The sequence below is a fragment of the Bos grunniens genome, chromosome 7, assembly GCF_055505025.1.
Source record: "Bos grunniens cultivar Pamir isolate PY7600 chromosome 7, Bosgru_T2T1.0, whole genome shotgun sequence".
NCBI lineage: Eukaryota > Metazoa > Chordata > Mammalia > Artiodactyla > Bovidae > Bos > Bos grunniens.
Genome location: NC_141171.1, coordinates 51444076 through 51512876, shown reverse-complemented (window position 1 = coordinate 51512876; position 68801 = coordinate 51444076). Strand labels below are relative to the sequence as shown.

Here is a 68801-nt window from a genome sequence, read left to right as displayed (position 1 = left end):
GTATACTGAATGGGATCCTGGAACAGAAAAAGGATATGAGGTAAACAAGGAAGAAATCTGAACAAAGTATGGACCTTAGTTGATAATAATGTGTCAACCAGCTAATAATAATATATCAGTGTTGCCTCATTAATTGTGACAAATGCACCATACTAATATAAGATGTTAGTCACAGAGGAAACAGGATGGGCTATTTGAGAACTCTGTACTGTCTTTGCAACTTTTCTTTAAAACTATTCCAAAATTTAAAGTTTTCATTTTAAATTAAATTTTAATTACTTACATTCATTTATTTTGTTTTTATTGAGTTTTTCCAGTTTTATTGACATATAATTAACATATAATTTTTGACACTAATTGTATTAGTTTAAGGTATACAACATAATGATTTGATATATGTGCATGCGTGCATGCTTAGTCGCTTCAGTCGTGTCTGACTCTTTGTGACCCTGTGGAATATAGCCCGCCAGGCTCCTCTGTCCATGGGATTCTCCAGGCAAGAGTACTGGAGTGGGTTGCCATGTCCTCCTCCAGGGAATCTTCCTAACCCAGGGATTGAACCTGTGTCTCCTTTGTCTCCTGCATTGCAGGAGCCCAATTTGATATATGTATATGTATATATTTGCAAAATTATTATCACAATAAGTTTAGTTAACAAATGTCACCTTACATAGTTTTAGTTTTTTTCTGTGATGAGAATTTTAAGATCGACTCTCATAACTTTTTCTTTTAGAAAATGCTTATTCCTTGGACTTCTAGGAATTTAAGAGTTAATCAGACATGGCACAAAATATATAGCAAAAAAAAATAAAAGCTAAATATCTAACAGGAATTGATTGATGTTAGCTGAATGTGGCTATACAATTTGATCCTATAGTCACTAAAAATGAAGTTCACATTATATTAAATAGAAGATAAAATTATAAAACAAAGGGTATGTAGTAATCCCAATACACTAAAATGAGTAGAATATCCCATACATCAAAATCGCATACACCAGGAGAGAGATTATCTGTGGATGGTGGGATAATGGGTGATTTTTATTTATTTTATTTATGTTTTCAAATTTTCTATAAGTAATATATTACTCTAGTGATCAGGAAAAATTTAATAAAGTTAAATTGTGTAAAAAGTGTAAAAAGTGTAAAAAAAATCACTTTTGGTATAGAGTCAAGTAACTGATCAAATAGGATATTTATTGGCAGTGTTAGAAAAATTAAGCAGGAATGATTCTTTTTCAGATGAAGAAGTCTGTTTGTTTCAGAAAGCAATGTGAGGAACTTAGCCAATATAGAACATTGCATGGTAAGTCAGCAAGAAACCCTCAAGAGAAATATACTGAACAGAAGCAGATGTAGTCTTTACCATAACTGGAAACAAATTTTTAAAAGATGTCAAGTTGTAGCTTTTCACAAAAGAAACATCTCTTTGCAAAAAGTCATGTGGTTAGCAATGAAAGTTAAGTCACTTACCCCTGAGGTGGGTCCTTGGAGAACATGTTTTAGGTTTTGCCTGTACTAAAAGATACATACATACTGCAAATGTTACTAGTAGCAATTCTGTGTGCTTCCCACCATCCTTCAGTACTAATTCAAAGGGAAAATCAAGAATAACACTGAGGAATAAGAACCAGCAAGTATGTAGGGGTTCTGGTTCAGCCGAGATGCACTAGTCCACAGGTGTAAAGTACATTGACAGGAACAGGGTTCAAAGAGAATGCAATCAATAGATGCCTTGGAGAAACCCAGAACCCTACCATGTGCATCACAATGAAGCTCCTACCTCTCCTGTTCCACAGTTAGAGAACCTGAGGCTAACCACTCCAAACATCCGCTTGTGTCCTACAGCTTGGGCAGCCACATCCATCCTCTCTAGAAGCTCTTCTTGGGTGGTACCACAGCCTTCTTCCATAGACTTTAGAAAGTCCCAGGACTGGCAAAAGTTTGGAATCTCATGGTTTGAGCATAGTTAAGTAGCAACTGATGAGAGAACAGTTAAATAGTAACCCCCACAGCAAGAATCAACTTATTTTTCAAGTCATAGTGGTCTCATTCAGTTCAGTTCAGTCGCTCAGTCGTGTCCAACTCTTTGCAACCCCATGAACTGCAGCACGCCAGGCCTCCCTGTCCATCACCAACTCCTGGAGTCCATCCAAACCCATGTCCATTGTGTCGGTGATGCTATCCAACCATTTCATCCTCTGTCGTCCCCGTCTCCTTCTGCCCTCAATCCTTCCCAGCATCAGGGTCTTTTCAAATGAGTCAGCTCTTTGCATCAGGTAGCCAAAGTATTGGAGTTTCAGCTTCAACATCAGTCCCTCCAATGAACACCTAGGACTGATCTCCTTTAGGATGGACTGGTTGGATCTCCTTGCAGTCCAAGGGACTCTCAAGAGTCTTCTCCAACACCACAGTTCAAAAGCATCAATTCTTCGGCACTCAGCTTTCTTCACAGTCCAACTCTCACATTCATACATGACCACTGGAAAAACCATAGCCTTGACTAGATGGACTTTTGTTGGCAAAGTAATGTCTCTACTTTTTAATATGCTGTCTAGATTGGTCATAATTTTCCTTCCAAGGAGCAAGCGTCTTTTAATTTCATTGCTGCAATCACCATCCACAGTGATTTTGGAGCCCAGAAAAATAAAGTCAGCCACTGTTTCCACTGTTTCCCCGTCTATTTGCCATGAAGTGATGGGACCAGATGCCATGGTCTTCGTTTTCTGAATGCTGAGCTTTAAGCCAACTTTTTCACTCTCCTCTTTCACTTTCATCAAGAGGCTCTTTAGTTCTTCACTTTCTGCCATAAGGGTGGTGTCATCTGCATAGCTGAGATTATTGATATTTCTCCTGGCAGTCTTGATTCCAGCTTGTGCTTCTTCCAGCCCAGTGTTTCTCATGATGTACTCTACATATAAGTTAAATAAGCAGGGTGACAATATACAGCCTTGATGTACTCATTTTCCTATTTGGAACCAGTCTGTTGTTCCATGTCCAGTTCTAACTGTTGCTTCTTGACCTGTATACAGGTTTCTCAAGAGGCAGGTCAGGTGGTCTGGTATTCCCATCTCTTTCAGAATTTCCACAGTTTATTGTGATCCACACAGTCAAAGGCTTAAGTCAATAAAGCAGAAATAGATGTTTTTCTGAAACTCTCTTGCTTCTTCAATGATCCAGCAGATGTTGGCAATTTAATCTTTGGTTCCTCTGCCTTTTCTAAAACCAGCTTGAACATCTGAAAGTTCACCATTCACATATTGCTGAAGCCTGGCTTGGAGAATTTTGAGCATTATTTTACTAGCATGTGAGATGAGTGCAATTGTGCAGTAGTTTGAGCATTCTTTGGCATTACCTTTCTTTGGGATTGGAATGAAAACTGACCTTTTCCAGTCCTGTGGCCACTGCTGAGTTTTCCAAATTTGCTAACATATTGAGTGCAGCACTTTCACAGCATCATCTTTTAGAATTTGAAATAGCTCAACTGGAATTCCATGGCCTCCACTAGCTTTGTTTGTAGTGATGCTTCCTAAGGCCCACCTGACTTCGCATTCCAGGATGTCTGGCTCTAGGTGAGTGTGAGTGATCACACCTTCGTGATTATCTGGGTCGTGAAGATCTTTTTTTGTACAGTTCTTCTGTGTATTCTTGCCATCTCTTCTTAATATCTTCTGCTTCTGTTAGGTCCATACCATTTCTGTCCTTTATTGAGCCCATCTTTGCATGAAATATTCCCTTGGTATCTCTAATTTTGGCATGTAGTAAATCAGCAGTTTTGAATCAGAAGAGCTCTTAAGGAGTCCTTTAGTCTTTTTAATAAGTACTCCTCCTTTTAATAAAGGAGGAACTGGAGAAATGGGTATTAGGGTCAGTATCTTCCAGGAAAATCTCTGGTTCCTATATGACCCCATCTATCTAACCCTCTGTTTCCTATAAAAATCCGAGGTACATTGTTGCTTACCAAAGTGAGAAGACAGCAAGCCCAGGATTCCAGCTCGGGGAGGAATTTTGGCTTACACGTGAGAACTGAGTCATTCCGAAGGCTGATCTTGGAGACTCTTGTGGAGTGTTTGAACTGAACTCAGTTTACCACACCCCTTGCTCATCAAGGCAGGCTCATAAATCAGGAGACGCAGCATGGCTTTCACCTGCAGGGCAGCTACAAATGCCACCTCCCAGATGTTCTGCCCTAAAGAAGTGGCATAGTGTCTGCTATGGCCCCAAAAAGATACCTATGGACAGTCTAGTTGAGACATGCATCTGGTACAAATTCACAGAAGCTACAAGAAAAACTGTTCAGGACTCTGCAATGAAACTTCTCACATAGAGAGCCCTCTTAAATCCTGGCATTGGCACACCAGTGACAAAAAGAAAAGAGCCAGAGTTGAACTTTCCCAGCAGAGATAAGTAGATGCAAAAGGTTTGTCAGTTGAAGAAGATTGCTTCATCAGTACAAGAGTTATGTGGGACAAATGTCTGAGAAGTGGGCAAGCCTGTCAGTGGCCTCTGGGGTTTGGCTAAAGCCCTTGATTGTCCCAATGCCTCTGCCCATAATCTGGCAGGGTTTTTATACAAAATTGAGCCATAATAGAGAATCCTAAGAAAGCAGCAATATTGATCTATCTAGTAGGGATTTTCGATGAGTATTAGGATCCCTGAAGAGTGACCAAAGGATTCAGAAATATTAAAAAAAAAAAAAATACCCTGGAGAACAATAGTGAGACCACTATTCAGACCCCGATTGTCTCATGTGAAGTGAAAGTCGCTCAGTCATGTCCAACTCTCTGTGACCCCCATGGACTATAGCCCACCAGTCACCTCTGTCCATGGGATTCTCCAAGCAAGAATACTGATGTGGGTTGCCATTTCCTACTTCAGGGGATCTTCCTGACACAGAGGTCGAACCCAGGTCTCCTGCATTACAGGCAGATTCTTTACTGTCTGAGCTACCAGGGAAGGTTTTTTTACACTCAAAAGTCCTATGTTGCTTTCTCATATACCTTTATCAGGTGTGTAGATTGATACAGTCTTTAGGGAAATCAGTTTGGAAATGCCTTCAAATTTTTAAATGTACATACACTGCTTGATTAGCAAGTCCACTTCCAATTCTGAGGGGTATAGTGCACAGAGACACTCACATATGAGCTCAGAAATATTTGTATAAGCTGGTTTTAGAAAAGGCATAGGAACCAGAGATCAAATTGCCAACATCCGCTGGATCATTGAAAAAGCAAGAGAGTTCCAGAAAAACATCTATGTCTGCTTTATTGACTATGCCAAAGCCTTTGACTGTGTGGATCACAATAAACTGTGGAAAATTCTGAAAGAGATGGGAATACCAGACCACCTGACCTGCCTCTTGAGAAACCTATATGCAGGTCAGGAAGAAACAGAACTGGACATAGAACAACAGACTGGTTCCAAATAGGAAAATGAGTACATCAAGGCTGTATATTGTCACCCTGCTTATTTAACTTATATGCAGAGTACATCATGAGAAATGCTGGGCTGGAGGAGACGCAAGCTGAAATCAAGATTGCCGGGAGAAATATCAATAATCTCAGCTATGCAGATGACACCACCCTTATGGCAGAAAGTGAAGAGGAACTAAAAAGCCTCTTGATGAAAGTGAAAGAGGAGAGTGAAAAAGTTGGCTTAAAACTCAACATTCAGAAAACGAAGATCATGGCATCTGGTCCCATCACTTCATGGCAAATAGACGGGGAAACAGTGGAAACAGTGGCTGACTTTATTTTTCTGGGCTCCAAAATCACTGTGGATGGTGATTGCAGCAATGAAATTAAAAGACGTTTGCTCCTTGGAAGGAAAATTATGACCAATCTAGACAGCATATTAAAAAGTAGAGACATTACTTTGCCAACAAAGGTCTGTCTAGTCAAGGCTATGGTTTTTCCAGTGGTCATGTATGGATGTGAGAGTTGGACTGTGAAGAAGGCTGAGTGCCGAAGAATTGATGCCTTTGAACTGTGGTGTTGGAGAAGACTCTTGAGAGTCCCTTGGACTGCAAGGAGGTTCAACCAGTCCCTTCTGAAGGAGATCAGCCCTGGGTATTCTTTGGAAAGAATGATGCTAAAGCTGAAACTCCAGCACTTTGGCCACCTCATGCGAAGAGTTGACTCATTGGAAAAGTCTCTGATGCTGGGAGGGATTGGGGGCAGGAGAAGAAGGGGACGACAGAGGATGAGATGGCTGGATGGCATCACTGACTCGATGGACGTCATGAGTCCATCTGCTGGATCATGGGCTCGATGAGTCTGAGTGAACTCCGGGAGTTGGTGATGGACAGGGAGGCCTGGCATGCTGCGATTCATGGGGTCACAAAGAGTCGGACATGACTGAGCGACTGAACTGAACTGAACTGATTCATTGAAATCCTGCTTCTCTGTCAATAAGAAAGTGGCTAAAAAAAAAAAAAGTGGCTAAATAAGTTGCAGTATGGCTATAAAATAACTTAGTATGTATTTGTTAATAAGAATGAGTGAAATCTGTAAAAATTTTAAAAATACATTTATTTATTTGGCTATGTCAGATCTTAGTTATGGCATGTGGGATCTAGTTCCCTGGCCAGGGATTTAACTCAGGCCCCCTGCATTGGGAGTGTGGAGTGTTAGCCACTGGACCACCAAGTTAATCCCTGTGAGTAATCCCATATTCATGGTAAACTGCTGAGTGAAAAAGTGCAATTATTTCTGCTTCTGAATAAAAATATTTGTACATTTATTGTTTGAATTTGTTTATGATGAGACTACAATACTTTTGTAATAAAAGATTTCCAAAAGCACTCCCATTACTACCTTAAAATTAAACTATAGAAATTGGTAGATGATTTTTTTAATTTAAAATATCTTTATTGTTGTTATGTTACTTATCCAATAAATTAAACTTGGGGGGGAAAGCAAATTAGTTAAAATTTAGAATGCACCTTTTTTTAGGTCAAATGTAGGGAATTATATTTAACTCAGAGAAATGTCAACTTAGTAGATAACTATTTTACATATATTTCCATACATACACACATGCATATATTGCCAGTTCTCATAGTATGGTTTATAGACTCCTGGAGGCCCCAGAGCCTTTTCAGGGCTGTGAGTCAAACTGTTTCCATTATCATTCCTACATTTCACCATGTTGACTTTCTGATAGTACAAAAGCAGTGGTGGGTTCAAACTGCTGGTGCCTTAGCACTATTCAAGGCAATGGTATCAAACTGTACTAGCAGTTAATGTAGTCTTCCCTAATCAGCACTCAAAGGGGAAAAAAGGCAAGTTTACTATGAATATCCTTAATGGAGTGGTAAAATTAATTTTATTAAAACTCAACCCTTGAGTATATATATTTTAAACATTCTACATGAGGAAATGGGAAATATACATAAAGCACTTCTATACATTGCTTGTCTCAGATACATTGATTGCCTCAAGGAAAATCACTTAGGCAACTATTCCAGTTGCAAAGCTGAACTAACCACTTTTTCATGTAATACCATTTTTACTTGAAAGTGTGACTGACAGATAAATTTTGGTAATTCAGACTTGTGTGTTTGGCAGACATTTTCTGGAGCCTGCCACTTGAAAGGAAACAGCTGACAGTATCTGTTTCCAGTTATAAAATTCAGGCTTTGGGGCAAAAATGAGGATTTTGAAAAATTGTATCCACAACCATTGGTTTGCTGTTTCCCAAAACATAAAGATTTTTTCTGAAGAGATAATTATAATGTTAACAAATGTGGTTTTTTAAAATTATATTGTTAAATGTGTCAGTATTTCCAAGTCCTTCATAACTCAATGGACCAATATTTCCCGAATGATCAATATTTGATGTTGCAAACCCATAAATGAATAAAAGAACCATCCAAAGATAGACCAATGGATTTTAATGTAACAGAGCATGAAAACTTTATAGTTACGTTTTAAACATTTACAAAACTAACAGTCATTTAATTTTGGTGTGGTATTAAAGAAAATAACTAAGCTTATCTGGAAAAGCCATTAAAATATTTTTCCCTTTTCCAACTCATATCTGTGTGAGTCCAAACTTGCTTCCTATTCTTCAACCAAAACGCTATATTGCAATTGACTGAATGTGGAAGCAGATAAGAGAGTCCATCTGTCTTTATTAAGCCAGACATTAAAAATTCCACTCTTCTCATTAAATTCTTTTTGTTTTGAAAGATACATTTTTTCATAAAAATATGTAACTAGTGTTCACATTTATGAAATCAAATTACAGATTTAAAAAAATTTCTCAGTTTATGGACCTCTCTGGCGGTCCAGTGGTTAAGACTCACACTTTAAATACAGGGGGCACAGGTTTGATTTCTGGTCAGGGAACTAAGATCCCACATGCCACACAGTATGGCTGAAAAAAAAAAATTCCTCAGTTTAAATTTCTGATACAGTAAACACTGATAGACAAAAATATCAATATACAAAGCCTACATATATAAATAAGAGCTCTTTGAGTCTGTAATAATTTTTCAGAGTGTAAGGGGTTTTGAGACCACAAAGTTTCAGAGCTGCTGCAGCATTGTAGTATAGCAGTTCCAGTGGAGGCAGAAGAGTGGAGTAGATGACCTGTGGAGACTCTGCTGGGTTTTCAGTCTTTTCCCAATCAGCCATCACTCATCATTAGCCGAGCATGGGAATAAGAGGTCTGAACTGTGCTCTGCGTATCTTTGATATCAGTCTGTGAAAGGGAAAAGGTACTTCTTTCCCTTCTTCTCCTTGTCTAAGTCTCCAGATAAGACTTATGGGTTATGCTGAGTAAAGAGACTAGGAAAGGGCAGATGAGAGTGATGCACCTTGACAGCCATTAAGGAGTTTATTTAGAAACCCCAGAGTTAGCCAGTAAAGACAAACTGTCAGGGGCCACATCTGGTCCACTTGGGTTCAATAGCATGGACAGGAAGGAGCCTGCGACATCCCTAAAGCAGTAATCCTTGGGTTCCCTTCCTTCTGCTTTGGCCTATTTCTTAAAATGGCCTAAACCCTTTAATGACCCTCCCTGGTAGCTCAGCTGGTTAAGAATCTGCTCGCAATGCGGGAGACCTGAGTTCGACCCCTGGGTTGGGAAGATCCCTTGGAGGAGGGCATGGCAACCCACTCCAGTATTCTTGCCTGGAGAATCCCCATGGACAGAAGAGACTGGTGGGCTATTGTTCACAGGGTTGCAAAGAGTCGGACACGACTGAGCAAGTATGCACAGACCCTTCAATGGCCTTAAGAATGAACACTTCTTCTGGGCCATAGTACCACATAGTTAATTAAATCAAAATGGAAAGAAATCAAACTTAAAGAGGAAAAAAATGTAAACCAACACAATAGTAACTGCTACTTTTCCTTATTTCTCCCCTTCTATCTCCACATTCACCTAAGCTTCTCCTTTACCTCCTACCTCTCTCCTGGTCTGAGCCCTTCTTCCCTTAGGCCATTACTGATTCATTAGGGATATAGTCACTAGGATGGGGAATTTAGGCATAAGGCATTTCACCATGATTTGAGTCTCCACTGTGCCATTAAGATAAGAGAAAGCCTTAAGTGAACAGTGCAAAGAAATAGAGGAAAACAATCAAATGGGAAAGACTAGAGATCTCCTCAAGAAAAAGAGATACCAAAGGAACATTTCATGCAAAGATGGGCACAAAAAGGACAGGAATGGTATGGACCTAACAGAAGCAGAAGATATTAAGAAGTGGCAAGAATATACAGAAGAATTATACAAAAAAGATCTTAAAGACCCGGATAACCACGATGGTGTGATCACTCACCTAGAGCCAGACATCCTGGAGTGTGAAGTCAAGTGGGCCTTAGGAAGCACTACTACAAAAAAGCTAGTGGAGGTGATGGAATTCCAGCTGAGCTATTTAAAAATCCTAAAAGATGATGCTGTTAAAGTGTTGCACTCAGTATGTCAGCAAATTTGGAAAACCCAGCAGTGGCCACAAGACTGGAAAAGGTCAGTTTTCATTCCAATCCAAAGGAATGAAAGGCAATGCCAAAGAATGTTCAAACTACCATACAATTGCACTAATTTCAGATGCTAGCAAGGTAATGTTCAAAAAATCCTTCAAGCTAGGCTTCAATAGTACATGAACCAAGAACTTCCAGATGTATAAGCTGGATTTAGGAAAGGCCAGAAGAACCAGAGATCAAATTGCCAACATCCCTTGGATCAGAGAAAAAGCAGGGGAGTTCCAGAAAAACATCTATTTCTGCTTCATTGACTATGCTAAAGCCTTTGACTCTGGATTACAACTGTGGAAAATTTTTAAAGAGATGGGAATACCATACAACCTTACCTGCCTCCTGAGAAACCTTTATGCAGGTCAAGAAGCAACAGTTATAACCAACGTGGAACAACAGACTGGTTCAAAATTGGGAAAGGACTATGTCAAGGCTGTATATTGTCTATAAGGCTATATATTGCTTATTTATGTCAATGCAGAGTACATCATGTGAAATGCTGGGCTGGATGAATCACAAGCTGGAATCAAGATTGCTGGGAAAAATATGAACCTTAGATGTGCAGATGATATCACTCTAAGGGCAGAAAATGAAGAACTAAAGAACCTCTTGATAAGGGTGAAAGAGGAGAGTGAAAAAGCAGGCTTGAAACTCAACATTTAAAAAACTAAGATCATGGTATCCAGTCTCATCACTTCATGGCAAATAGATGGGGAAAAAGTGAAAACAGTGACATACTTTATTATCTTGGGCTCCAAAATCACTGTGGATGGTGACTGCAGCCATAAAATTAAAAGATGCTTGCTTCTTGGAAGAAAAATTATGACAAACCTCGACAGCATATTAAAAAGCAGAGACATCACTTTGCTGACAAAGATCCATATAGTCAAAGCTATGGTTTTTCCAGTATTCATGTACAGATGTGAGAATTGCTCTTGAATTGTGGGGCTAGAGAAGACTCTTGAGAGTCCCTTGGGAAAAGACCTTGATGCTGGGAAAGATTGAGGGCAGGAGGAGAAGGGGGCAACAGAGGATGAAATGGTTGATAGCATCACTGACTCAATGGACATGAGTTTGGAGCAAACTCCTTTACTACCCAGGAAATAGTGAAGGACAGGGAAACCTGGCATGCTGCAGTGCATGGGGTGGCAAAGAGTCAGACATGACTTAGTGACTAAACAACAACTGTGCCATTTACTGGCTGTGTGATCATGCAGGTCAATTTCTTCTGGACACTCAGTTTCTGTATCTTTCAAATGAGATGATCTTCCAGCTCTGTGATCCTATAGTTATCAATAAACAGGAGATATGTCCAGGCTGGAGTTAAGGATTCTGAAATAAATATGTTGTCACTGAAAAGAGCAGAGGATCAAGAGAAGGAACATAGCTCTAGTTTGCATCACTACATATTATCCCCTTTGGACATGGATATATTCATGGGAGATGAACAAACACAGGTTTCTGAAAACAACCTGCAGAAACCTCCTAAGGCTATGGTTCTTCCCTTGGGCTCACTTAACTAGTATGTTCCTAGAGTTGGTATTGGAGAATTCCCCAGTTCTTGCCCAGCAGTGGTAATTCCTTTGGTCTTGGAGACCCTAGAGGTTTTCAGCCTCCTTGTTGTGACTCTGCTAATTAGATACCAGGTTCTGGCCCCTACCATTCTTTTTATTTTTAAACACCTTTATTGAAATATAATTCACATACCACATGATTCATCCAAAGTGTATAATTCAGTGACTTTTTATTATATTCACAGAGTTGCATAACAATCATATCTATTTCAGAACATTTTCATCACCCTTAAAAAGGAATCCTAAATCCATTAGCCATTATCTCTCAACATCCTAGGTTCCCAGTCCTAGGCAACCACTTGTATCCCTTTTGTCTCTATATATTTGCCTGTTCTGGCTAGTTCATATAAATGGAATCATACAACGTGGTCCTTTGTGGTTAACTTCTTTCAGTTAGAATGATACTTTCAATGTTCATCAATGTTGTAGTATGTATCAGTGCTTTGTTCCATTTTATTGCTGAATAATAGTTCACTGTATGGATATAATACATTTTGTTTATCTATTCATCAGTTTGAGTAGCTGGGTCATTAACACTGGTGTACAAGTGTCTATTGAGTGCTTGGTTTCAATTCTTTGGGGTATATACCTAGGAGTAGAATTACTGGGCCATATGTTAATCCTGTATTTAACTTTCTGAGGAACACAAACTGTTTTCCAGAGCTGCTATACCATTTTACATTCCCACCAACAATGTGTGAGGGTTCTAGTTTCTCCACATCCTTACCAATACTTGTTATTTATAACCATCTTAGTGGATATGAATGGTATTTCATTGTATTTTTGATTTGCATTTCTCTGATGGCTAATGATGTTAAGCATCTTTTCATGTGCTTATAGGCCATTTATATGTCTAAATGTTTGCTTATATTCCTTGTCCACTTTAAAAAACATTTATTTATTTATTTTTTTTTTTTGGCCATGCTGCACTGCATGTGGGATCTTAGTTCCCTGACTAGGGATCGAGTCCATGCCCCCTGCAGTAGAGTGTGGATTCTTAACCTCTGGACCACCAGGGATGTTCCCCCCTTGTCCACTGTTAAATCAGGTTATTTGTCTCTTTTATTATTATTTTGTAAGAGTTCTTAATAAATTGTAGATAAAAGTCCCTTAAAAGATATATGATTGCAAATATTTCTCCCATTCTATGGGTTGTCTTTTCACTTTCTGGACAGTGTCATTTGGAGGACAGAAGTTTTAAATTTTGGTTATGCCCAATTAATTTTTTTATTTTGTTATTTGTGCTTTTGGTATCATATCTAAGAAACCATTTCCAAATCCAAGGTCATGAAAATTTATACCTATGTGTTCTTCTAAGAGGTGATTTAGCTCTTACATTTAGATTTTTGATCCATTTTGAATTAAATTTTGCATATGGTGTGAGGAAGGGACCAACTATATTCTTTTGCATGTAGATATCTAGCTTTCCCAGTATCACTTGTTGAAAAGACCATTCTTTCACCATTAAATTGTCTTGGCACGCTTATCAAAAATTAATTAACTATAAGAGTGAGGGTTTGTTTCTGGACTATCAATTCTGTATGTCTTTCCTTATGCCAGTATTGCATTGTCTTGATTACTGTAGCTTTGAATTAAGTTTTGAAATTGGAAAATGTGAGTCCCCCAATACAGTCCTTCATTTTCAAGATTGTTTTGGCAATTCTGAATTGGCCTCTCCTATTCTTACCCCAAGGGACAAGGTCTCACCAGCACTACTTCTTCCAAGGTATACATTATACCTACAACCCTAATCCTCAGACACTCCAGCTTCATCTTGAAATTTTCTCTCCCTCACTCCTTCACTCTAGATATATGGGCCTTTTCTCAGTCTCTCAAACATTCTGAAGTTCTTCCTGCCTGAAGGCCTTTGCAGTGATATTCACTTTGCCAAAAATGCTTCCCCTCTGTTCCCTCCTCCCTATTCTCAAGACTTCCTTTTTGTCATTTAGGTATCTGCTCAAATGTTAATCTAAGGTAGTCACTCACCCTCTTTATCACATTAGCTTGTATTATTGTATTTATCAGTGTCTGAAACAATCTTATGTATGTATATTTATATATTTATTTTCTGTCTCATCCTAATAGAATGGGTACTCCACAAAAAAAAGAGATCTGATTTAACAGTGAATTCCAACACATAAACACTACCTGACATAGGATAGATATTTAATACATACATATTTGTTGAATGAATGAATTGATGACTCAAGACCTGCACAGCCCATATACTGGGATACAACACCAAAAAAAAAAAAAAAGTAAGAAGCAGTGAACTTGTCCTCAAATCAGGATTAAGTACTTTCTATGTATTTATCTCCCATTTAGTACCAGTCAACAATTCCTCCTCCTTTTATTTGAAAGTTTCTGGGACTTCCCTCATGGTCCAGTGGTAAAGAATCCACTTGCCAATGTGGAGAACGCACATTTGATCCTTAGTCCGGGAAGATCCCACATGCCGAGGAGCAACTCAGCTCTTACATCACAACTGCTGAAGCTCATGTACCTAGAACCTGTGCTCCACAACTAGAGAGAAGCTCCCGCTTGCTACATCCAGAGAAAACTTGCTTGCAGCAACAGAAGCCCAGTGCAAGCAGCCAAAAATAAATAAATAAATATATTTTTAAAAAGTTTTCCCCAAATCTTCCTTCTAACTCATGACTACATTTGAGAAGTAGATACAGACACATTCCTGCCTCTCCCAATAGCTGCTCTGAATGACTCTCAGAAAAAATGACCAAAAATGTCTCTGATCATAGTATATATAGACAAATGCGCACTCAGGTCCATTTGCAAAGACAAAAATCTGGAATAATGGGAAGTATGAGGCACAGGACAAGAGGACAGAAGAACACAGAACCAAGAAGATGAGAACCAGAACCTTAGGGAGAATCAGAACTTCAAGCAGACAAACAAGGAACTTGAAGTAGAGAACCCAGAAATTCACATTATAAAAACCTTTGATTTTAATTCCCATTGAAGTTTGAGAACCACTGTTCCATAGCTACGGACTGGAGAGAAGAGAACCTAGGATATGGAGACATTTTCCCTGGGGCTTGGGAGGCTCTAATAACCCTCTATGTAGCAGTAGGTCTTTCATCTAAACAACTTAAAGACTGTTATAGGCATTAATTAACTCTTGTAGCACCCTAGAATCTAGGCTCTGGGCTCCATTTTACTGATAGAAAACTGTAGTCTGTGGGTTAGAGCCTGGAAAGGAATATCTCAGGCTCATATGGTCTGGACTGAGCAAGATAAGGGCTAAGTTTGAAGCCAGTGTTGACGGCAAAATCTTTGCTCTGTGACAGTGGTTCCCAATCTAAAGACTGTTGAGCTCTTGGGAATTCCCTGGTGGTCCAGTGGGTAGGACCCCATGCTTCCACTTCAGGAAGCACAGATTCAATCTCTGGTCAAGGAACTGAAATGTTGCCCTGGCACAACCGAAAAAAAAAAAAGACGATAGAGCTCCTAAATTCATGTGTATGTTTACCACTCCTTGACTGCAGGCAGATGGAAATTTGACTGATTCTTTGTCACTCAGGTCTTACCTTAAGACCACCTCCTCAGAGAAGCCTTCCCTGAACATTCATCTTAAATAATGTCTTCTTCCCATCCTTATCATACTACCCTATTTGATTTTTATTTGCCATTATCTGAGATGATCTTATTCATTGCTTTTTACTTCTCTCCTTCACTATAATGTGTATTCCATGAAATCAGAAACCTTATTTGATAGGACACTGTGGACGTTCAGTAACTGTTTGTTGAATATTTAAATAAGTCTTAGTGAAGATGTTTTCTGGGAATCCCTTGGTGGTCCAGTGGCTAAGACTCCACACTCCCAATGCAAGAGGCCTGGGTTCAATCCCTAGTCGGGTAACTAGATCCTGCATGCCACAACTAAGACCCGGTACAGCCAAATAAATAAATAAAGATAAATATTAGGGGTTTTACATGGTGGTCCAGTGGTTAGGACTTTGCCTTCCAGTGCAGGGGGTGTGGGTTTGATCCCTGGTCAGGGAGCTAAGAGCCACATGCCTCATAGCCAAAAAACCTAAAATTAAAGCAGTATTGTAACAAATTCAATAATGACTTAAAAAGAAATGTTTAAAAAAATTTTAAGCATTTAAATGAAGGTGCTTTCAACAATATATAGATGCTGTTAAAATGAACAAAATATACAATTATCTAAAGTTTAAATGATACTTTTGGTACATATTCTTTCAATCAATAGACACTTGGACTATTCTTTATAACACTAAAATAAAGCATCAGAATTTCCATTTCTGGCATTATGTGGATTAAAATTTCCGAACAACCTAAACACTAAATGCTAGGTTAAACAAATATAATGCTAGGTTAAATATACTTTTTAACTTTAAAATTCATAGATGAACTGGTACAATAGTAAAGAGAATGATCCCCAAACAAACACATCTCTGTAAAACATTTTCTTGCTACAAGAATGACACCATGTTCTTCTGGCTTTGCTTCCATGTCACCAGCCTCTCAGTCTTCTTCTTTCCCAGTTTCTCCTTAACCTCCTAACACTGGAGTGTTCCAAAATTTGATCCCTGAATTTCTTTTCTAAGTCCATTCCCTTGGCCATCTTACCTAGTCCATTTTAAATATATTTTATATACTAATAAACTTATAAATTTTTATTTGATTCAGACCTCCCCCACTGAACTTTTCAGATTTCCATGACCAGCTGCATATTTGACATCTCTGCCTTTTTATCTAAAAAGCATTATACTTAAAATATGAACTCAGTCAATGGCAATTCCATTCTTCCTGTTACTTACGTGAAAAACATTGCAGTCATCCTTAACTTCCATTTTTTTTTTCATATCCTAAACGAGCAGAGGGAGGAAAATGAAAAAGAGAAATAAAAGACAAGAAATCACAATCAATTCTAAATAAGACAAGAAAAGGGAAAAGAAACAGAGAAACAGAATAGAAAACCAACTATGTTAGTAATTACTCTAAATATAAATGTCCTGAGTTCTCTAACTAAAAGACGGATTGTCAAATTGAATTAAAAAAACTATCTGGCTATGTGCTATTTATAATAGATACACCTAAAATATCAAAACACAGAAAGACTAAAATTCAAAGACTGTAAGTGTACAATATAGGTAAATTCTAACCAAAACAAAGCTGAATTAACTGTATTTTTAGAAGACAAAATAACTTTTAAGCAGAAAGCATTCCTAGTCATTACAAAATAATAAACAATTAACAAGGAAGATATAACAATTAACCAGGAAAATATAACAATTCTAAACTGGAAAGTGCCCAATACCACAGCTTTTAAAAAGATATAAAAGCAAAACTTGACATGTCTACAAGGAGATATTAATCAATTTATTATCAGAGTAAGTATATTGAAATACCTCCTCTGGTATTTGATAGTTCAAACAGACCCAAAAAGAAGTTATGAAATACATAGAACATTTTAAACAGCACCATTAGTAGGCTGTCCTAATAGAAATAGATAGCAATTGCTCCCAAAAATTGGAGCATAAACATTCTTTTTCAAGCATCTATGGAACATTTCCAAAAATCAACCACACACATAAAGTTCACCTAACAAATGTCTAAATGCAGTTCAGTTCAGTTCAGTTCAGTTCAGTCACTCAGTTGTGTCTGACTCTCTGCAACCCCATGAATCGCAGCACGCCAGGCCTCCCTGTCCATCACCAACTCCCGGAGTTCACTCAGACTCACGTCCATCAGGTCAGTGATGCTATCCAGCCATCTCATCCTCTGTTGTCCCCTTCTCCTCCTGCCCCCAATCCCTCCCAGCATCAGAGTCTTTTCCAATGAGTCAACTCTTCACATGAGGTGGCCAAAGTACTGGAGTTTCAGCTTTAGCATCATTCCTTCCAAAGAAATCCCAAGGCTGATCTCCTTCAGAATGGACTGGTTGGATCTCCAAATGCAGTTAAGTTAGATCAAAAAATGGGCCAAAGAATTAAATAGACATTTCTCCAAAGAAGACATACAGACGGCTAACAAACACATGAAAAGATGCTCAACATCACTCATTATCAGAGAAATGCAAATCAAAACCACTATGAGGTACCATTTCACACTAGTCAGAATGGCTGCGATCCAAAAGTCTACAAGCAATAAATGCTGGAGAGGGTGTGGAGAAAAGGGAACCCTCTTACACTGTTGGTGGGAATGCAAACTAGTACAGCCACTATGGAGAACAGTGTGGAGATTCCTTAAAAAACTGGAAATAGAACTGCCTTATGACCCAGCAATCCCACTGCTGGGCATACACACTGAGGAAACCAGAACTGAAAGAGACATGTGTACCCCAATGTTCATCGTAGCACTGTTTATAATAGCCAGGGCATGGAAGCAACCTAGATGTCCATCAGCAGATGAATGGATAAGAAAGCTGTGGTACATATACACAATGGAGTATTACTCTGCCATTAAAAAGAATACATTTGAATCAGTTCTAATGAGGTGGATGAAACTGGAGCCTATTATACAGAGTGAAGTAAGCCAGAAAGAAAAACACCAATACAGTATACTAACGCATATATATGGAATTCAGAAAGATGGTAACAGTAACCCTGTATACGAGACAGCAAAAGAGACACTGATGTATAGAACAGTCTTTTGGACTCTGTGGGAGAGGGAGAGGGTGGGATGATTTGGGAGAATGCATTGAAACATGTATAATATCATATATGAAACGAGTCACCAGTCCAGGTTCGATGCACGATACTGGATGCTTGGGGCTGGTGCACTGGGACGACCCAGAGGGATGGTATGGGGAGGGAGGAGGGAGGAGGGTTCAGGATGGGGAACACGTGTATACCTGTGGTGGATTCATGTTGATATATGGCAAAACCAATACAATATTGTAAAGTTAAAAAATAAAATAAAAATTAATTAATTAATTAAAAAAAGAAATCAGCTATAAAAAGATAAGGGGAAAAAAGTCATATGTTTGGAAACAATTTTTTTTTTGGCTAATCTGGGCTCCACAGCCCATGGGCTCAGTAGTTGTGGCTTGTGGGCCTTGTGGCTCGTGGGATCTTAGTTCTCCAATCAGGATCGAATCCACATCCCCTGCACTGGAAGGTAGATTTTTAACCACTGGACCACCAGGGAAGTCCCTGGAGTTTTTTGTTTTTTTTTTTTTTATCTTCCATCTTTTATTTTCACCTCTATCATCCGAAAGAATGACAAGAAAAGATTTCCACCCATTCAGCAGATTGGCCTGCTGTCCAAGCTTTATGAAAGTGATTTCTGAAAAAGCTGAAGCACTTCACCCCGTCCCTCAGTGGCAGCCATGTGACCCATCTGCCCTCAGTCGTGGAGCTTCCAATAGGGCAGGAAGAGTCTTAGGAACACACCTGACACTTGTCTCGTTCAGCACAGGCTGTTGCCGGCTGTGTCCTGGTGCTGGAGAGGGTCTTCATTTAATACATGTTTATGGAGGAAGGCAGAGTAAACTGAGAACGGTTACTAGAGCCATTAAGAGGCTAACTATATACCCTTAGAGTCTTCTGTATTATATCCAAACCCCCCACGGAGACATGGAGAAAATATATCTTAATCTCGGATAGGTATCTTAGCCAGCAATGGATTTACTATGACAGCACTGCGTCTAAGAATGCTTATTAAAAGTAAGTTGCTTTGACTGGCATTTAAGACTTTCCTGTTTAATGAAAGATTTTATATTTGTAAAGAAAATTTGTTTCTTCTTTTATATTTGTAAAGAAGAATTCTGAATACATATACATTCTGAATTTCCACCTGGAATTTCAAGTGCCTACTTTACTAAGTGTTATTTGGAAATTTTTTAAAATATATTTTTCAACAACTTGTGGGTCAAAGAGAAATTCAGAGTAGAAATTAGAAAATACTTAGAAATAAATGGTAATGAGGATACTATATCAAAACTGGGGTGCAGCTAAAGCGGTACTATGAAGAAAATCAATGGCAGAAATAAAGTTCAAAATAATGAGCTAAGAAGTTAGAAAATTAACAGAATAAACCACAGAAAATAGAAGGAAATAATAAAGAGTAGAAATTAATGAAGTAAAAGGATTAATAGGGAAGATCAACAAAACCAGAAGTTAATTTGAAAAGACTAATAAAATAGACTAACTAGCTAACTTCTGGCAAGAGTGACCAAGAACAGAAATAGAAAATGCAAATGATATTAAAAATTCAGAAATGTATAAATATTTACAACAACAACAACAAAATGATAAGGGACTATAGCTAAGTGTGCTACATAGATTAAACAGACAAAGGTTTTGATAACTTTATGCCAATAAATATGAAAACATGATAAAATGAATAGATTCTTATAAAAATACAAGTCCACAAAACTGGCTAAAGAAGAAATAAAGAGCCTGAAAATCCTATAATCTGTAACATGAACCTAAAACTGTGCTAAAAAAGTATAATCTTTCCCAGAGATGAGGCCATGGAGCTTATGATACAGCTAACCATCAGAAGCTAGGTTGGGGCATACTGTGATCTGCATTCCAAAAAACTGATCAAGTTAGGGATTTTTACTTCAAAAGTGCTGCCTATGTGATGAAAGGGAAAATTAGGACTCTTCAATTTTAAAAACTACATTTAAGAACTTAATACTTTGGAGAAGGAAATGGCAACCCACTCCAGTATTCTTGCCTGGAAAAGTCCATGGACAGAGGAGCCTGGCGGGCTGCAGTCCATGGGGTTACATGACTGAGCATGTGTGCATGAGGGTGGAGGGTGATGGGTTGGTAGCAATAAACTGATAGAACTAAAAAAAAAAAAATGAACTTAATACTTCATATTTCCTTTCTCTTATGGATACAGATGTCATTGTTTTAGTGCCTTTCATCACCATGAAAAAATTACACCACTGATTCAGGCTCCCATGTTTGTTTCTTTCTTTGGCTGCACTGGGCCTTAGTTTGGGCACTTGGGATCTTCAGTCTTTGTTGACAGCATTCTAACTCTTAGCTGTAGTATGTGGGATAGAGTTCCCTGACCGAGGATTGAATCCAAGTCCCCTGCACTGGGAGCCTGGAGTAGCCACTGGAACAACAGGGAAGTCCCCTCCAATTGTTTAAATCCTTATTTGAGGTCATAAATTAATATTAATAGACTATGTACTGTCTTTTGCATTGTGTACCTTCCCCCAAAAGTTACTCTCAACCAGTGTTGCAAACAGTGAAGCAGATTTCTTAAATCATTCTGGGAAAGCATGGCAAAAGAGACAGTAATTTTCATTTTTGAGGGCTAAAAAATGAAGCAACGAGAAGCCCAAATTACCAAAATAATGCCGCTAAAACCCACCTTGGACCAATGGAAATAAGATAAAGATAGTATTTTCAGTAAAGAAAAAGGCTGTGTGCTTTGGAACCACAGTTTATTGTTTACAGGACATTTGGATTGTCATGTTTTGGGGAAAAATTTTTAGGCTGTCAAATAATCCAATAAAAACCTTTATTTTGAGAATTCCCTGGTGATCCAGTAGTTAGGACTTGTCACTTCCACTGCTGGGGGGCCCAGGTTCAGTCCTTGGTCAGGGAACAAAGGTCCCTCAAGCGGCAAGGCCAAAAAAGAAAAAAACAAAAACAAAAAAATCAAACTTCATTTTACCTTTGTTAATTATAAATTAAAGTTAGATTTTTTCCCATCCTAAAAATATGTAGTCTTCAATTTAAAAAAATCTTATAGCCATTAAAGAATTTGAATGAACTTAACTTTTCTCAAAGCAAGCACCAGGTCCAGATGGCTTCAGGAATGAATTCTTGGAGTCGAAAGAAAAATGGATAATTGATCGTGGTAGAGACATACAATGGAGTGCTACACAGCAATGAGATGAGCAAACTACAGCTGCAGACATCACATCAAAGATTCTCAAAACAATGTTGAGTTAAAAGAAGCAGCCAGAGAACTCATACTCTGTGATTACATTTATATAATATTCAAAAATTGGCAAAACAGGGCTTCCCTGGTGGTACAGTGAATAGGAATCTACCTGCCAATGCAGGGGACTCGGGTTTGATCCCGGGTCCTGAAAGCTTCCCCACGCAAAGAAGCAACTAAAGCCCATAACTACTGAGCCCAAGAGCCACAGCTATTGGAGCCTGTATGCTCTGGGGCCTGTGAGCCACAACTACTGAGCCTGAGGGATGCAACTACGGAAGCCCATGCACCTAGAGCCTTGCTCCCCAACAAGAAAAGCCACTGCAATGAGAAGCACATGCACCTGCAAAAAGTAGCCCCTGCCCACTGCAACCAAAGAAAGACTAAGTAGAGCAGTGAAGACCCAGCACAGTCAAAATAAATTATAAGTAAATAATTTTTAAATAGGCAAAATAATAAATACATAATGGCACCACACTCCAGTACTCTTGCCTGGAAAATCCCATGGATGGTGGAGCCTGGAAGGCTGCAGTCCATGGGGTTGCTGAGGGTCAGACACAACTCAGCGACTTCACTTTCACTTTTCACTTTCATGCATTGGAGAAGGAAATGGCAACCCACTCCAGTGTTCTTGCCTGGAGAATCCCAGGGACGGGGGAGCCTGGTGGGCTGCTGTCTATTGGGTCGCACAGAGTCGGACACGACTGAAGCGACTTAGCAGCAGCAGCAGCAAGCATCAATAAATGTTAAAACTATAAGGAAAAGCAAGAAAATAATTACCATAAGATTAAGATGTGTTTAATGGAATTGGGGGTGCAATATGTAAGGTACATACAGAGGGATTTCTGAGGTACTAGGATGCAGGTCACAGAGAAGGCAATGGTACCCCACTCCAGTACTCTTGCCTGGAAAATCCCATGGACAGAGGAGCCTGGTAGGCTGCAGTCCATGGGGTTGCGAAGAGTCAGACACAACTGAGCGAATTCACTTTCACTTTTCACTTTTCATTTTCATGCGTTGGAGAAGGAAATGGCAACCCACTCCAGTGTTCTTACCTGGAGAATCCCAGGGACGGTGGAGCCTGATGGGCTGCCATCTATGGGGTCGCATAGAGCTGGACACGATTGAAGCGACTTAGCAGCAGCAGCAGCAGGATGCAAGTCAAGAAGCAACTATTATAACTGGACATGGAACAACAGACTGGTTAAAAATTGGTAAAGTTGTACAACAAGGCTGTATATTGTCAGTTCAGTTCAGTTCAGTCAGTCAGTCACATCCAACTCTTTGTGACCCCATGGACTCAGCATGCCAGGCTTCCCTGTCCATCACCAACTCCCAGAGCTATATCAAATTCATATCCATCGAGTTGGTGATGCCATCCAACCATCTCATCCTCTGTCGTCCCCTTCTCCTCCTGCCTTCAATCTTTCCCAGCATCAGGTCTTTTCCAATGAGTCAGTTTTCTGCATCAGGTGGCCAAAGTATTGGAGTTTGAGCATCAGTCCTTCCAATGAATATTCAGGACTGATTTTCTTTAGGATGGAGTGGTTGGATCTCCTTGCTGTCCAAGGAACTCTCAAGAGTCTTCTCCAACACCGTAGTTCAAAAGCATCAATTCTTCAGTGCTCAGCTTCCTTTATAGTCCAACTCTCACATCTTATACATGACTACTGGAAAAACCATAGCTTTGACTAGATGGCCTTTGTCGACAAAGTAATGTCTCTGCTTTTTAACATGCTGTCTAGGTTGGTCATAGCTTGTCTTCCAAGGAGCAAGCATCTTTTAATTTCATGGCTGCAGTCATCATCTGGAGTGATTTTGGAGCCCCCCAAAATTAAGTCTGTCACTGTTTCCATTGTTTAGCCATCTATTTGCCATGAAGTGATGGGACCAGATGCCATGATCTTTGTTTTCTGAATGTTGAGTTTTAAGCCAACTTTTTCACTCTCCTCTTTTCACTTTCATCAGGAGGCTCTTTAGTTCGTCTTCTCTTTCTGCCATAAGGGTGGTGTCATCTGCATATCTGAGGTTACTGATATTTCTCCTGGCAATCTTGATTCCAGCTTGTGCTTCATCCAGCCCAGAATTTAGCTTGATGGACTCTACATTAAAGTTAAATAAGTAGGGTGACAATATACAGACTTGACATACTCCTTTCCTGATTTGGAATCAGTCTGTTGTTCCATGTCCAGTTCTAACTGTTGCTCCTTGACCAGCACACAGATTTCTCAGGAGGCAGGTCAGGTGGTCTGGTATTCTCATCTCTTGAAGAATTTTCCACAGTTTGTTGTGATCCACACTGTCAAAGGCTTTGGCGTAGTCCATAAAGCAGAAGTAGATATTTTTCTGGAACTCTCTTGCTTTTTTGATGATTGAACAGATGTTGGCAGTTTGGTTCCTCTGCCTATTCTAAATCCAGCTTGAACATCTGGAAGTTCACGGTTCATGTACTGTTAAAGCCTGGCTTGGAAAATTTTGAGCATTACTTTGCTAGCGTATGAGATGAGGGCTATTGTGCAGTAGTTTGAACATTCTTTGCCATTGCCTTTCTTTGGGATTGGAATGAAGACTGACCTTTTCCAGTCCTGTGGCCACTGCTGAGTTTTCCAAATTTGCTGGCATATTGAGTGTAGCACTTTCACAGCATCATCTTTTAGGATTTGAAATAGCTCAACTGGAATTCCATCACCTCCACTAGCTTTGTTCGTAGTGATGCTTTCTAAGGCCCACTTAACTTCACATTCCAGGATGTCTGGCTCTAGGTCAGTGATCACACCATCGTGATGATCTGGGTCATGAAGATCTTTTTTGTACAGTTCTTCTGTGTATTCTTGCCACCTCTTCTTAACATCTTCTGCTTCTGTTAGGTTCATACCATTTCTGTCCTTTATTGAGCCCATCTTTGCATGAAATGTTCCCTTGGTAGCTCTAATTTTCTTGAAGAGATCTCTAGTCTTTCCCATTCTATCGTTTTCCTCTATTTCTTTGCATTGATCACTTTAAAAGGTTTTCTTATCTTTCCTTGCTGTTCTTTGGAACTCTGCATTCAAATGGGTATGTCTTTCCTTTTCCCCTTTGCCTTTTGCTTCTCTTCTTTTCTCAGCTATTCATAAGGCCTCCTCAGACAACCATTTTGCCTTATTGCATTTCTTTTTCTTGGGGATGGTCTTGATCACTGCCTCCTCTACAATGTCACGAACCTCCATCCATAGTTGTTCAGGCACTCTGTCTATCAGATCTAATCCCTTGAACCTATTTTTCACTTCCACTGTATAATCATAAGGGATTTGATTTAGGTCATACCTGAATGGTCTAGTGGTTTTCCCTACTTTCTTCAATTTAAGCCTGAATTTGGCAATAAGGAGTTCATGATCTGAGCCACAGTCAGCTCCCAGTCTTGTTTTTTTTGCTGACTGTATAGAGTTTCTCCATCTTTGGCTGCAAAGAATATAATCAATCTGATTTCAGTATTAGCCATCTAGTGATGTCCATGTGTAGAGTCTTCTCTTGTGCTGTTGGAAGAGGGTGTTTTCTATGACCAGTGTGTTCTCTTGGCAAAACTCTGTTAGCCTTTGACCTGTTTCATTTTGTACTCCAAGGCCAAATTTGCCTGTTACTCCAGGTATCTCTTGACTTCCTACTTTTGCATTCCAGTTCCCTATAATGAAAAGGACATCTTTTTTGGATGTTAGTTCTAGAAGGTCTTGTAGGTCTTCATAGAACTGTTAAACTTCAGCTTCTTCAGCATTACTGGTCGGGGGTGACTGGTATATTGTCACCCTGCTTATTTAACTTACATGTAGAGTACATCATTTGAAATGCTGGGCTGGATGAAGCACAAGCTGGAAGTAAGACTGTGGGAGAAATATCAACAACCTTAGATATGCAGATGATACCACTCTAACTGCAGAAAGTGAAGAGGAACTCAAAGAGCCTCTTGATGAGGGTGAAAGAACAGAATGAAAAAGCTGGCCTAAAACTCAGTATTCAAAAAACTAAGATCAGGCATCCAGTCCCATCACTTCATGGCAAATAGATGGGGAAACAGTGGAAACAGTGACAGACTTTCTTTTTCTTGGGCTCCAAAAATCACTGCAGATGGTGACTGCACCCATGGAATTAGAAGACACTTGCTTCTTGGAAAGAAAGCTATGACAAATCTAGACAGCATATTAAAAAGCAGAGACATCACTTTGCTGACAAAGTTCCATATAGTCAAACCTATGTTTTTTCCAATGGTCAGGTACAGGTGTGAATGTTGAACCATGAAGAAGACTGAGCACCGAAGAATTGATGCTTTTGAATTGTGGTGCTGAAGAAGACTCTTGAGAGTCCCTTGGAATGCAAGGAGATCAAACCAGTCAATCCTAAACTAAAGCAACCCTGAATATTCATTGGAAGGACTAATGCTGAAGCTGAAGCTCCAATACTTTGGCTATCTGATGCAAAGAGCCAACTCTTTGGAAAAGATCCTGATGCTGAGAAAGATTGAAGGCAAAAGGAATGGGAACGACAGAGGGTGAGATGGTTGGGTAGCATCCCTGACTCAACGGACATGAATCTGATCAAACTGCAGGCAATAATGAAGGACAGGGGAGCGTTGAATGCTGCAGTCCGAGGGTTTCAAAGAATCATAAATGACTTAGTGACTGAATAACGCCACCATCAATGACAGGATACCTCTCACCTGAGTGTTGGATACATGTGTTCTTTTAAAATTTTTATTTATTTATTTACTTGTCTGTTATTTATTTTTTTTAATTGGAGTATAACTGCTTTACAATATTGTGTTACACTCTGCTGTACAACAATATGAATCAGCTATATGTATACATATATCCCCTCTCTCCCCCATCCCATCCCATTCCTCTAAGTCATCACAGAGCACCAGACTGGGCTCCCTGTGTTTAACAGCAGCTTCCCACTAGCTATCTGTTTTACCCATGATAGTGTATATATGTCAGTGCTACTTTCTCAATTCATCCCACCCTCTTCTTCCCCTTCTGCGTCCACAGTCTATTCTCTACGTCTGCATCTTTATTCCTGCCCTGCAAATAGGTTCATTAGTGCTACTTTCTAAATTTCATATATATGTGTCAATATAAATATTTTTCTCTTTCTGACTTCACTCTGTATGACAGACTCGAGATTCATCCACATCACTACAAATGATCAGTTTCATTCCTTTTTATGGCTCAGTAATATCCCATTGTACATATGTACAACATCTTTATCTATTCATCTGTTGATGAACATTTAGGTTGCTTTCATGTCTTGGCTATTGTAAATAGTGCTGCAATGAATACTGAGGTACATGTGTCTTTTTGTTTGTTTGCTTTTTGTTTTTTATTATTTTTTACATGTGTTTTTTTGAATTATAGTTTCCTGAAGCTATATGCCCAGTAGTGGGATTGCTGGATCATATGGTAGTTTCATTTTTAAAGGAACCTCTTTACTCTTCTCCACAGTGGTTTTATCAATTTACATTCCCACCAACAGTGCAAGAGGGTTCCCTTTTCTCCACACCCTCTCCAGCATTTATTGTTTGTAGATGTTTTTATGACGGCCATTCTGACTGGTGTGAGGTGGTGTCTCATTGTAGTTTTGATTTATATTTCTCTAATAACGGGCAGTGTTGATCCTCTTTTAATGTGTTTGTTGGCCATCTCTATATCTTCTTTGGCAGGTGTTCTTTTTATTGTTACTCCTTAACTTCACTCCTAGGTATATACTCTGGAGAAATTCTTGCCCTTGCAGAAGACATTTTATATACTCTTTTATATATATGATATCTTTCCCAGCTTATAAAGTTATTTATTCTATGCAAAAAGAATAAGTTGGATATGTATGCAGTACTGACATGGGGAAAACATCCAATGCATCCTAAGTATCAAGCATGTTATAGAACTCAAGAAACCTGAACAATATATACTAAAAGGTGAGCCCTAGTTATCTCTGGAATGGTTTCCACTTCAAAATTATACATTTCTAGAGTGTTCCAATATTTTGCAGTAATCTCATTCACTTCTGTGGTTAAAAAAAATTAAGTTTATTCTTAAACATGTAAAAACACTTTAAAATAGAGGAGTACTTATTCTGGAAAGAGGGACATTTTTCCCTTTTGCAAACTGAGAAGAGTTCCCTGGCAACCCCCTGATTGTATAAAAGAGAATCTGTGAGGATAGAAGTTTCAAAATGAGAAGGGCTGCTAGACTTAGGTTCCTTTAATGGAGTAAAGAGTAAATGGGGCCTGGTCAGTCCCTCTGACTTACCAGACTTTCCTAACCACAAAGCAAGCCTGCTTGTTCCCTGCCACTCTCCACCCCCAGCTCAGGAGGGTGACTGAGGTCTTGGCCAGCTGCCTTCCAGTCCTGCCCCAGTGTTCCAGGCTCCCAGCTGACTGAGCATCTGGCAGTTAAGCCAAAGGCCAGTAATTTCCTGACTTCCTGAATAAATACCTGTGAACAGAGAGAAGACATAGTGGGGTCAGAGCAAGTGCTCAGGGACACAAGTAAAACAACGAACACAGCCAGCAGTAGTAACTGGGAGTAAGGCGAGCTCAGGAGATCTCGTTCTGGGCTAGACCATGATTTGCCGTCTCCCTCTAGCCCCCAGAATTTTCCACTGCAGCTGGTGGGGACTCAGGCTCTTGGACTTGGGGAACCATGGAGAGGACAAACCCTAAAGAGTTCATTTTATCAAAGGGGAAAAATTCCAGGCTTTTGCACGTGCTGCACCCTTTGCCTAGAACATTTTCCCTTCATCTTATCCTGACTAGCTTCTGTTTGTTCTTCAGTTTTCAAATTATGGACCACTTCCTCTTGGAAGCCCTACCCAGCTCCCACCACTTCACCACCCTCCTTGGAGGCCTCTCTGCTGCCACAGCCTCTCCTTCCCTGAGCCAGCACTAGCCCACTCTAACAGTTTCCAGTGTGTCTTTCCCACAGGAATTTTAACTTCCTGAGGTCAGGAACCGTGACTATTATACCACTAGTACCTGGACACTCCAGAAGTGCTAAGAAAATATTTTGAGAAATAGATGAATAAAATAAAAGAATGGCAGAGAGGGCAAGTGACAAAGAACCCCCCACCCCCACTTGTTTGTAGTGTGGTTCTTGGCAGCCTCTGGAAGGAGCCTCCAAGGCTCAGCAAGCAAGCAAGCTGCTGGGAGCTTTATCCTCTCTTTCTCTCCTCCCATTCCTTTCCATTCTTTTATCTTCGAACCCTTCCCTTCCCCAGTTCCCATCCCTGCCAGGTTGATGTGAGCTTGAGCTCCCTCTACTGGCTAGACTTCAGTGCCACAGGGAGCCAGGCCCAGGTACCCTCTCTTGTTTCCAGCTTTCCTCTGGAGAGATTCTCCTACCCACTCCCACTCTGGGGTTCATGAAGGACTGGAACATGTAGAGGAAACAGCCATTCAGCACACAGACGAGCTTTCCACCACCAGAGCCCCCACCGCCCCACCCTCGACCCTGGGGGCATTTCCCTCACACCCTTACCTCAGTTTCCTGGGTCTCAACTCCATACTGCTACTCCAGCTAATTCACAGAGATGTTGATTTCCGGAGCCTTTGGCTGATACATCAGTTCTGACTGTGGAACAGAGATCTCAAGATGAGTTGGGAATAAAAAGACAAAAGACTGAGAGAAAGAGCAGAAAGAAAAGGACCCAGAGAGTGAAAGGATATAAATCCACCTTAAGACAAAGATCCTGGGTAAGACAATCCACTTAAGAGTTTTGTCCCCGACCATTTCCAACCCTCATACAGCCCTGGACTCATATGAAGAAAAATTTCCCTCACTCCTTCAGTGTGCCTATGTTAATACAGAACTAGGAGGAGTCACTGTGTTGATCAGATCTTCAGACTTAATAGAGATATTATACTTCAGTTAAACTCCTGGAGATGACTTCTCTCCCAAACCCCTGCCCTGTTCTCCAGGAGCTCACATCTTCACTGTCACTTCCACTGAACGAGTACTCTGGCTCCACTCCCTTTTCAGGGATGCTTCTCTCCTTCTCCGGCATCAGCTCATCCAGCCAGAGGAGTTCCTGTGGCGAGAAGACCCACTCCAGTGCCTTTCGGACTCCCACCAGGCCCAGCAACTGCAGGGATAGAAACAAAGCCAAGGGCTGTCAGCAATAGCAGCAGGAACGTTAACAACAGCCGCATTGTGTATAGTTTCAGTGAATGCTAACACATTCGTATGAGGTAGACATGATAGTTATTTCCATTGTACAGAGGAGGAAACTGAGACCCTGGGAGCTTACTAACTTCTCAGAGGTCACAGAACTGAGATGTAGTAACCAGATTGGTTCCAAAGCAAAGCCCATGACTCTTAACTTCCTCAGTGGGTAAGAACAAAGCCAGAAGCTTACAGTATCACCTAACTGGGTAAAAGAGTGCCAGCCTTGCCTCTCCCAGGTCCTCAGTTTCCTTCTGGGCCTTCTATCCCTACCTGTGGTTGACGAGCCCAAAGAGGTTGGGAAAGGAATTAAACCAGATATCCCAGGTCCAGAGCCTCACAGTTATCCCTTGGCCATCTTTCCTTGTCCTGAGATTCCCAACCAGGCAGAGCCAGGACAAGTGACAGAGGAGAGATTCTTCCTCTTGTGAGGCCTTGACCACCCTCCCAGGCTCAGAGCCACCAGGACACCACCCAACCCTGCCACAAGTCACCATGATGGGGAAGATGATAGCTGCAGGGGTAGACTTGATTATCCAAAGCAGACCCAGGCAGGCAAGCTGGATGGCTGTGAACAGGTGGACCCTGCTCAGGGGCACATGCCGCAAGAACAGAAGGTCTGGCTGGTGCTTCGCTGGTATCAATAATAGCTGCACCCTCTTCGTGAACTGGGGGAACAAGGGGAGGAAGAAAACAGGGTACTCAGGTAGTCTGGAGGGTGTCACTGTTAGCTATCCAAGCCTAGCTTGGAGGTCAGAAGGCTCCCTTGGTCCCCTCTCCATCCAGAGTGTGGCAGCAGAGGCTCTGTGCCCAGGAGAAGCAGGAAAAGAGGAGGAGAACTAGCAAATGTAGGCAGGAAGTAACGGGCTCACCTGGATGCTGCTAATCGCTGTCACCCCCATGTACAGGAAGATGCCATAGAGAAGAGGCATTGGGATGAACTGGTAGAGAGAATTGGAGAGCTGGCAAAGCAGTTCGCCTCTGCTAGCTGCCCAGATAACCCCATTTAGCCCCCAAGCCCAGCCTCCAGCCTCCAAGATCTAAACATACCCACTTTGCATGCCTGATTTCATTGAATGTTCACATCAGTCAGATGAGGTAAATTCTATAATTGTCTCCATTTTACAGATGGAGAAGTTGGATTTCAGAGAGGCTAAGTAACTTGCCCATTACCTCTCCACTCCTCTCTCGCATTCCTCTCTGTTCTCTCTGTTCCTGTTGTACTGGCCCCCTTTCCTTTCCTCAATATGCCCACATTTACTTCTACCCCTTTGCAAGGCCTTTTGCTTTGCTAGTCCCTCCACCTAAATGCTCTTCCCTGACCTCCCTCTCATTACTCCTGTCATGACACCCCAGAAAGGCCTTGCCATTAAGTGCACCATTAAGATCACCCCACCCTCTTTTATTTTCATAGAAGTTATCACTATCTGAAATTATCCTATTTTATTGTTTTAATTGTTTTTATCTGTCTCCTCTCACCAGAATGCAAGATGTGGATGACCTCTTTTGATCACCACTATATCCCCGGTCCCTGGAACAGTACTTGGCATATGGCTTATGCTCGGTAAATATCTGCTGAACGGGAGTCACCTAGTTTAGTCAGCGGCTGATCCAGTCCATCTGGCTCTTTCAACTACTCTCCTCTCATCCAGCTTCCATGACCTTTCCCTCCCCTAACCTCCTGTCATCCTGCCAGTGACTCTTGTGTGCAATTCTCCACACCCTCCTTGACTGCTCTGCTGTACTGGCTTGTTGAACCTTTCTGCTGTTACTTGTTACATAATTTTTATTCATGTGTATGTGTTGCTGACAGGGGCTTGGTTCCATATTCTTTTTCAGTATCCTTCCCCTTCCCATTCCCTTCTCCCAGGTGCCTCTCAGAGCCTTGCACTCCAGCAGGTATTCTATAAACATCTGGTGAGGGAGATGTGAAGGGGTTTTGCCTCAGAAGTTTTCCTGGATTGTGATGATCATGTTCTTAGTCTAAGCCTCATTGAGTATGGAGTAAGAGTAGCTAGTGCTTGGCCCCTGGGGATGATGGCGTGTCTCTACTTGGCTCCACTGGGTAGAAAGCCAATTGGGTCACAGTTCAGGTTCTCAGATAGGTCTGAGAAACCAGGTCTCTTGGTGGTCTCTTGTAAGTTCCTTAACCTCTTTAACTTTCAGCTTCCTCACTTTAAAAGTGTATATGCTTCTCATGGGTTATGCCAGGATTAAATGAGACTGTGGGTGAAGAAAACTTAACACAGTGCCCAGTATGTAGTAAATGTTCAGCCAATGTCAATTCTTGCTATATTTATTATTTTTACTGCCTTGACCCTGATGCTGGCTTGTTTAAGGTACCTTGAGTATAGGTGCCAGGAAGATGGAGATTCCTGTGAGGATGAATACGGCCAGGCCCGTCAGCCTCTGCTCTCTGTGGGGAAAGGAGAAGTTAGCTCTGGGGGAGCCCCTGGGGTGCCAGGTTGGGGGCCCTGGCATGAGGGAAGTGGAGGGATCCCCTGATAGTTCCCTGGAAGGGAGGGGATCTGAGCTTGGTGTGAAAAATTGGTGGAGAAGAAGGGACAGGTTACCTCTATATGAGGGTCCCAGTCCTTTTCAGCAGCTCAAGTTCAAAGTTGGTCTTTGTTTTTATTTTGATGGAAAATTAAGCAATCTTATACCACCATAAAAACTTTTACTTCATAATGTACAAAGTTGATTTCCCATACTCTCAACAATTAGATTGCATTTCCAATAAAATTGTTTTTGTGATGTTACTCTATAATATCAATGAGGTGCTTCTACACGGAGTGGGATTCTTAGGTGGCACCTCATCCTTGCTCAGCCTTCACACTCACCTCCATGATGCTCCCCTGGAGGCCCCTCCCAGTCCCATGACTGAAGGAGCCCAGCACCCACCCATTCACCCCACTTCAGTGCTCATGGGGCAGTGAGAGAGCCCTCTGGAGTCACCAGCTTAGAATTTAAGTTGCCCAAATAACTCTGCGCTGTACCCAGTACCCGACTTTGCTGCCCACGTCTCATTCCAGTCTCCTGAATACTGGCCTTACCTGATGCCCAGAAAGCTGGGAGCCTCCCCTGGGGCACAGGCTCTGCTCTCTCTCCGAAGACTGTCCATGTGGGCCAGGGAGATGACAGTGGCTGAGACATACCAGGGCAGCCCAAGCGCTGATGTGAAGGGCATGAGCACAGCCACACAGAAGAGGTCCAGGTGGAAGCCAGCTCCCTTCTGCAGGCGGTGTGGGGCAGTGAGGATGAAGCTAGCCCAGATCTGGGCCCTCTGTCCTCTGGGGTGAGAAAGGGGGAACCCAGACCCCACCCTGGAGCTCCTGTCCCTTGGGCTAGGGACCTGGGGTCTGACCCTGCAGGCCTTACCCGCAGTCTGTATTCAGCCCGGTTGAGGATGACCCCTGTGATCTGCTGGTCCATGAAAATGAGGATAGACAATAGCAGAGCAGGCAGGGCAGCTGCCACACTCAGCCACCAGGGGTTGGCTCCAAAAGGTGACACCAGCCAGCCACGTCCAGGGAGTGTGGGCTGGGGAAGAGGAGTCCATGGACAAATTGGAGAGGCTATCTTAAGAACACCTCATCTACACACTCTAGCCATGGCATTCTTCCACAATGCCCCCCTCCCCACCCACTGTAAGACACTGGATGCTAGGTGGGAGCAGTCTGTGTGTGTACAGCTGGTTCAGCGCATCCCAGGGCAGAAGGACGGAGACCAGCCTGGGGGTTGGGCTGGAACCAGGGGCTCTGGACTTTGAGTCTTAGGGTCCTTCCCTCCCTGTAAGAGGAGGAGGTAGTGGATGAGGCCCACCCACACTTCTTGATGTACAGAGCACTTCTCCCTAAGCAACCTCCCCCCTCCCCCACCAAGAGCCGGGCAACTCAGGTTCAGACCTGCCTTGATCTGGGGCTGGGGCAGGGATAGGGCTGGGTGTGTCTGCGTCTGCTCTGATTACAAGGCGTCTGTGTCGGGGAGGGCCTCAGTTGCTATCTTGGGTTCTGAGCCCCTAAGGCTGCCTTGGAGCCTTGGAGCCACCCTGCTTTCCTGTCCTGAGGGAAGCTGGAGGGGAGGTCTCCAAATGCACCGACAAAGTTTAGGTACTAAGTGAGCGCTGAGCCTTGTCCTGTGCACTGTCATGCCCTGGGCAGGGAGCTCTAGCTTGACCCCATCAGAGCAGGCAATTGGGGGTGCAAAGTAGAGAGTGGGGAGTAGTAAGTAGGGCCATGCCGAGGGTAGGGAGAACACAGAACAACAATAACTAGCATTAATTGAGGTGTTGGTATGAGTCAGTCCCAGTAATGTGACAGTGCTTGGGACTATGATCTTCTGTGAACCTCAAAACAAGCTATGAGGCAGAAACTATTGTTATTTATTATTTCCATTTTATAGATGAAGAAATTGAGGCTCAGAATGTGGGTTAACTTTCCCAAGACACACAGCTAGGAAGTGACAGAAATGGGACTCAGACCCAGGGCTGGCTAACCAGAACCCACTCTTTTAACCTCTTACCTGCAACAGTAGCTACCTATCCTAGGCTTACTATGTGTCTGGTACACAATGTGCCCTCACAACAATTCTGTAAGACCATTATTATACTATTTCTATCTTATGAATGAGAAAACGGAAGGCTAGAGAAGTGTGGTATCGATTCATCTTCCTCCTCTAGGGTCCTGTCTGCTGACCCTGCTTTGCCCTCTCCCCTCCATGCCCAGCTCTCACCTTGAACTCTCTGGGCACCATGAGCTTCGGTGTGGCTAGGCCAAGGAAGGCATCGAGGCCACAGCCTAGCAGGATGGCCAGGACCGAGGAGAAGTCACCCAGCATCTTGCGTACCTGGCCACCCAGCGGACACTCAGTCAGGTTCAGGCCACCACCCCCTCCTTCTGCCCCCTTTCCCATTTGCAGACAGGGCCCAAGGCCAAGAGCCAGTTCTCTCCCACAGAAGTCCAGGTGACACTCACCACGGAGGGGAAGAAGCGACTGGTCTTTACGTGCTTGAGGGCCATGGCAAAGAGGAAGGAAGTAAGGAAGAGGAGGATGGAGAAGAAGGCAATATCTGGGACTGTATGACAGCCGGGCCCACGAGGATGGCCTCCCCGCTGGGCACACTCAGGTGGGGGCAGCAAGGATGCATTGACCAGGCCTAGGTCCTGTGTGGAGAGGTCATCCAGGTTGGGATTATGGGCAGTGGGATAAAGGTCCACTGATGCCCAATGAGACTGAGGACACCAGATAAGAGATCTCCAGCCATAGCAAATGGTTGGGCCTCAGTGGCCTATGAAGGGTCAGAAGAGCCTGGAACCACTAACTTCTTTGACCTCCACCCTCTCTTTCTCAGGCCCTCCCAGGAACAGGCCCTCACCATGCTCAAGATGTCATCTCTGTCTTTAGGGTTTGTGCTTGTCCACTGAGACTCATTTCCTGGGAAGCAGAGAATTCAAGTGAGTTTTCTTCCCCTGGGAACCTTCTCCAGCCTTAATTAGAAGCCTAATTTCACAGGTCCAGCTGAACCAGAGAGTTCTTTGTTCTGACTCATCTGTCTGCTGACTCCAATCACTACCCAGTCTGTTCTCAGGACACTGCCTCTTGCCCTTATCCCTTCAAATTCCCTCCCTATCTGTATCCCTGGTGGCTGGCACAGGACCGGCCAAAGCAAGTGCCTAGTAAATGACTGAGCACACACATTTGTGTGTTTCCACCAGCATCAGAATTATTGTTGTTCGTGCCTGGTACAGAGTCTGGCACTCTTGAGAGGATGCCTATTCCCCAGTCCTGGTGTTCCTGGCCATGTGGAAGGAAATGTGCTGGTGCAATAGTCCGAGCTCCTCTCCACCCTGTCACTCACATGGCCCAGGGGAAGAGTGGTGATTTATTTGGTTGGTGACTTTGGGAGAAGAAGCTGGGCATGCTTGGTCCTGCCCCTTCCTCTCCCTCTCTAGGGAGTAAGCACCCTGCATGCATTGAGCTCTGCTCCTCTAGGGTGAGACAGTCCCTGTCCAGCATGGCCATGACTGGGTGAGTAAGTCAATCCAATTTTGGTTTCATCATTAGGAAGCCCACATACTCATAGATATAACCATGGTCTTCTCTTAGCACTGGCAGAAGTAAAAGATGAAATTGGGCCTGCTCTGTTCACTTATTTTTCATCTGACTCAGAACCAAAGAAAGGAAGTTTGCTGCTGGCTACTGGGTAGGTACTCAGCATTTTGCTGAACTTAACTAAGGGGACAACAACCCTTCCTGCATCCTCCCTTATTTTGCCAAGCTCCCTATTTCCCTCGGGCTTCCCAGGTGGCTCAGTGGTAAAGAATCTGTCTGCCAATGCAGGAGATGTGAGTTTGATCCCTGGGTGGGGAAGATACCCTGGTGAAGGGAATGACAACCGCTCCAATATTCTTTCCTGGGAAATCCCATGGACAGAGGAGCCTGGCAGGCTACAGTCCATGGGGTTGCAAAAAGAGTTGAACATAACTTAGTGACCAAACAACAACAAGTTCCCTCACCCACCTCCTGGATCTGGGTACTGGCAGAGACAGCCATAGGTGGGAGAGCCAGGTCTCTGGATGGGATAGGCATGGGTCAAGGTCAGCATTTTTCCAACAGCATCATAGATGAAGATGAGACTGATGAGAGCACAGAAGCCTTCCTCGGTGAAGCGGGTAAAGTAGCGCACCAGCACGCTGGCCTCCGTGGCCACCAGCACCAGGCAAAAGATGGCCACCCAGATGCCAACCCACAGGCGGAAGGGCAGGTAATCCAGGCTGTGATCTCTGGGGGAGGTAAGAGACAGCAGGGTTTGCCTGGGCCCACTCTTACTCCCAACCCAACCCAGGTCAGGTGCCCCTGGAGCCAGTTTCTACCCTCCCCTACTAACCCAGCTGAGACCAGGCTGAGGGTGTGCTAGTGAGGTCAGGTGAGGTGGGGGAATTCTCCTACCTGCTGAAGGAGAAGAGCAGACGTTCAAAGACCAGCACTGGCCCGGTGCTGCTAAGGATGGTGAGGGGCTGGCCAGCGATCAGGCAGAAGGCAGCTCCAGTCACTGCCGTGCCCAGGAAGCTTTCCAGCACCCCCTAGAAGCCAACAATGGCCCCTGTCAGGACAGGTACCCAAGTTCCCTGGGAGCCTCCTCAGCCCAACCATAGACACTAGAGGAGGGCGTAGGGCACGGCTGGTTGAACACAGAAGATAGGCCTGCTTCCCACCCACCCACCTGCGCACCGTCGGTGGCTTCTCCCAGCAGACCCCCAAAAGTGATGGCGTTAGTGATGGTGGCCAGGTAAATGTAGAGCACGGCCGAGAAGCACTGGGGGTGCAGGGCGTCCAAGAAGTCGCTGGGGTACCACGAGGCCTTCCGCTGCACGTCCTGGACAAGGCCCCCGAACAGCCTCCCGCCCATGGGTTGTCAGTAATCCAGGCTTCAGCATCCCAAGTCCCTGGGGCCAGGTGAGCCTCCCCCCGCGTCCCCCACAGTGACTGCACACCTCAAGCCCATGACACCCCACTGCCCCCCCCCCACCCAAGGTACCCTGGCTTCCACCTCAGCACGCCTCACCTGCCTGTCCGCCGCAACTCCGGGTTAGCCGCGTGCTGTCTGCGGCCGTGCCTGTCCTCAGCTGAGGTCCTTCTCCGGACAGAGGGCCCCTTGGCCACCCGCAATTGCGAAGGGAGCCTGAGGACCAGGGGAACCCGAGTTGGCTAAGGCTCTGCTACCAGACCGCGACTCGGCGCCAGAGTTCTCGGCGATCCGCCCCCTGGCGGCGGGTTGTGTGTTTGCGGGCTGGGGGCGCCGCAGCTCCACAAGGTCCAGGTCGCCTTCTAATAGTGAAAGCCAGGCTCCAGCACGGGAAGGTACTCAAGGTCTCACAGCCACAGAGTGGTCCAGCAGAACGCAGGTCTTACCCTTTCCTCTCGCCCCCCTCCCCCACTTCCCTTCCTCAACACTGGAAGGATCTCTATGGCATGATGACCCCCCAGATACCTTTTGTGCTCAGAGGGCAGGCATTTAGGTGGGGGAATCCGAGCTGTTGGGTCCCATCGACCTGGAGGGAGCACTGTCACTTCCTCTAGGAAAGCATCCAGGGCTGCCAGAAGGTCATGAAGGCTGCTGGCCCGCCGAACTCTCCACTGAAATTGCTGGGGATAGGGGCACAGAGAGGCACTAAATACAGTCTAAATACAGATCTGTTCTTACATGCATTTTCACAGTTTCAAAACTAGACACAGGTCACATAGGCAGATGAGTCATTTAAGCATTCATTCAGGCATGCATGCATTCAGGGAGTATCTGTGGGTGCCTACTGTGTGCCAGCTCTGTGCTAGGTAAGGGGGGCTGTGGTGGTAGCCAAGGCAATTTCAATCCTCCTGCTCACAGACAGGAAGCCACATTCTGCTTCACTGTCGTACTCAGTCACACCTAGAGAGTACACACACACTCACTTGACACAAGCCTATGTGCATGCACACAGACACACATGCCTGTCCAGCTCACCAGGTCACTGAGGAGGATGGCCACTGCTCGGCCCATCTCATGGTAGCCCCTTCCCAGTGTAGGGGGACCGAGGAGCAGGCAGAAAAACCTGAGGAAAGAACCAGGTCCTGGAGAGAATCAGAGGCTGCTATCTCACAGGGCAGCCCTGGCCTCTGACCTCATTACTACTCCCCGTATACACACTCACACCGTCTTTGCAGCTCTAACCACTACCCCTCCCTAAGCACCACCCCCCACACACCCTAAAGAACTGGTCCCAAAGACTTCCTAATACCCTCCTGGGTAAAGGCCTTTTCTGGATTCCAGGATCCCTGACCCCCAACTCAGCCACCTCACCTGCTGGGGAGGGGCACCTCAATAAGGGGCCCCAGTACCACCGGATCCCGCAGTCGCACAAAGACCCCCAGTGGCTGTTCCAGGAAGCCCAGCTGTCCTGCCAGCACAGCTCCTGCTTCAGCCCCTGCAGCGAACTTCTGTCTTAGAGGGTTCTGATGCTGGGTGGGGGTTCAAGGAGACACAGACGATGAAAGGTTATTCAGGGGAGAGGATGTAGGCAGGACCTTGACTGATGAGGAGCCCAGTGGAGGGTGGCTCCCCTGACCTCTCTCCCAGCCCTGCCCTTGGAAGGGCCACAAACCTGTTCCTTCAGGGGGGCTTCCTCCTCCTGAGAAGCCTCTCTTGGATGGGCAGATCCTACAAAACAGGATTATGTTTAAGAGCACAGGCTTTGGGGACTTCCCTAGTGGTCCAGTGGTTAAGAATCCACCTGCCAGTGCAGGGAATATGGGTTCAGTCCCTGGTATGGGAAGATCGCACGTGCCACAGAGCAACTAAGCCCAACTAGAGAGCAGCCCCTACTTGCTGTGACTAGAGAAAGCCCTTGCTCAGCAAGGAAGACCCAGCACAGCCAAACAAATAATAATAATAAATAAAAGCTATATCGTAATCTGCAGAAGGCAATGGCACCCCACTCCAGTACTCTTGCCTGGAAAATCCCACGGACAGAGGAGCCTGGTAGGCTGCAGTCCATGGGGTTGCTGGGAGTCGGACACGACTGAGCGATTTCACTTTCACTTTTCACTTTCATGCATTGGAAATGGCAACCCACTCCAGTGTTCTTGCCTGGAGAATCCCAGGGACAGGGGAGCCTGGTGGGCTGCAGTCTGTGGGGTCGCACAGAGTCGGACACAACTGAAGCGACTTTGCAGCAGCAGCAGTATATCATAATCACTGCAGATGGTGACTGCAGCCATGAAATGAAAAGACACTTACTCCTTGGAAGAAAAGTTATGACCACCCTAGACAGCATATTAAAAAGCAGAGACATTACTTTGCCAACAAAGGTCTGTCTCATCAAGGTTATGGTTTTTCCAGTAGTCACGTATGGATGTGAGAGTTGGACTATAAAGAAAGCTGAGTGCCAAAGAGTTGATGGTTTTGAGCTGTGGTGTTGGAGAATATTCTTGAGAGTCCCTTGGACTGCAAGGAGATCCAACCAGTCCATCCTAAAGGAGATCAGTCCTGAGTGTTCATTGGAAGGACTGATGCTGAAGCTGAAACTCCAATACTTTTGCCACCTGATGTGAAGAGCTGACTCATTTGAAAAGACCCTGATGCTGGGAAAGATTGAAGGCAGGAGGAGAAGGGGATGACAGAGGATGAGATGGTTGGATGGCATCACTGACTCAATGGAGATGAGTTTGAGTAACCTCCGGCAGTTGGTGATGGACAGGGAAGCCTGGCATGCTGCAGTCCATGGGGTTCCAAAGAGTCGGACATGACTGAGCAACTGAATTGAACTGAACTGAATATCTATATATTATAAAAAACCACAGGCCTTGGGGGTGGATCCACCAGGGTTCCCTGACCAGCTTTGCATTGTTATGGAAACTGGAGCACACCTTCCCCCTGCTACTCCTCAGTTTTCTCATCACTAAAATGAGGATAATTATGGTATTACCTCCCAGTGTTGTTGTGAAGATGAAATGATCTGCTGTGTGTAAAGCTCACCATGATGCCCGCCAAGAACATCTCTTCATGGAGCTCTGGCCCTTGTGCTTCTAGCCCTTCCTCTCCCCTCAGGACTGCCCCTGCTGCTTCTCACCCTCGAGTCCTAAGTTGAGGTCTGACCCAATGCCAGGCCACTGCTGGTCCAGGAAGGTGAGGGGAGACCTGGGGTCCTCCCACCCCAGGGATTTTGGTCTTGGGCCCAGGGAGGGTCCTCTTACCCCAGCAGGGGCTGGTGCATGGGGTCTGGATGAGGTGCTGGGGTCTCTGCAGCAGCAAAGCCTTCAGCTTCCCTCTCAGCTCTGGGCTCAGCGACTCCACTCTGGTCACTTGCTCTGGAGAACAGAGGTGGGGCTCCCATCCTTTCCTGAGAACTCCCTGCCCCTGAATTCTTCCCCTTTCCCCTCTGCCCAGGCTCCTTTCCCTTCCAAGAGTCTCAGGGAACACAAGTCCAACCAATGGACTTGCTCTTCCCCTCTGCATTTCCACCTCTTCCTTGTGATACAGGGGTGGATAATTCTCAAGAGTAGAGTGGGGTGGGCTCTGGAAAATTCTAAGACTTCATGGGGAAAATCTTAGAGAAATCATTAGGATGCCCAGGCCCTCCCAGCAAAGGGTCCCAGGGCACCTGTGAGCTCCTGGAGGCTCAGAGCTGGACAGTCCAGCAGGACAAGGCCCTTGGCCAACAAGCTGCGGAGCTTCTGGAGGCTGGGCAGTGCCATGGTGGGCACGTGGGGGGTGCTCCACCGGCCTGCACCCACTTCCAACTTCTCCTCAAACAGCACCCACCTATGGTGAGAGGGGCAGACAGTGTTACTGGGGGCATCTCTCCCAGGTCCAAGAGTGAGGATGCAGGAGAGCCAAGGAAGGTGAGACAAGGGTGAAGTCATGGGCCCAGTGGTACAGAGCCCCTCCCCAGGGAAGTCACCCCCTCATCTTGGATCTTGGGGAACTCAAAACCAGACTGCAGAAAAGGCTGAGCACCATAGAGCATGAGGGTCTGAAATGGGGAACACAAAAAGAAACTCATGATTGGAGGTGATAATACCAACCCCGCACACAGGAAGAGCTGGGGTCATGGAGGAGGACCCAATGGGGGAAGGGGAAGGACCCAATAAAACTGTCCTGGATCCCACTCACCTGCCTGTCTCTTTCCACTCGGGTGCGTGGGGCCAGCCCAGCAGCTCATTCAGCTGAATGAAGAGCGGAGGGTCCTTGGGTACCTCCAGTTCCCTGCTGTCTGTGTCTAAGGGGCCATCAGGGCTGAGGCCAGAGCCAGGACCACTGTCCAGCTCTCCTGTGGGCACATTTTCACTAGCACTGGAGATGTCAGACTCCTCTTGACCTGGCAGCTTCATCTCAGTGAAGCTTCTACAAACTCTCAGGGACTGGTGTGGTCCTAGGTTCTGAGGCCAGGGGCCCTCTGGCTGGCTGCATTTATAATGCACCCCCCACCCCGCCATACAACACAAACAGAGCCAGACCTGCTGACTCCAGAGCCAACTGGTCACCTCCGCTGTGGTTGTTTTCCCCTCTTGGCTAGCCTGAGTGTGAGGCCAACCTAACATTTTCCAGGCTCTCCAGAAACGCCCAACCTGGAGCAAAAGTGTTATGCGTGTTTCCTGTGGGATCAGGTCTGACCCTATTGTATTTTGTGTAAATTAATGGGAGTCTATCACTGGCTTGGGTCTGAGGACTGACCCCCAGATTATACCACCCCATACTCTGTATCAAATACAAACACAAAATACAGTGGACTGTTTTGGGTGTCACCAACACACCCTGAGGATATACATTTGGAGAAACAGAGGCCTACTAAATAACTGGGTCTGTAGAAGTTAGGCAGACTAACGAAGAAGGGAGACAGCAAGCAGAGACCCTGTCATTAAATGAGCTAATGATGGAAAGTGGAGGCCGTTCATGGAGAACATAGGTCCGCATCTTAACTTCATTTGTTCAGCCACACCTGGAAACTTCCTAATTTAGCTGTGTGCCTGGGATTGGCCTCTCTAACTCAGCCCCCCAGTGAAGATGGAGGAGCCACCTAGGGTGTGTGTGTGGAGGAGTTCCTGGAGCTAGATGAGCAAGGGAGAACATGGTCTGTTAACATGCAAGTCCTATTGACTCAACCTTCAAAACAGACCCAGAATTCAACCACACCTCCCTACTTCCAACATTACCTCCTTGTTCCAAGCTATAATCACGTCTCACCTGAATTATTTCAGCAGCTTTCTAATTTCTTATGGAGATCTCTCTGCTTCCACTCTTTCATTCTCCACAAAGCAACCAAGAGGACCTTTTTATATTATTAGTGTAAGTGAAAGTCACTCAGTTGTGTCCAACTCATTGCGACCCCATGGACTATACAGTCCATGGAATTCTCCAGGCCAGAATACTGGAGTGGGTAGCCTTTCCCTTCTCCAGGGAATCTTCCCAACCCAGGGATCGAACCCAGGTCTCCTGCATTGCAGGCAGATTCTTTACCAGCTGAGCCACAAGAGAAGCCCTATTATATTATTATTTTAATAATCTTGTTATTTATTTTTGGCAGTTCTGAGTCTTCGTTGCTTCAAGGGCTTTTTTCTAGTTGCATGAAGTGGGGCTACTCTTCATTGCAAGGTGTGGATTTCTCACTGCAGTGGTTTCTCTGGTTGCAGAGCTTGGGCTCTAGGGCTTGAGCTCAATAGTTGGGTGCACAGGCTTAGTTGTTCCATGGCATGGGAGATCTTCCCAGAGTAGGGATCGAAACTGTGTCTCCTGCATTGGCAGGCAGATTCTTTACCACTGAGCTACCAGGGAAGCCCTATTATTTTTATTTTTAATGTTTAAACTACATTTCCATTTCATTCAAACGTAATGGTCCTTTTATTCTGCTGAAAATCCACACAATACATTCTCATTACTCTTAGTAGAATAATTAAACTCTGTCATGACCTGAAGATCTGATCTATAGTCTGGCCCCAGCCCACCTCCCTGATGGGCTCTTACTGTTCTGTCATTGCTCGCTCCTTTCCAGCCACACTGGCCTCCCTCTGTTACGTGAAGCCTGTTCCTGAGGCAGGGTCTGTGCAGCACTTTTTCTCTCTGCAAGAAGGGTTTTTACCCCAGATTGTCACAGGACTGCATCCCTGTCACCTAAGTCTCATTTCAGACATTACCTACTCATGGAATTCTTAGTTTCTTCATCACTTTTCTCTGTTTTATTTTCTCCCCGGCAATTGTCACTACTAGTAACTGCCTTGTTTATTTATTTATTTTTAATCGTTTATTGCCTATCCCTCCGCACACACACACTGGAATGTACAGTCCACAAAGTAGATATTTTATCTATCTTCTTCACCACTGCCCCTAGAGCACCTAGTGGCACTCAATAAATACCTGTTCAATGAGCTCATAGAAAGGGAGGGGCTAAGGGAAGCGCTGCGCTTCTTCTGGAGACCACACGAGGGCGCTGCTCCCCGCGGACTGGATCGCTAGAGCCGCTCCCTTGGGCCAAGCGGCGGAGTTTGCTTCTTGAGCGGGCCCGTAGAGTGCACAGATGGAGGGGCGGCCCGAAGGAGGTCCTTGAATACTTTGCCTTGCCTTGGGGTGTAGCGGGGAGCAACGGCCTGGGGCGAGAGACCCATCAGGCTCATCTGATGTGGGTCAATCAAACCCCCCACTAGATACCTGGGACCCATTTCTTCTCTGAGAAATGGGATTCAGGCCAGTCCTCCCCACCAACTCCAGGTCTGGACTTGTGGCAAATATCTCCAAGTTCACGGAGGTCCCAGGGCAGGAATTAGAGGATCGAGTCACCATATTACCAATTGGGAATGGGTGCTGAGTCTGAGGGGGGAAATTGGTTTCAATCCAGGATGAATAGAAACTGGCCTAAGAACTGAAAGTTCAGGGAATCCCTGTGACCACTCCTTCAAGAATGCGTCCTAACTCCAGGGGCCAGTGACTCAAGGGAGCCTGAGGGGGACAGGAGCTGGATTTAGCATGAATACCCCCTCACAAACATGTCCTCCCTTCCCACCCCTACTCCAGCTAAAGTTCAGAGGGTTTGCCCTGCCCTCTCTGGCCCCAGCTACTCTGGCTCCCCAGGCTGCCTATAGTAGAAGGCCACCATGCCTCCATCCTCTCCAGACCCTTTTTTCTCTTAAGTCTCAAGTGCTCTGAGCTGCACAGGTTGATGAGGGAGTGAGTGAAGATCTGTCTGTGGGCATCAGTGGTCTCCCAGACAGGGCCAGTGAAAGTGTGCTGTCTGAGAGATCAGTACTGGGCATGAGCCCTGGAAAATGCCCTGGCCCAGGATGCAAAGACTTGGTTCTCCTCCTGGCTCAGTCACAGACTTGTCAGGTGTTCTTGAGCAAAGCTCTTCCCGCCTCTGAGCCTGTTTTCTTCTACCAAAACTGCGACAGTGTTTAAAGCAGACCTTTAGCAGTACATGGGGGAGCCGTGTCATCAGCTGGCTGCCTGGGTGTAAATTCCAGCTTGGTCACTGTCTAGCAAGTGGAGAAGAGATTTATCCTCGCAGAACCCGAGTTTTCCTATCAGCAGGAGGGGAATAATAAACGTGCCAACTTCATAGGCTTTATTAAAGAAACAATGCATGTAAAATAGGCCTGGTAAATAGTAAACACAATAAAGCGAGGCTGTTATTATTAAAAATGATGAATATAGTCACTTCTAGAGTGGAGAGAAAAGAAAATGTATGCTGAAATGTCAATTGCATCCAACCACTGTGCGTGGCACATTTTCTTATATTATCCTTAGGACAAGCTTTTAAAAAACTTTATTTTTGGAGGGTTCAGGATGGGAAACACATGTATACCTGTGGCGGACTCATTTTGATATTTGGCAAAACTAATACAATTATGTAAAGTTTAAAAATAAAATAAAATTTAAAAAAATTAAATTAAAAAAATTAAAAAAATAAATAAAATAAAAAACTTTATTTTTACAAACTTTTAATTTATTTTTAAAAAACTGTTTATGTGAGTCTAATTATAGAAAAAGTTGCAAGAAAAAAAAGTAAGTCTCTGGCTGGTACCTATCATCCAGCTTCCCCCAGTGGTAACATCTCACATAACAACAGTACAACATCAAAACCAGAATGATGACATAAGTACAACACTGTTAACTAGACTGCAGGCATTATTCAGGTTTCACTTGTTTCTATTGGCACTCATGTGTCTGTGTGTGTTTGTGTGTATAGTTTTATGCAATTTTATCATATGTATAGATTCACTTACACCCAACTGGACAAATTGCTCCTCAAGACTTGGTTTTCTCATTTATAAAATGGGAGTGAGAATGAGATGAAATAATGTATGTAAAGTGCTTGGAACAGCACCTAAAATTGAGTAGCAAGTATTCAATAAATTTAAGTTTTTTTTTCTTTTTTTTCCCCAGAAAAAAAGCATTTTTTAGAAAAAAATGACTTATAATATATGAATAACTTATATTTGTTATAGAAAATATCTTCCCTGGTGGCACAGAGGATAAAGAGTCTGTCTGCAACACGGGAGACCCAAGTTCGATCCCTGGGTCGGGAAGATCCCCTGGAGAAGGAAATGGCAACCCACTCCAATATTCTTGCCTGGAGGATCCCCATGGACAGAAGAACCTGGTGGACTACAGTCCATGGGGTCGCGAAGAGTTAGACACGACTGAGCGACTTCACATCACATTATAGAAAAAAACAGAAAATATTCATAAGATTAAAACTAAAATAAATTTTCAAATGCCCATACCTCAAATTTTTACTCTTACCACAAATTTTAGGTGTATTTCATTATCCTTATTTTATTGTAAAGACACTGAGGCTCAGAAAGGAAAGCACTTTGCCATAGTCACTAAGCTTATGAATGAGGAGCCACGATTGAATGCATACTCTTGCCTCCAGGAGCTCACAGCTGTGGGGCAGCAGACAGGCCTATGAGTCATACCAACCCAGAGCAGACTGGAATGAACAGCCACTGGTGGTTTCTGAACACTTGTTATGTTCCAGTCACTGCCTGAACACCTAGCAGGTTATCTCAGTGAGTCTTTGTAGTAGCCCTTTGAGATAGCTAACATCCTCATTTCTGGTGAGGAAGCAGATGAGGCTCAGAGAGGTACCTTGCTCAAGATCAAAACTAGGGTCTGGTTGGCCCAGGGTTTAAAAAGGGGTCGGTTGCATGCCTCAACCTGAGCTTCAAAGCTCTTCGCTGAGGGATTCAGACAAGGTGTGGAATGTGTGTGGAAGGAGGGTCTCTCCAGCTGGAGCTTTGGGCTTCTCTCGTCCTGGAGCTGGGGTGCCCTTCTCTGACCCCACTTTGACCCCAGACCACCAACATCCAGTCAAGACTTGGGAGCGTACCCTAACAGCTGAAGCCTGCTTCCACTTCTCACAATACCCAGACTCCATCTGGAGCGGAAGAGTGAGAGCCTATGAAAGGAAATCGTGTTAGTTGCTTCAGTCATGTCCGATTCTTTGCAACCCCATGGACTATAGCCTGCCAGGCTCCTCTGTCCATGGGATTTCCCAGACAAGAATACTGGAGTGGGTTGCCATTTCCTTCTCCAGGGGATCCTCCCAACCCAGAGATTGAACCCAGGTCTCCTGCATTGCAGACAGATTCTTTACCTCTGAACCACTTGAAAGAAAGAAGCAGAGGAAAAAGAGCAAAACTGTCTGAATCGCTCTACCAGGCGCCTCTGACCCAGACTGCCAGGCTCAGGAATTGTTGGAAAGGCAACTGCAGGTATGTGATTGTTGAGTTTCAGAGTAATTACTTATGCTCCCCTTACTTCCAGAAAAGGTTTAGACAGCAAGAGACATAGAAACAAGTATTTAGAGAATGATTAAAGAACCCCATAATGAAATGAAATTGGAGAAGAAAGAAATAATTGTCCTCAAAATGCTGAATAGGGGATAATTGCTGTAATTGAGCATCAAAGCTTAACTGTGAGCTTCCTGGCGGTGGATGCAAAAAGGGAACATATGAATTCTACACTTGCATTGTCTCATAAAAGGAAGTACTTCTACCAGATACCAGATGAGCCAAACTTTCTAACACTGAGCTACAAGAGAATTTATTGTACTTCATTCAGGCACTGGCCAGGGGCCTTATATGTAGTAATATCTAGAACAGTGCTTTTATAAAGGATACAGATATTCATATTCCATGTGAATATGTCTTATGTTAGTGGTTCTCAACCCTTTCTGAATCAGTATTTCCTTTTTTATTACAAATATATTAACAACCCTTTAATATTCTGAAATGAAGTTAACAATAATATCCTATCTGCACACTTTTCTCTTTAAAGAAAGTCAATATCCAGGACATCTCTGGCGGTCCAGCAGCTATAACTTCACACTCTCAATGCACGTTATATGGGTTCCATCCCTTGTTGAGGAACTAAGATCCCACGTGGTGTACCACGTGGTGTGCTCTAAGCATTAAAATATATATGTGTGCGTATGTATATATGTGTGTGTATATATATAGTCAATACCCTAATTAATATAAAAGTGATTAAAAATATGATATTTGAATATCAAATGCTTGGCCACAACTACTCTAGAAATCTCAATGAAGTAGCCCATTACTTGCACCTACACAGACTTGTCTTGAATGTGACAACTACAAATATAAATATAGGTTTTTTGTTCAGCAACTCAAATACCACCAACATTAATAATTCACGCTTAATTCCATTCCTGGAAAACAGTGCAAAAACCATTTTTGTGTTTTTAAAAATATTTACTTATTTATTTGGCCTTGCTGCAGGTCCTAGCTGCAAGATGGATCTTCAGTTGCAGCGTGTGACCTCTTAGCTGCAGAAGTTCTCCAACCAGGGATCAGACCCAAGCCTCTTGCATTGGGAGCACAGAGTTCCAGCCACAACACCACCAGGGAAGTCCCTCTTTTTGTGTTTCTGTGTGAATTAGGGATGAACCTAGGTTCAAGTAATTGTAATCAAGAGTTTTACCCATATGAGTGTCTGGTGAGACACTCAACAGCAGTGTGGAATGTGCGGCAATTTTTTCCCTCATAAATTGCTTATTGACACATCCGTCCAAGTCACCTTTACAAACAACCCATCAAGAATCTTAAATGTCATTGAAGCATCCTCCAATTCCCAGGGGCGATTCTTTTTTTTCCATCTCCCAAACTCCTTTTATTAGAAAACTACTGGAGAATGTCGTCTACCAAAAAACGGAGGTTTGGATCGAATACATACAGATATGGGGGTCCGGGGTTCAGAAGATCCAACGCAAGGCAGAATCAGAAGGAATCCTGAGGGTGACAGTAACGGGGAACCAGGCTAAGACAACACTGAACCCACATTGTTAGAGAACTTTAGGAGTGATTTCTTCAAGAAGACAAACTTAACATAACCCTCAATGAACTTGAAGATTTTGAAAAGAGATTTACATAACTGAGGAAGTGTTTGGATTTGAATTACTACTAAGTACATAGAAAATTAACCCAATATAAAAATGCCAGAAAATCATTTCACTCCAGGGAAAACAAAATGCACTGGAAAAGACAAAGTAACCATAGTATACTATAAGATTTACCTATGAATAGATACCACATTGCTGTTGTTTAGTCCCCATAAATCGTGTCCAGCTCTTTGCAACCCCATGAACTGTAGAGAGTCACCAGGCCCCCCTGTCTGTGGGATTTCCCAGGCAAGAATACTGGAATGGGTTGCCATTTCCTTCTCCACAACAGGCAGTTCTTAATAGTGTGAGCCCAACAGCTTTCCCTCACAAATAAATGCCTGCTGCTGCTGCTGCTGCTTCGAAGTCCCTTCAGTCGTGTCCAACTCTGTGCGACCCCATAGTCGGCAGCCCATCAGGCTCCCCTGTCCCTGGGATTCTCCAGGCAAGAACACTGGAGTGGGTTGCCATTTTCTTCTCCAATGCTTGAAAGTAAAAAGTGAAAGTGAAGTCGCTCAGTTGTGTCCGACTCTTAGCGACCCCATGGACTGCAGCCCACCAGGCTTCTCTGTCTGGGTTCCTCAATTGGTGACAATGAAAACTTTCCCACAGATTTCTAAAATGTTCCTTAAGACTTAGTACCTCTTCCTTTGTGAATCATTGTCTTAGATCAATCCTAAGTTATAAAAAAGAACAAATGGAACTTCCTTGGTGGTCCAGTGGTTAGGACTCTGTGCTTCCACTTCAGGGGGCATGGGCCTGATCCCTGGTTGGGGAACTAAGATCCTGCAAGCCACTAGGCACAGCCCCCAAAATAAAATAAAATAATAAAAAGGCAAATGGATGTTGTTAAATTGCAGCTCTCTGTGACCAAATTTCTTTCCTTTTTTTTCTTTAATTATTTATTTCTTTTTGGCTGTGCTGGGTCTTCATTGCCACAGGGGCTTTCCTCTGGATGTAGCGAGCAAGGGCTACTCTGTAGTTTCAGTGCTCAGGTTTCTCACTGCTGTGGTTTCCCTTGTTGCGGAGCATGGGCTTTACGGCACACGGGCTTCAGTAGTGATGGCTTACAAGTTCTAGAGCACAGGCTCAATAGTTGTGGCGCATGGACTTAGTTGCTCCAAGGCATGTGGGAATTTCCTGGATCAGAGATCAGAACCCATGTCCCCTGCATTGACAGGTAGATTCTTTACTACTGAGCCACTAGGGAAGCCCCGACCACATTTCTGAGATCAGACGAGATCGGGCGCCTTCAGGCTGATACGGCCTGAGACTCCCGACCACATTTCTAAGGGGAATGAAACTTACACATTCCTGGTACAGGATGTGATGTGATCTTGTTCCAAGACTGAGCTCTGGAGATGTTAATAGTAGTTCTGGCCTATTCATATAGTGCTTTCCCTTTTGCCAAGCACTTTCGGAGATGCTATCTCCTTCAATTGTCAAGAGCCCCCTAAGAAGATTGTTATTCTCTCCCCATCAGAAGACAAAGTTGAGGCACAGAGAGAAAGGTTATCACATAGAAAGTTTATCACATCTTGTAGATCAGGCACTGTAGATCGTCATAGAATTGTCTTGGCAAGCCTTTTCACAGCAACATGACTGCAAACAGTTCACGATGGACATCACTGGCCAGTGCCTGAATACAGAACAATTGTTTCAAAGTTTCATTTTACACAGAGGAACCTGAGGCTTGAGGAGGGAGGCAGGTTGTGTGATGCACAAGAATCACATAGCCGTCTATGCTAGGGGATGACTGAAGGGGTAAAGTCCTGGGACTGGAAATTTAAATCTCTTGAAGTCACAGAAATGGGCCCAGAAATGGAGGAGGATGGCCTGGAATCCAGGCCTTCGCCAAGCACATCATAAATCCCTTTCCTCCACATCTTCTGTGGATGACATGGGTTCCAGACATCCTCTAACCTCCCCCTCCATCCATCCCTACTTTCACCCTATTCAAAGGATCTTGACTCCAGGCAATCAGACAGCAGAGCCTCTCCACCCCCTGGGTATGCATGAAGCATTATCTGGCACTTCCTCCAGGGGCCCCCAGTCAGCATAGGAGGTGCAAGGGGACTTCAAAGGGTAGACCTGAGTTCAAATCCAGCTGCACCCCCAAAACTGCTGGATCAACGGGCTCTGATGGGGAAAGAGATATGGATGAGAAAAATCATACTGGGATAGGAGCAATGACCCCTTACCCTGAGCTTCCAAATTTGGGTAACTGGGCCCATGGCCACCTGGTGATAGAAGTATCTTCCATGGAGGAACCCCTCCCTTAGCAGTCTCCCCAGCCAGCTGAGCTCTGGGTCCACTTAGCACTCACTTCTCCGGGTCAGAATAAAAGGAGAAGGCAGCTGTATCCCTCCCCCATGGGATACATGTTGTGAGTCAGGACTGCTTTCTTGGGTGGAGGTTTCTGAAACTCTGAGTGGCCTTGCAGAGCCACTGTCTCATTGGTAATTATGGCCATCTCCCAGCAGAGAGGGACCACTTCAACTGAGGATGACTGGTCCAGGTTAAAGCAGCACCTTACTAAACTCCCACTGGAAGGAAGGGAGGGAAGAATGAAGGAAGAAAGGAAGGAAGTGGGGAAGGAATAAAGAGGAAGAAAGCAAATCTGCTCTTAACTGCAGCTGTCACCAAGTCAGCACCTACAATGGGCCAGGCATCATATTCTATGATTATTGCCCCCATTTTGCAGATGAACAAACTATAGATAAGAGAAATTGACTAACATGTCCAAAGTTAGAAAGCTAGAAAAATAGCAGAACCCAAATTTGAACCCATGACAGTCTGGCTCCCGAGAGTGTACCCATTTCGTTAACTGCCCTGCTGCTCTTACCTAGGCCTCCTTCCAGTCTGTGAGGCAGAGATTCTTACCACCTCCCCCAGGACAGATGGAGCACTGAGCCTCAGTGAAGCTGAGGACGTTACTGTCTGTAGAGGCAGAGGGAGGGCGGCCATCGTCTCATGTGTTTGTTCAGAGTAGCGCTGAACCTTAAGAGCACAGGCCCAGAAGAAAGAGAGGAATTCTAATTGAGTCTGAGATTCTTGATAACTGGGTGGCATTGGGCTGTTACTCACCTGTTTTTAGCTTTACCCCTTTAAAATAGGGAGGAGTATCTAGTCTTAGGGCAGTTGTGAAGATCATGCAAGATTATGAGCACATGGGAAGTGTCATTGCTTAAAGCTCGACCGTCTCTGCCTCAGAGGTTCAGATTTTGCTCAGATGCTTAATTCGTTACCCTAGTTAATTATGTAGACCAGTGCTTTAAATCCTGGTTGATGTCAAACTTACATGCTCAAAATGTAAATGTTTGGGCCCTACCCCAGGAAGTTTTGAATTAGGAGGACTGGGATGAGGCTTGGACCTCTTTATCTTAAATAAATTCTCAGGTAATTCTGATGCACAGTCAGGTGTGGGAGCACAATTGACCTGCATAGACATCTCAGCCACATTTGGAGAAGGGACTCAGGTGGGTCCCTTCATGTCCCCTTCTCCCCTTCTCCCCTTTCTTGTCACCACCAGCACCTCCTCCCCACTGGCTTGAAAGTGCTCTTCCCAAATGTAGGTCTGTGTGGCCTAGCAGAGAGTCAGTGACACTCAGGGTCCCATGAAGCCTGCCTTTCCAGAGGCCTGGGAAGCCAGCACAGAGCTGGGAAGCAGGATGCCAGGGTTTCTGCTGTGGATTTGCCCCCTTGGGACTCACTGGTGGCCCAGGGCCAGCAGGTTTCCAAGCCTCAGTTGCCCATTGTCCATCACTAGATAGGGAAAGCAGAGTGGCCTGTCTGCTTCCTCAGGAGTGTGTCCTTGGTGCTTGAACGCCAGAGAGCATGAGGAGGCCTGGGTGGAGAAAGGGGAGGAGGTGAAAGAATCCTTTATAACTGTGCTTTCCCACTGACATCGCCTTTGATGCTCACAGAGATAGGGAATAAAAACCAGCATCTGCCTGGGGCTTGGGGGCTTCCCTGGTGGCTCAGTGATAAAGAATTTGCCTGCCAATGCAGGAGAGGACCCCTGGAGAAGGAAATGGAAACCTACTCCAGTATTCTTACCTGGACAGAGGAGTATCATGGTGGACTACAGTTCAAAGGCTTTCAAAGAGAGTCAGACATGACTTAGCAAATAAACAATAACAACAACCTGGGGCCTATAACATCCTCTGTTATCTGTCCTTGGTCTTTGCTTTAATGTTATCTAACCCTCCCTCCTTTCTGGCCTTCTTGCTGTTCCCTGAGTGCTCCAGGCTTGTTTCCACCTCAAAGTCTTTGCCCGAGTTGCTCTGCTTAGAATACTTCAGCAGTGGATCATCACAAAGCTGGTTCCTTCTGTTATTCAAGCATCAGCTTCCAGGCCACAGGCTCAGAAAGACCTTTGCTAATCAGTCACCAAATCTAAAGTGTTGTTCCGAGCACTGGGACATAGCATCCTAGAGTATACCATTAAAATTTAACTTTCATCTTAGTATTTGTCATCATAGGATCTATTTTCCTTTTTAATTTATTTAATGTGTTGCCTGTCTCCCCCTACTGTAGAATGTGAGCTCCATAATAGCACATCCTTGGCTGTCTTGTTTTTTGCTGTCTCTTAGTGCCTGAAAAGTGTTCGGTGATTGTGGAATAAATGAGTTAATGATACTGCCCCAGAATGAATTGTGATTCCTTTTTCTATTTTTTAAATATTTTTAATTTATTTTTGGCTCTGCTGGGTTCGTTGTTGTGCAGACTTCTTACTGCGGGCTTCTCTTGTTGAGGAGCACAGGCTCTATGCACCCAGACTTCAGTAGTTGCAACTCCCAGGCTCTAGAGCATAGGCTCAAGAGTTGTGGCTCTTGGGCTTAGTTGCTTTGTGGCACATGGGATCTTCCTGAACCAGGGATTGAACCCGCATCTCCTGCGTTGGCAGGCAGATTCTTTACCACTGAATCACCAGGGAAGCCCCTCCTTTTTCTATTTTTGAAAATTAATTTATTTATTGGCTGAGCTGGATCTTTGCTGTGCGTGGGCTTTCTCTGATTGTGATGAGTGGAGGCTACTCTCTCGTTGCATAGCATAGGCTCTAGCCGCAAGCTTCAGTAGTTGGGGCTCGTGGGCTCAATAATTGTGGCACACAGGCTTAGTTGCTCTGCAACATGTGGGATCTTCTGGGACCAGGGACCGAACTTGTGTCCCTTGCGTTGGCAGGTGGATTCTTAACCACTGGACCACCAGGTAAGTCCGTGATTTCTTTTTCAGATTAGAGGACACTCAAAGTTCTGAGAGAAGTGACTGTCCCCAAACCATTCCAGGCCTTTTGAATTCTTTCTCCAGGTCCTTCCTGTAAAAAGTGAATGACATACAAACGTAGCTGGGGTGAGGCTCACAGGTGTGATGAAAACTTGGAGTTGCCCCGTGAATGGGCTACGACTGATGTGAGGGTGAGAGGGCGGAAGGACAGAGCCTGTGAGAGACAGGCTGAGACAGGAGAGCAGGGTGTGGCCCTGGCAGGGGCCGGGGGAGGGGTGACCTGGCTGCGTGTCAGGAAGTGTTCCCCCCACCCTCCCCTGGGGAGAGCCCTAACCCTGAGGCAGTTTTGTTGTGGGGAAGCAGGTTGTCAGGCAGCTGTTGAAGGAGAACAAAGGTGTGGCCTGGGTGGTGACTGTCTACTGAGGTCCTAGGCCCGATACTGATCACCCAAAGGAACAATCCCACAGTGGCGCTTGGCCAAATAGGCGATAGGTAAGCTTCCTCCTAAAACCAGCCCAACCACACATGAAGCCTCAGACCTGTGGGGAAGGGAGAGAAAAGAAGTTTCTAAGGAAATGGAATGGTCAATGTAGAATGCTTAGTAATAATAATGATAATAATATGGCACGTTTACTAGAACATGTCTGTTCCCTTGATCAATCTTCAAGAAGCTCTCTATAAAGTAGGCATTATTATTTTTGTTATTCCCATTTGAGAGACGTGGAAACTGAGACTCAGTAAGATTAAACATCTTGTCCAAGGTCACACAGTAAGAAGCCAAGTCAGGATTCCAGCTTAGGTCTATAGTGATTCCAGGGCACTGTGGAAACCTAAACCTGGGGGTAGTTGCTAGGGGCAAGTTAAGAAGCCAGAGCCCCATGGACTCCTGCAGAATTATGGATGGGGAGGGAGAGTGGAACAGGCTGTGTATAAATAGCAGGCCTGTTTTTATCCCTACACATGGGCTGAAGCAGGCAAGCAGCTCTATCTGGCACAATTTGAGGGCTCTGAATGCCAACCCAGCCTTGTGTCATACAACTCCCGCCCCAGCATGTCCCTGGGAGCTGAAATGCCTACTGAGAGTTATTTCTTTGGGTCAGGACATTGACTCCAGAGGATTTCTGTAAAAATACATAGATTGTTAGAGAAACACATCAATCTCCTGGCACCTGTTGAAGGTGGCAACCTAGGCCAGCCAGCTGGGTCCTGTGGGAGGGGGCTCAGCTTTTCTGTTGAAGAAGATGGCGTTCAAAGACAAAGAAAAGTATGAGGCTTGTTTCACAGCCTGTGTTTCTTCAATCCCAGAAGCCTGGGAATTATAATCCAGAGTTCAAAAATCCTAATGGAGACTACGTCATCTGGGACAAAGATGGAAAGAAGCCACTCCAGTGGATGGAAGAATACTAACTTCCTTTGCTTTTGCTGGGCTGATACCAGATGCCTGCAGCTAGCTGCACTTGCTGGCATTCATGTGTTTAATTTTTAAATGATAAATGAATTAATTATTATTTACTCCTTGATTTGTGGGTAGGCAAAGAAGCAGGTTTCTGAAACTCAGAAGAAGACATGGGCGGAGATCTCTGGTTTAGAGCACGGATAACCGAAGAGACCAGGCCTGGAAGAGAAGAAAGAACGAGGGGTGTCCAAGGGCGAAGCGCAGCTCAGCGGTCACAAGGTTGCAGCGGCGGACCAGCATTTGGGGAAAGGTAGGAACTGGTCCCCGCCACCTGCCGGTCAGCAGCCCTACCCACAGTCAGGCCGCGGCTGCACTGGCCTAGTCCCAAAATATGTGAGCGCCGCCCCTTTCTCCCGCCCCCTTTCCCCGCCGCGCCCGCGGGGTCGGGGGCTGAGCGGTCGGCGCCTGGAGCCCGGCCGGCATCCCAGAGCGGGAGGCGGGAGGGGGCCGCGGGGGGCGGGGCGGAGCCTCGGCGCCTCCCGGAGCCTTATTCCAGGCTGCACGCCGAGGAGTGCTCAGTCGACCCAGGGAGCTGCGCGCGGCAAGCAGCTGGCTCTCTTGCTTGAGGCACTAGGGCTCGGGCGGTCGGACAGACGGAGTGAATAGAGAGACGCCCAGCGGCCGCGAGCTCCGCGCAAATCCCAGGCAGGCTTGCACCCAGAGGCCGGCAGCCGACCGTGCCCGCCGGGATCTCCAGAGCTTCTCCCGCCCGTCTCCCGTGCCAGCGTCCGGTGGTCGCCGCCCCCCAAAGTGATTGCTGCCTCGCCTCCGCCGAGTCCGGGACCATGAAGCTGCTGCCGTCGGTGGTGCTGAAGCTCTTTCTTGCTGCAGGTAAGCGGGCTGCCGCCGCTCCCGGAGGTCTGGGGGGATGGGGACTCTGCTGGGGGCACGGGGGAAGATCGCTGCAGCGTCCCCGGCGCGAGCCACTTGGTGGGGCCCGTGCTCCCTGGCTTGCGGGAGCCGGCCGCGGTGCATGGCGACTGGGGTCTGGGCTGGGGGTCTGAGGCGGCCTCGCCCCTTACCCGCAGTGCTTTCGGCGTTGGTGACTGGCGAGAGCCTGGAGCGGCTTCGGAGAGGCCTGGCTGCTGGAACCAGCAATCTGGACACCCCTACTCAATCTACGGACCAGCTGCTGCCCGCGGGAGGTGGCCAAGGCCGGGAAGTCCTGGACTTGGAAGAGGCAAACCTGGACCTTTTCAGAGGTGCGTGTGGGGGCTGCCCATCTTCGGACCCTGGTGGTCAGTTGAAGTATCATAGGATCTGGCATTTATGCCGATTGGGCACAGTTGTGGTTTGGAGCTTTTCAAGAGAGGACTTCAAGGAAAAGCCTCTTGGCCTGACAAGCTCCCTGGGGGATCCTAGAACGTAGGTCCTGTTATCTTTTTTGTCCTCGGGTCTCACATGCCACATTGCTGCCCTTCTGCATACTTGGGGGCAAATTGAGACAGGCAAGGTGCTTGGGTTTTGTGTGTTCTTCTCTGAGGTAAGCTAGGTGACAGGAACAAGGACTGGTTGAGATGCTTTCCCTAGAGTTTCTATATAAAAATGTGCACAAGATCTAATTTCCACATTAATTGACTATTATGTATAAAATCACAGATGTGGAGGTGCTAGGCACATACCAGGTGTGCAGGATTAGTCTCCTGCATCCACCTGTCTCCAGGTTGGGGAAACAGTGGGGAATGAGGAACACTTGGTCCTGCCAGGTGAGGCCGGCACCTCTTGGGGAGGCTGTGAATGGCGAGCACTGGGACCCTAGAGAGCTGTTTTGATATGCTGGGTGTCCACAAATCCTTCACAAGCCTGGATACTTCCTGACCACTTGGAGGCCCTGAGAGGGGCTCCAGAGGAGGAAGGGCCAGGTGGGATCCTTCAACCAGCAAAGGTGCTGTGGCCAAGTACATACAAGTGCAGGGCAGAGTCCAGAGCCTCCAGTATCACCTGTTTCCCTGCCCCCAGTCACCTGCAGAGATTCTTGAGGGTGGAGCAGGGACTGAGCTCTGGAGCCCCGGAATGACTATATTTGGTTGGAAAGATACCCACCTGTTCTAACTCTGCCTGCTTCTCTGCCACTCTTCTTCTTCCTTACCCAGGGATTACCTTAGGTGCTGTCCACTCCAAAGCTGAGGCTGGGCTCTCACCTTCCATCCTTTCACAGTAGCCCTCCAGGGGGCGGGGATCACCCCTGGCCTGAACAACCTGGATTCTCCTGGCCCTCTCCTAGGAAGGGCAGAGCTGGGCTGTGACTCACTCTCCACCCACACAGCTGCTCCTCATACCTCGCAGACCTGACTCACTGCTCCCTCTCCCCAGCAGGAGCCTGACTGTCACCCTGTCACTCTCTCCCTCCCTTTTCTGATTGGCTCGTTTCTCCTGCCTCAGTTTCACCACAACTGTGGTCACTAATTTCCTCTGAGCATCTGCTTCTTCTGAGTTCTGAAGGGGCCTGGGTCTGCACGGTAGGAACAGGGGACTATGGGACTATTGGCACCTGTCTCTTCTCTTTTCTCAGGTTTGCTGGGCAAAGACTATTTTTCAAGTCTAGGGATCCTGTCACCTGAAATAAGTAACTGTTACCATTTACTAAGTGTCTTCGGTGTTCTAGTCACTTAACATGTTATTGTGAATTAATTAATCCTGCTGCAACCCTCTGAAATAGGAACGCCTGTTCACTTTTTACCAAGAACCTCAGGGTTCAGAGAGATTAAGGGACTTGCCCAGGATCACATGGCTGTAATTCGAGCACCATTCTGCTGACTTCAGAGCCCATTCATTGTCTGGTTCCTGGCTCAGCATCCCAAGTGCTCTGGGCTTGTGTGGAGGAGGACACTGCTGGGGTGTATGAGGCAGCTTAGTGTGTTGGGGAAGAGCACTGGATATGGAGTCCAGAGACCACATTTCAGATCCCAACCTGCATGACCTTGGTCAAGTCAGTACCTTTTGGGACCTCAGGTTTTTCATCTGAAAATGGAAAGCCATATATTTTGAAGTAAATTCTACTTTCAGAATCCTAAGCCTTCAATCTAATAATGTATGATGCTCACCCTTCTGCCAGACATGTGCCTATAGCCATAGACAGCAGGCACCTTTTCTTCTGCTGGGACAGGGAAGGGAAGACTGGCGTCAGACCCCTGGGCTGATGGGCATAGCCCAAGGTCAGTCCCAGCTGGATGTCTGTGTGAGATTGTTTTTCTCCTTTGAAGCATGGAAAGAATGGAGAGAGCCATCATTGTTCTAGTTCCTTTTGATAGTTCTTTGCTCTCCGTCTTTCTGCCTCTTGGGCACCCCATCCTAGAAAGCAATAAACAGGACATCTGGGGATAAATGTAAATGGGCCTTCGAGAAGTAGTGAACTGCAAAGAGCACCGAGCAGGGTAAATATTTTGCTTGATGTCAAAAAAGCAAGGCTCTTTGAAATTAGCACAATATTATAAATCAATTATAGATCAATAATATTTTTTAAAATTAAAATTAAAAAAAATTTTTTTAAGTTAAGAAGCAAGTGTCTGACCAAGGATGGCCTGCTTGCTGTCCCTGAGCTGGGTTCTGGTCTGGGCTTATGGTACCCTGGTGCTACAGGGTACCCCAGAGGGTACCGCCTGGGCATTATTATTATTTTAGAAACCTCTTTCCTCTAAAATACCCTCCAAGTGCCTTCTCCAGAAGCAGTTTTTATCTCTGACACTGTCTTCCTGTAAGTGGGTCACTGAGTGCAACATCAGGAAATGAGGCTGATTTAAGGCCAAAATAGAACCAAGTGGGTATGGGGGAGTAGGAGCTGAGTATAGACAGGGGTAGGAGTGAGGTCGGTAGAATTGCCCAATCAGCTGCAATTACTCTACTGAAGCTAGCATTCTTAGAATGAGATTCTTAAAATGAGGTTGTGAAATACCTTCGTTGGGACCCCCCACCAGCCTCTACTTCCTCTACCACTTTTGGGTGGTCTGCCCAGACTGACTTTAGGTAGAATCAAAGTGTCCTTCCAAACACTGTGCTGTTCTGATTTTTTTTTCCCTTGAGGGAGTCAAAGACTTAACAGGGTACTTTTCTACTGCAGCTGCTTTCTCCTCCAAGCCACAAGCTCTGGCCACACCAAGCAAGGAGGAGCGTGGGAAAAGAAAGAAGAAAGGCAAGGGGTTAGGGAAGAAGAGAAACCCATGTCTTCGGAGATACAAGGACTTCTGCATCCACGGAGAATGCAAATACGTGAAGGAGCTCCGGGTTCCAACCTGCATGTAAGTGTCCCTTCCCTGTGGCTGTTATCAGCTCGGTCTGTCAGCCTAGTGGCTGTTCGTCCATTATCACTGTTCCTTGAATTCATAAATCCACTCAGTTTCTTCTCACCCTCTGGGAGGAAGTTGGGAGGAGGGGAAATATTTTTAGTCAGCGGAAGGGGCTCCCCCCAACATAGGATGCAATTTCCTGTGGCGTGGGTTTGTGACGCTCTTTCATCTTTGGGGGCATTTCCTGCTTGTTCAGAAATGAGCATGTGACTAGGAGAGCTGACACCTGAAGGCAGGTTCTTCATCTCTGCCTCATGCTCTACTCCAGATGGGAGAAGCAAGTAGGAAACACGGCAGAGTGGGGCTCCTGGGCGGAGTGCAGCTCCCGTGGCCTCCTTTCCTAAGTCCTGCAGGCAGGTACGAGGTGCCTTTGGACGTGTGCTGTGCAGGTGTGCTCAGACAAATGTGCATGTGAGTGAGCAGATGTGGGTTAATTGTAAGGCATGGCAGGATTGTACAGAAAGCAATCATTGTGGGAGCAGGGAGAAACCCTTCTTCCTCACCCCAGCGAGGGCCAGGATGTGGGGGACGTGGTGGGTATTGACCTTTGGCCATGAGGGTGGGAGAACACTTCCTTTGTGCAGGATTAACGGAAAATAGAACCCATCTCAGTAGGCATCAGCCCCCGGTCAGACGGCACCACCCCTTCCCTGGGCAGGGGTGTGGGTGGAGGGGCCATGGGTTCCCCAGCTACTTTGCTAGGCTGAGCCCAGCAAACGGCTGCCTTGGCAGTCCCTCAGGGATGACGACACTGCCATGCTCTGTGGCAGGCATAATGTCACCACTGTACCCAAGACCCACACCCACATCAGGCTGCAATCATGCCCTCTCTTCTTTCGGGCTGGAGTTTCTATGGGGAGGCAGCCTCTGTGACCTGGGAGACTCTGGGCAGATCAGGAAACTACTGTGTGCACACTGCCTCCCAGCGTGGCAGGAAGGCTTGGCTGCCTGGCACTTCTGCTTCTGTGATTGGTACAGATCCTTTGATTTTTTTTTTTTTTTTTTTAAAGCTTCCTTTTGCCATCTGGTCTCATATAGCAGAGTTGCCCTGTATTTGGCAGTAGGATCCATCACCCCTCTCCATGTCCACAGTCACTTGTGGGTCGTCTCCTTTAATATCTGTATCAGGAACTTGGTGTTGGATGGGGGTGCTTAAGAGTAACCTAAACAGTTCCCATATTATTCTTCCAGAGGTCTGGGGACAGGGCAGGGAATGTTTGTCTTAAATTTGTAAAATGGCCTCATTAACACAGGGTGGAGGCAGTCACTCTGAGGGTTGTCAAGATGGATTCAGGCCAGGAATCTGTCTGGGCTGAACTGGCCAGGGCACTGGTGGGTGGACTTCCATTGCTCAGCTGAGAACCCTTGTAAGGCTGCTTTCCTGCACACCTGGGCTCGACCGACCACCTAAGCCCAAAGAACCTAGGTAATGGTGTCCAGGGCCAAGGTGCCCCTAGGGATGGTGATGAAGACTGTGATGATGCCTTCTCTCCTTTTTCCTGGAGCTTAACAGTTTACATTTAATATGAATTGAGCCCAACAGGTATATGTTGACTACCCACTTGGTGCCAGTTATTCTAGGGGATGGGAAAATATAGCCCTGTATTCTCAAAAACACTCTGCTGGTTAGGCAGGGCTTACTGTCTCTACTTGAAAGATAAGGAAACTGGAGCCCGGAAGTAGGAAATGATTTGGTTTGAGATCAGCAGCTAAATAAAGTGGGTGGAAATAGGACAGGCACTCAGGTGCCTAACTTCCAGTCCAACATGCTTTTCATGCCCCCAGGCTGCACTAGGTGTTGGCTTGCTTCCTTCTTCCCCGTCTGTTCTTACAGAGTTGGAGCACAGTTTTATAGAGAGCAGCTATTATACTAGAGGTCTCTTAAGGCTTTTACTAGTTGAAGAACATGTTGAAGTCTGATGTGACTACTTTGTCTGCTTCCAAGGCAAGATTTTCAAGGGGCTGGATTCTGTGTCTGGTTTTTCTGCCTCCTGCCTCCAGCCCTTGGTACTCAGGGCAGCAGACAGCAAAAAGACATAGAGCTCCTGGTTTGGGAGAATGTGACATCTGGGCACCTAAATCTGGGGCCCTTTGTGGCTCCTTCTAGCCTCCAGACCCAGCAACCGCCAGCCAGGGTGTGTCCAGGCTGCCGTGGTAAGCTTGAGGCTGGCCAGCTTCCTAAACCAGCCCTCCACAGCCATCATCCACAGGAAAACCCTTTTGTGTCACCAGCCAAAAGTTACCCTCAAAGAGCAGTTTCCTGGGGCTCCTGACGAGCTGCTGACCCAGAAATTGACTGCAAAATTTCCTGTGGCTGGAGGAAGCCTAGGGACAGTTAGCCTGAGGAGGACTCAGGGCTGAAAGAGGGCTCTACTTGGCCTCGCTGCCCAGTTGCCAAGAAGCAATAGCGAGCCCCCCTCCCCTTGACTCTGACTCTGGTACCCCTTTCCTAAGGATATGGGCAGTATCCTCTGGAATCTGATTAACTCCCACACAAGTGGGATTTGGCCTTTATTCAGTGCTTTTATCCATATTATCTCATTTGATCTTCATAAAGCTCTAGTGAGGTAGGCACTTATTATTCCTGTCTTTCACATGAGAAAATCAAAGCTTGGAAACGTGACCCTCCCTTGCTCCAGATCACCTGGCTAGAAATAGTAGCAGAGCCAGTCTGGAACTCATATATGCAGAGTCCCCTCTGCCAAATGGTGCCCCTCCACCTCCTGGGATAGGCATGGAGAAATCCAACTTGGAAGATGTCTCTGGACTCTAGAGGGTTCTGTTATAATACACGTTCTGAAACGGGCCACAGACTTGGGTAGGAGGAACACGTCCCAGTTTGATGGGTCGCCGGCTCTGGGCAAGAGACACGATCTTGTCACCACCCTGGGATGCTTGGAATGCCCCTTCCCTGGGGGAGCCAGGAGTTGTCTACAAAGGGAGGAGGAGGTGGGTAATATTAGGATGTTTACATTATTATCCTTTTGACTCAGGGTGGCGGAGGGGGTGGAGGGATTATGTAACTGAATTGCGGGACTCTGAGACCAAGCTTTATTTCTATCATCTGAGTAAGTACCTGTGGGGTTTGAATGATGGGCTTGAAGTGAAAAACAGACTCAACTTCAGCTCCCCTCCCCCCAGGAAAGCACAGTCTCTGAAGTCAGCCAGATTACTGGGTTGAATCCTTACTCGACTCTACCACTTACACGCTGTGTAGTCTTCGGCAGGTTATCTAACAGAAGTCCAACCTCTGTCCCTTCATCTTTAAAATGGAGATAGTAACTCCTACTTCAGAGGGATATTTTTAAGAAGAAGTGATCCTTGTAAAGCCATTAGCACAGTACTTGGCTCATAGTAAACCTATAATGTGTGCTATTAATTATTATTTATTTATCATTCAAGATACTAATAATTAAGAAATCAGAGTCAGACAACCCCCAAAAATCCATCAAGCCCATCAGATATGTGTTTCCTTGGGGTAACAGTGTTCAGAATGGAAAGAATTATGAATTTGGAATTTGGCCCTTCTGCTCTCTAGTTTTGAAACATTTGGCAAATTCTTTACTCTCCTCTGACCTTGATCTTAGTCTTTCAATATGTAAAAGAGGCTATCGCTGCCTACCAGGGTGTTGTCTTAGTTAAGCTAGTTGATAAGAATAGTGTCTTGTAAAGTGTGGTGCACAGGTGATGTTCCAGGGTGCTCCTGAGAGCATCCTGTATGTCCCGGCAGGAAGAGGGGTCATTGTCTTGCCCACCTGGGTCGATGGGACAGTTGTATGGAGAGGCTGGGCACAGAACTGTGTGCTGTGCTGTGGGCCTGACCTACCTTTATCTTGCAATGAGATGGTTCTCAAAACGTGCAGGAGATGGGAGAGAAAGAGGTGCTGGGCAGGATGGCAGGGGCAGCCTGCCCTTGGGCCTGCGTCGGTCTGTTCCTTGGAACTTGCCTGCTACCCTTCCACAGGAAAAAGAGGTGCTTTGCTCTGAGGAACCAGGTGCCTCACCTTCTCCCCAGAGGATGTGCAGTTCAGAATAAAGGGCCCCCAACTTCTTGGTGCTTCCTTTTGCAGCAAATGGCCTAAAGGCCATGGGCAGACAGGGCCACCACATCCCTGACTAGGCATTCGTGGATGCGAGTGAGCAGCATGCTGAGTTCAGCGTCAGACAGTCTGCATCTGTGTTTCTGCCCTGCTGTGTGACCATGGGGAAAATTTCTCTGCCTTTCTGTGACATGGGCTCCTACCTACATCAAAGGATCTGTGGGCTGCTCAGATAAAGAAAGGGACGTGAATGTGCCTGATCAACAGTGGGCATTTCTCAGTCTTCCCAAGAGCTTTCAGGAAAAGTTTTGTGTTAGAAGAGGCTGTTGCCTGTGATTTCTTTCTTTTTCTTTTTGGCCATGCCCTGTTGCAAGGATCCTAGTTCCCTGACCAGGGATCAAATCTGCCTTGGAAGCACAGAGTCTTAACCATTGGACCTCCAGGGAAGCTCCTGATTTATTTCTTGAGTGAAAAAAGCCGAGGGGGTTGTTTCTGATGATCTAAAATGCGCTGGCAGGACAACTGGGCAAGATGTTTTTCTTGCTTTGTTGCTTTGTCTTGGGATGATAGCTGGATGTTCAGAGGTCAAAGGCCAGAATTCAGCTTTCAAGTTGGGCCTTGCACCCAGGGGGAGCTGGGAGTTAAATGAAGGAAACTTGAGAAAAATGACTCCTGGCAAAGGAACAAGACCTATTAATAGGCTGGGCAGTGGCAGAGAGGGACTGGCTGCTGGGAGCATCGGTGGGGAAGGCTGGGTTTATTTCTGGGTCAGAGTGATGAGGGGCCTCACTAGAGAGAGTGATACTGAATCCCCTCAGTTCAACCCATGTGCCTAAGTCCTCAGAACTGACTGAAACAACATCTTTACACACATGTAGTTAATCATCCACACGTGGAACCTATCTAGCCAAAACCTGCAGTCCTTTCTTTTTTCCTGCCTGGAGCAGGATTCTGGGGCCAGAAAACCAAAGGGAATGAAGAAGGGGAGGGCTTGGAGTGAAGGAGGAAGGCCACAGAGCCTTTAGAGGGGCTTCCAAAGAGCCTTGTACTAGAGAAGAATAGAGGAGCAACAGGGATCACAGAGACAGAGAGGCTGAAGCTGTGAGGAGTGGAGTTTGGCTTATGTAGGCAGCCCATCATCAGGAGTGAAACCAGACCACTAACTTTGTCTCTGCTTTGTTCTGTTTTGGACCAGCTGCCACCCAGGTTATCACGGAGAGAGGTGCCATGGGCTGAGCCTTCCGGTGAAAAATCGCTTATATACGTACGATCACACAACCATCCTGGTTGTGGTGGCTGTGGTGCTATCATCCGTCTGTCTGCTGGTCATCATGGGGCTTCTCATGTTTTGGTGAGTGTTACAGGCTGTTTCTGAAAATCACTTCTATTTCTCCTTCGTTAGGATCTTTTATCTGATGGTCACATGAGCCCTCCAAACCTCCAACCCCACCTCCTACTCCCCCTACCCTCTGCCAAATCCTGGGCTAAGAGCCTGACTGACATTCCTGGGTATGGGCCCTCCAAGAGCCTGGCTTCTTTGGTATGACGTATGTCCAGTGTCTAGAGCCCAGGGCCAAAGTCACCAGGTCATAGGAGGTCCTGTTCTAGCAGGCTCTGCAGCCCTCCCATGAAGCCACATCTTCACACAGTTCTTTTTCCTGACTCTATTTTCTGTTGGCATCAGGATGTGATTTGGTCAACAGAGCATGAATGGTGCTATTGGTATATTTTTCTAAATCTGAGGCATCCGGACCTCAGGCCACACTTCTGATCCTGCTTCTGTTCTAGATCGGAGGGACCTATTAATCACTCTGTGCCCATTTATAAGCAGTGCAGCTCATCTGTTGTGAGACCTGGATCTAATTACCTGTCTAAGAGCTGTAATCTTCCAGGGATTGTAATCTCTGTTCCCCTACTTCATAAGCATGTTGTGAGGATTGTATAAATTAGATGAAAACTCTTGGCAAATTGTGGCCTGCAATTAAGAGACGGGCATCCTTTGGATATGGGCATTTGAACCTTTGGGCAGAGGTCTGTTGACCCACCATGTCCTCTGGGTTTTTCCAAGTGTGAAGAGAACCACTGCGCCAGAATCTTTTAGGAGGGCCAGCTCTGGAACCCACACCCTGTTACAGCAGGCAGAACTTGCTCACAAAACTTACCTTCCTCAGGTACCACAGAAGAGGAGGTTATGACGTGGAAAATGAAGAGAAAGTGAAGTTGGGCATGACTACGTCCCACTGAGAGGAACCTGCGCTCAAGGTAATGGTCCATCCTTTGCCCCATGGTACCATCACCGCCTTTCCTGGATCTAGGAAGAGATCCAAGCATGCTGGATTCTTCTTTCTAGGCATTTTTCTCTTGACCTGGAAGTTAGGGGGCAGGCTTCCATGGAGTCAGGGACCCATTGCGGAATTATTTTCAAAAAGGTTGTCAGTGCTGCATCTCTACTTAGGGTGAAAGTTGCCAGAGAGATACCCAAGAGAGATGCCTGAGAAGACAGCTTCTCCCATCCTCTTCTCCTCTCCTTCCCACCCCTTCCCAGAAGATCTCTCCACTTCTTTTTGTTGTAGTTGTTTGTTTTTAGATTTTCCACTTCTTAAAGCTGGACCTAGGAGACTCTTAAGACCTCTTAAGCTGGATCCAGCTTTAAATACCTTCTTCTTGTACTTTAGGAATCAGCTGGGGACTGCTACCTCTGAGAAGATACAAGTTGATCACAGATTCTACAGAGGGGAAGGACTTCACAACTAGCCATGAAGATTCCTTCATCCCCAGTTGCCATCTAGATTGGGCCTCCCATAATTGCTTTGCCAAAATACCAGAGCTTTCAAGTGCCAAACAGAATATGTCCAGTGGGATCTGGGTCAGAAGAAAGCAAAAGTGAGGGACCTTCGTGTCCTGATTCTCCTGCACCAAGCCCTACTTACCCCCATACGTTTGTTTGAACACTTCTCTTCTGGATTAAAAATGCCAGTTAAATTCCATATGCTCCAGGATCTTTGACTGAAAAAACAGAAGGAGAGGAAGAAAGAAAGATTTGGGGACTGGAAGAAAGTAATAAAGATCGAGAAGCCATGTACTCAAGTCACCACCAAGGGATCTGCCATTTGGACCCTCCAGCGCTGGATTTGATGGGTTAACTGTGAAATACCATAGACCTGAGAACTCTGAATTTTGGGACTTCTACCCAGATGGAAAAATAACAACTATTTTTGTTTGTTTGTTTGTAAAATGCCTCTTAAATTATATATTTATTTTATTCTATGTATGTTAATTTATTTAGTTTTTAACAATCTAACAATTTTTCAAGTGCCTAGACTGTTACTTTGGCAATTTCCTGGCCCTCCACCCCACATCCCCCACCATCTGGCTCAACATTTGACTCTTCTGCTGCAAACATGAGATGGCTCTGTGACCCATCTGTAGTCATCCATTGTCTGTCCACATTTCTGAAGATCTTCCATGATCAGAGTGCCACAGGGGGAGTTCTGTATGGTCAGGATGTAGGAATTAACTTTGTCAGATCCACTCTGTGAGTTGGACTGCAGTCTTGCCTAGGCGATTGTGTCTACTGTTTGTGTTTTGAAAGCCCGCGGTGCTGATGTCAAGATGTAACAGATATCAGTGTTATCCTGTGTCCTCTCCCTGCCCAATCCCAGAAGAGGTTGGGCTTCCATGCCTCCAGCTTTCCTGGCCCCTCACTCTCTGTGGGCCCAGGTCCACAGAGTGGGAACTCACTGTCCCTTGTGTCAAGACATTTCTCTTACTCCTGCCGTTCTTCTGGTGCTACTCCATACAGGGGTCAATGCAGCAGGGGATAACCTAGAGAAGGTATTTGCAAAGAAAAAGGCTGAGGAGGAACAGGAGACATTGGAGCTGACTGTTCTTAGTAATTGATAACCTACCAATTGCTACAGAGAAGGATGGAGGTGGGGAGGGCTTTTGTGTAATCCCACCCACCTCACCCAAACTACAAAGGTATGCTGTCATGGTCCCTTCTGGAAGTTTCTGGTGCCATTTCTGAACTGTTACAAACCTGTATTTCCAAACTTGTATTTCTAAAACTGTATTTCCAAACTTGGTTCATGTTTATACTTTGCAATTCAAATAAAGATAACCCTTACTCTGTAGTCTTCTGTGTGCTTGTTTTAACTGGGAAGTGGTTTAATGTAGGTATTTTCTAAGCCCTGACTCTCTGTTGGGCTCTACATCAAGTCTGTTTATACTATCTCAGTATCCCCAACAATCCTGTGTAGGAGCTACTGTTGTCCCATTTTTCCAGAATCAGAAACTGAGGCTTGGAAAGTCTATGTAACTTGCCTGAGGATACCTAGTTGGTAAGTGACAGAGCTGCAACTGGTAATCTGACTTTTATTATTTGTCTTAATACTTACATGATAGCATATCTGAGGCAAGAGAGAACAGACTTTCACAAAGGAAAGGTTGTAACCAAGAAAGACATCTACTCTTTCAGTCAGCAGACCTTGGCCTCAGGGCCTGACCCTACTATGCTGTCTGTGCAAGCAGGCATTGCTCCTGGTGGAAACAGGCACGTTTGACTCCCCTCTCGTGCTCTACATTCCATCTATCATCCATCAACCAATCTTGTCAGACCTATCTTTTGGATATATGCAGAGTGCAGCCACTTCTTATCACGGCCACCATCATCATCTCAGTCAAATTCGCCATCATCTCTCACCTAGACTTTTTTTTTTTAACTTTTGATTTTGTCTCACCACTTGTGGGGACCTTAGTTCCCTGACCAGGAGTTGAACCTGTGCCCTCAGCAGTGAAAGTGTGGAGTCCTAACTATTGAACCACCAGGGAATTCTCTCTTACCCAGACTCTTGTGATGTCCCCTTTCTTCCTCCTCACTCCCGTATAGCCCATTTCCAACATAAAACTCAGTGATCATTTAAAACATAATCCAGATCTTGTCTGCCTTGCAGGCCTTTCCCGACCACCCTGTTACACAATAGCACATTCCTTCCCAGCCCACTCTTGCTCTCCTTGTTATTCTGCCTTATTTTTCTCCACTGCCCTCATCACCACTAACATATTCTTATTTGTTTTTGTCTATCTCTTCCTACTAGAATGCTAGCTCCATGAAGATTGGGGTGTGGACATTGCTCCAATCCCAGATTGTAAAACAGTGTAATTGAGTTGTAGGCACACAATATTTGTTATGTGGATAAGTGAATGTAAGAGATGACTAAAATCCA

At 45.1% G+C, this 68801-nt stretch overlaps 2 protein-coding genes and 1 long non-coding RNA gene across 7 annotated transcripts; 2 read left to right on the top strand and 1 right to left on the bottom strand.

Moving 5' to 3' along the window:
* Positions 1-27484: 27484 nt before the first annotated feature.
* On the bottom strand, positions 27485-41714 carry SLC4A9 (solute carrier family 4 member 9). Of its 4 annotated transcripts, XM_086411983.1 has the most exons (22): positions 41287-41714; positions 40775-40935; positions 40368-40481; positions 38777-38832; positions 38476-38633; positions 38140-38227; positions 37630-37784; positions 37204-37320; positions 36862-37036; positions 36588-36721; positions 36159-36421; positions 35014-35072; positions 34613-34801; positions 34371-34484; positions 33018-33179; positions 32693-32871; positions 31983-32055; positions 30512-30580; positions 30134-30307; positions 29404-29559; positions 28956-29048; positions 27485-27914 (listed from the first exon to the last, which is right to left on the bottom strand). In XM_086411983.1, the coding sequence occupies exons 1-21, from the start codon at positions 41712-41714 to the stop codon at positions 28995-28997; spliced, it is 3078 nt and encodes a 1025-aa protein (XP_086268109.1). In that variant the 3' UTR covers positions 27485-27914; positions 28956-28994. The 4 variants fall into 4 exon arrangements, with proteins under 4 accessions (XP_086268109.1, XP_086268110.1, XP_086268111.1 ...); XM_086411984.1 differs by lacking the exon at positions 30512-30580 and having other exon boundaries at positions 41287-41553; XM_086411985.1 differs by lacking the exons at positions 30512-30580; positions 34613-34801 and having other exon boundaries at positions 41287-41553.
* LOC147369484 (uncharacterized) lies at positions 35541-37028 on the top strand. Of its 2 annotated transcripts, none has more exons than XR_015167503.1 (4): positions 35541-35666; positions 35745-35841; positions 36255-36402; positions 36892-37028. It is a non-coding gene; the product is annotated as an uncharacterized LOC147369484 (long non-coding RNA). The 2 variants fall into 2 exon arrangements; XR_015167504.1 differs by having other exon boundaries at positions 36889-37020.
* Positions 41715-55644: 13930 nt separating the features above from the next.
* On the top strand, positions 55645-67709 carry HBEGF (heparin binding EGF like growth factor). Its single transcript, XM_086411982.1, has 6 exons — positions 55645-56084; positions 56282-56455; positions 59311-59488; positions 64772-64927; positions 65748-65838; positions 66252-67709. The coding sequence occupies exons 1-5, from the start codon at positions 56039-56041 to the stop codon at positions 65818-65820; spliced, it is 627 nt and encodes a 208-aa protein (XP_086268108.1). The 5' UTR covers positions 55645-56038; the 3' UTR covers positions 65821-65838; positions 66252-67709.
* The last annotated feature ends 1092 nt before the right edge of the window (positions 67710-68801 follow it).

Coding starts and splice junctions, on each gene's coding strand:
- SLC4A9 (XM_086411983.1), bottom strand. CDS start 41,714: ATGTTAGGTTGGCCTCACACTCAGGCTAGCCAAGAGGGGAAAACAACC. Junction 38,228..38,475: donor GAGGTGCCCCTCCCCAGCAG/GTGAGGTGGCTG, acceptor TTCTTTCCTCAG/GTTTTTCTGCCTGCTCCTCG. Junction 32,872..33,017: donor GGGCTGAATACAGACTGCGG/GTAAGGCCTGCA, acceptor CACCGCCTGCAG/AAGGGAGCTGGCTTCCACCT.
- HBEGF (XM_086411982.1), top strand. CDS start 56,039: ATGAAGCTGCTGCCGTCGGTGGTGCTGAAGCTCTTTCTTGCTGCAG. Junction 56,456..59,310: donor AAACCTGGACCTTTTCAGAG/GTGCGTGTGGGG, acceptor TTTCTACTGCAG/CTGCTTTCTCCTCCAAGCCA. Junction 59,489..64,771: donor CTCCGGGTTCCAACCTGCAT/GTAAGTGTCCCT, acceptor GTTTTGGACCAG/CTGCCACCCAGGTTATCACG.